General features: G+C 36.9%; 3 protein-coding genes and 1 non-coding gene across 36 annotated transcripts; 2 read left to right on the top strand and 2 right to left on the bottom strand.

Annotated features, from left to right (window-relative positions):
* Nucleotides 1-18: 18 nt before the first annotated feature.
* TRNAI-AAU lies at nucleotides 19-92 on the bottom strand. The gene has a single exon. It is a non-coding gene; the product is annotated as a tRNA-Ile (tRNA).
* Nucleotides 93-37,688: 37,596 nt separating this feature from the next.
* LOC110911759 (aquaporin NIP1-1) lies at nucleotides 37,689-40,110 on the top strand. Its single transcript, XM_022156408.2, has 5 exons — nucleotides 37,689-37,835; nucleotides 38,441-38,665; nucleotides 38,741-38,938; nucleotides 39,573-39,634; nucleotides 39,708-40,110. Exons 1-5 carry the CDS (start codon nucleotides 37,722-37,724, stop codon nucleotides 39,928-39,930), a joined length of 822 nt encoding a protein of 273 aa, XP_022012100.1. The 5' UTR covers nucleotides 37,689-37,721; the 3' UTR covers nucleotides 39,931-40,110.
* A 1,352-nt stretch (nucleotides 40,111-41,462) lies between these two features.
* LOC110911757 lies at nucleotides 41,463-48,949 on the top strand. Of its 33 annotated transcripts, XM_035984652.1 has the most exons (11): nucleotides 41,463-41,607; nucleotides 41,826-41,850; nucleotides 41,941-42,014; nucleotides 42,238-42,419; nucleotides 44,686-45,346; nucleotides 45,468-45,543; nucleotides 46,610-46,685; nucleotides 46,756-46,902; nucleotides 47,319-47,367; nucleotides 48,275-48,370; nucleotides 48,507-48,949. In XM_035984652.1, the coding sequence occupies exons 7-11, from the start codon at nucleotides 46,623-46,625 to the stop codon at nucleotides 48,767-48,769; spliced, it is 618 nt and encodes a 205-aa protein (XP_035840545.1). In that variant the 5' UTR covers nucleotides 41,463-41,607; nucleotides 41,826-41,850; nucleotides 41,941-42,014; nucleotides 42,238-42,419; nucleotides 44,686-45,346; nucleotides 45,468-45,543; nucleotides 46,610-46,622; the 3' UTR covers nucleotides 48,770-48,949. The 33 variants fall into 33 exon arrangements, 29 of the variants coding, with proteins under 29 accessions (XP_035840545.1, XP_035840549.1, XP_035840538.1 ...); XM_035984656.1 differs by lacking the exon at nucleotides 41,826-41,850 and having other exon boundaries at nucleotides 41,946-42,014; XM_035984645.1 differs by lacking the exon at nucleotides 41,826-41,850.
* Nucleotides 48,950-63,417: 14,468 nt separating this feature from the next.
* On the bottom strand, nucleotides 63,418-70,044 carry LOC110911756. Its single transcript, XM_022156384.2, has 2 exons — nucleotides 69,854-70,044; nucleotides 63,418-66,806 (listed from the first exon to the last, which is right to left on the bottom strand). Exon 2 carries the CDS (start codon nucleotides 65,541-65,543, stop codon nucleotides 63,558-63,560), a length of 1,986 nt encoding a protein of 661 aa, XP_022012076.1. The 5' UTR covers nucleotides 65,544-66,806; nucleotides 69,854-70,044; the 3' UTR covers nucleotides 63,418-63,557.
* Nucleotides 70,045-72,089: the final 2,045 nt, after the last annotated feature.

The following is a 72,089-nucleotide window of genomic DNA, read 5'->3' as shown; positions in this document are numbered from 1 at the left end:
ATTAAAATAAAATAGTTGTGGCCCATGCAGGTCTCGAACCTGCGACCTTCGCGTTATTAGCACGACGCTCTAACCAACTGAGCTAATAGGCCTTCATGTTCTGTGTTGTTTCAAACACGTATTAATTTGTTTAGAAACTAGCAGTGATGCATGTATTTTTTTCAACACTTTGAGGTCAAGAAAGTCAAAGATACAGCTAAAGCCGTCGGTCGATTTTGGTAAACTAAAGTCATGTGAGTTAAGCGACTTCTATTATAATCAACAAAATAGCCTCTGTAGCCATTTAATATAAATATAATATAAGAAAAACAAAGTGTTTATTCTATTTTATTTACCGTATATGATAATATATGTATGGGTACCGTTTACAACACATAAAAACTGTAACAAGAATACATAAAAATCAGTGCGTTTAGATGTTTAATGCACACTTGATACAGAACCAATTAATCAATTATAAATGAAGAATTACGAGAATGACATAAGCACACAATGTTGATTAGATATAATGCAAAGTAAAAAAGTGAATGTGGTAAGTGGTTACGTACATAGTCGTCTTACGTATAGCATTTAAAAATTTTATAATATAAATTAGTACTATTTCTTTGTATTAGATGTTGTACCTTATGTATTTTTGAGTGTTTTGTGCATTAGTGATTGTGCTCTTTATTTTGATGGGTTGTACCCACTTTTGGGTTTAAAAAAAGTTGTACACTATTTATATATATGGAGGATGATGCCTCCACCTCTTATTTAAGTTTTGATTATTTTAGTGAATTGAGTATTCATTTATCATTGGTTGTATGCTGATGATATATGTTCAAAATTATTGGTTATAACAGATCACAATCCATCAAGTGGGCATGTTGATCGTTTGCGGGTTGCGAGTTAGACTTGGCAGATGCTGATTGAGCAGGTGATGTCCAAGGAGTGCCCTAACCCGATTGGGTAGGACACCGTGTCCGTAAAGTCCACACAGGGTGTTCCACCACTTCGGCTAAGATGGGTGGTTGGGCCATTGGGCTCGTGGTCATTGTCAAGAAGTTTAGTCGCAACCCATACCACTATTAAGGGTTTCTAGGCTTCTAGTTTAATACAATTAATAAGTATAAATGTGTATACATTTTTAACTTTCTAGTTTAATTAAATTATGTATTCGACACGTGTATATAACAATGTGTAAGACAAGGAACTCTCTCTGATTGATTAGAGAGATTTGATATCATTATATACTTGATTACAATTACAAGGAGAAATATATGTACAGTCATAACAATTATTGACTACATAATAATTACAAAATATTCACAATTGACTAAGAGGAGAAATCGTAGGAGTGATGAATGGTGATGATGATATTATCTGTTATCCCCCTGCAAGCGAAACGACGGTGGTTGAACCCGTAGTAAGTCTCGGAAATGCTCAAAAAGAGGTCGTGGCAGACTTTTTGTAAGAATTTCCGCGAGTTGAAGCTTGGTAGGAACAAACTTGGTGTGTAATTTACCGGACATAACCAGTTCTTGAACAAAGTGATAATCTAAGTCGATGTGCTTGGCACGTTTGTGAGAAATCAGATTCTGGCTCATGAATAATGCACTCTTGTTGTCGCATAAAAGAGTCGGCCGTGTCGGAGGAAGAGCATGAAGTTCCTGCAAAAGGTGAGTAATCCAAACGATTTCGGCTGCTGCATTTGCCATTGCCCGGTACTCAGATTCACAACTCGATCTTGCCACTGTTGGTAGTTTCTTAGCACTCTAGGAGACTAAGTTACCGCCCAAAAAAATTGAGTAACCGTAAGTGGATCTCCGTGTTTCAATACAACGAGCCCAATCTGCATCCGAGTAACCTAAGATGGAAGGAGTTGTAGGACGTGTAAAAACCAACCTGTGAGAGATTGTTCCCTTGACATAGCGTAGTATCCGCTTAACCAATTGGAAGTGTTTTTTAGTGGGTGAATGTAGGTGTTGGCAAGCTTGATTGACCGCATAAGATAAGTCGGGTCGAGTGATGGTTAAGTATTGAAGAGCGCCAACAAGGGAGCGATAGAGAGTGGGATCGGAATATGGGGTGCCATCTTTTGTGAATGTGTCGGATGTGGAGAGAGGAGTGGGGACAGGTTTGGCGTCGGTTAAGCCGGCGCGAGTGAGAATGCCATTTGCATATTTAGTTTGAGTGAGAAAAAAACCTTTGGTATCATATACGACTTCAAGGCCAAGAAAGTAGTTTAGTGAACCAAGATCCTTTATTGCGAATTCCTGATGTAGACATAGTGAAAGTGTTGATTAAGGAGGATTTGTTGCCTGTGAGGATAAGGTCGTCTACGTACACTAGAAGGTACGTGATGGAATCACCTTTATGATAGATAAAAAGTGAAGCATCGGCCCGACTACATTTGAAACCGTAAGATAAAAGGAAGGAGCTAAGGCGTTGAAACCAAGCTCTTGGAGCCTGTTTGAGGCCGTAGAGAGCCTTATTCAGTTTGCAAACATGGTGTGGAAGGTTGGGGTCTACAAACCGGGAGGTTGTTCCGTATAGACGGTTTCAGAAAGTACCCCGTTGAGGAATGCATTGTTCACATCGATTTGGTGTAGGGACCAATTATTGATAACCACTAATGAGAGAACAATGCGAATAGTAGATGCTTTTACCACAGGACTAAAAGTATGATTGAAATCGAGACCAGGGATTTGCGTAAGCCGACCAGTCTTGCTTTATGACGATCAAGATAGCCATCAGAATGATATTTAGTTCGAAACACCCACTTAGAGCCGACAACGTTTGTAGATGAAGGACGTGGCACAAGAGTCTATGTTTGATTTCGATAAAGTGCTTTAAGTTCATCTTGCATAGCATTCATCCAATGTGGATGTTTTGATGCACTTTTGTAGCCCTTTGGAACAGTATTGGTGAGGAGGGCCGCATGTAGACAAGAGTGTTGGGTTTTTCACATGTTTATCAAAGTGATTTCATTCATATGAAATAAAAACGCAGCGGAAAATATCATTTAAAACAAGTTACTTACAAGATATAAAACCCATTTTATATGTAAAACCCAATCCCGGTTCCATATACGAACATGCATGCTATCAAAAATTAAAACACAACCATAGAGTGTTTAGAATACTACCTTCTAAGGAGTAATGGATATGAAGAAGATGATGCTTCTTGAACGGTTGCCTTCAAGTGTAGAAGACCTCAAGCTTGTATACCCCAAGCCTTCCAACAAACGCCTTATGTTTAGCTAGGATTTCTACACTTATGAACTCGCTAAAATTCCATCAAGATTAACCACCATGGCCGAAAATTTAGGAGCCATTTTCTAGAGTTCTTGCACTTGAATATTAAACTTGAAAAACCTTCATGGATGCCACACCTTGGTCGATTTTTAGAGAGCTTTTCTCTAGTGTTTTTCAAGTTCATCCAAGTCTTCTAATCCATTTTGTCATACAAAATGGTTATATAAAATGAGAGAATATTGACACCCATTTTGACCAATCAAGAGCCATCTAGACATGCATAATGCATGTATTCCTATTGGACCAAAATTGCTTGGGAAGACCACCCAATCATATTCCATCTAACTTGTAAGATATGCATGTAATGTGATTGGACCATGCTTGGTCTTGGGAAGATAAGGGGGCGGCCCACCTTTTAATTTTAAAAAGAAAATTCAAATTTCTTTTATAAAATAATTTAAGTCTTGATTTATTTTATAACTTTTATAAAATTATAACATCATATGTTATAAGACTTCTACAACTTTTATTATGTTATTTAACCCATTAAATAACAAAATAAAATATTCTCTCAAAATAAATTATCCATATAATTTATTAGTTTGTCAAGTGCAATTATTTAGAAAACCAATTTCTAGATATTTTAAGTGTTAATATTTATTTGTTTGATCATATCACAAATAAATATTCTAAGTGTTTGTCTAGCTTGTATTTGGGTATGACTCGACTTGGATCATAACGTACTAGTTACATCAATTTAATATGTGTCTTGGGCATACAGAGTCCAACAATCTCCCACTTGCACAAGATACATAGAAAATTGATGCAAGTAGTAAAGACCACCTAACTATAGTTTACTACCCCTAATACGTATGACTATATGTCCCATTCATTTACATCATCCACTTCAAGTCCCTTACTTGAACATGATTTAGGTGAATCTATCATTTATCCTTTCGTTACAGATGTCATGTCAAATCCAGAGACATAGAATGATCACTCTCTGTTGATTTAACTTTAGCAGGCCTTAGACATCTTACTCTCAACGAATAAGAGGAACAAATCCCATCTTGACTACATACGTCTCTCACAATCACCTTGTACCACACCTAAGCTTAGCCTTGTGTACTGCTATATTACTGACAGCGAAGAAATAAGTCAAGGTATAATATTTGGTGAATATCAAGACCCAATATGTATCTCAGGTCAGAGGATACTATGATATTCTCCTTTACTCAAATTTACTTATGATCAATCACCAATGATTCCATGTAGTAGGATTTGAGAGCGAGTCAGTCCAATATTTGTATCCCACAAATATCTATGAACCTTGGCAGCAACACTTTGCTCTATATTCATACCTAATGAACATCCACCAATCCAAGTTCATAATAGTCTTACATTCATATTTGTTCCCACAAGTATGATCGACTACGGACATTTAGAATAAGCAACTTATTCACGGATTTAAACATGCTAAAATGGAACATAACTCAACATACTATAAAGAGTTATAATAACAATTATTCCAATATCCAAATACAAAATAGATCAAATCCAATCACTAGAATATCGAAGTCCTAAGGCACAAGTATGACCCTTCATACTTTGCCCGTTCAAGGAGCTTCGTGAGTGGATCCGCAATATTTTGATCAGTGTGAACTTTGCGAATACATATCCTTCCCTTTTTCAACTTCATCCCTTATGTAGTTGAAACTCCACTCAATGTTGCGAATACATATCCTTCCCTTTTTCAACTTCATCCCTTATGTAGTTGAAACTCCACTCAATGTGCCTAGTCTTTCGATGTACACGAGGTTCCTTGATTTAAGCAATCGCACCTTCGTTATCACAAAGATCTCTAGGGGTCCTGAATGGTAGGGACTACCCCTAGATTGGAAATAATTCAAGTGGAAACTTCATATGAATTATCTCAATGAATGAAGCGGCGATGTATTCTGATTCTGTAGTGGACAATGCTACCCTGATTGTGATCGAGAACCATCTCGATCAGTTTGGAAACTCGTATCCATGTAACCCTTTACAACGAATTCCGACACTCGTATCCCTGTAATCTTTTACAACGAGTTCTTCTTCACCAGATCCATATATTATATCCTTAGTCCTTCTAAGGTATTGCAATATATTTTTAACAGTCACCCAATGACCATTACTCACTGGTATCTACTCATCATGCTTAAAGCGCATGACATGTCCGGTTTTGTGCATATCATTGCATACAAAATGAATCCTATAGCAAACGCATATGAGATTCCTTTCATTCTTTCTTGCTCATCCTTTGAGCATGGACATTGAAACCTTTCAATATTGTCCTCTCTTGAATAGGTACCAAACCTTTCTTAGAGTTCTCCATCTTGAACCTTTTCAAGACTTTGTCAATGTATGCACTTTAGTTTAAACCTATCAAGCACCTTGATCTATCCTTATAGATCTTTATTCACAAAATATAGGCGACTTCACCAAGATCCTTTATGGAAAAACAATTTCCAAGCCAAGTTTTTGCACCTACCATGGTTAGAATGTCATTTCCAAATAGTAGAATGTCATCGACATACAATACTAAGAAAGTAATAATGCTCCCACTAGCCTTCTTATACACACAAGCTTCATCGCCGTTCTTGATGAATCCATATTCCCTAATCTCTTCATCAAAACGGTGATTACAACTTCTAGATGCTTATTTCAATCTATAGATTGATTTCTTTAACTTGCATACTTTGTTAGGATGTTTTGGATCGACAAAACCTTCAGGCTGAACTATATAGACATCTTCTTCAAGATATTTATTAAGGAAAGCCGTTTTGACATCCATTTGCCAAATCTCATAATCATATTATGCAGCTATGGCAAATAATATCCTTATTGACTTTAGCATCGCCACAGGCGAAAAGGTCTCATCATAATCAACCCTTTGAGTTTGAGTGAAACCTTTTGCTACAAGTCTCGTTTTACAAGTATCCAAGTTACCATGCATATCCGTTTTCTTCCTGAAAACCCACTTACTTCCAACTACTTTGGTGTTAAGAGGTAGCACAACCAATTCCCATACTTGGTTGTCATACATGGATTGCATCTCTACGTTTATGGCTTCAAGCCATTTGTCATAATTGACATTGCATCATGGTATGTGGTTGGTTCACCCGAATCTTCCACGTAGCATCCATCCATGAAAAATCCATATCTTTCAGGTGGACTACTAATTCTACCAGATATGCGAACGTTTTGTGTGTATTGATCAACCACTTGATCATTTTCAACAACCTCTTGTTGAATGCTAGTTTCAACCAAACGTGTATCGGCTTGTAGTTCTTGATCCTCATCAAGTTCCATTGTTCTACTAATTCCTTCCACGAGGAAATTAGCTTCCAAGAACTCGGCCTTTTGAGCAACAAATACCTTTTGCTCTGTTGGATCATAGAATTAATATCCTATACCATCTTTAGGATATCCTACAAAGATACACTTAGTGGATCGTACTTCTAATTTGTTTGGGGTGTATTGCTTCACTACCCATACCTTTAAATATGATAATGATGGAGCCCTTCCATGCCATATTTCAAAAGGTGTCTTATCCACTTTCTTGGTTTGGGCCATACTTAATATACGGACCGCGGAGAGCAAAGCGTAACCTCAAAATGATAGAGATAATGTGCTCCTAGCCATCATATATCGAACCATATCCAAATGGAGTTCGATTCCTCCTCTATCGGAACGAAGAACTTTGATTGAGTTGATTTAGCACTTTACCTTTTGAAGATTTTGTACGTTTCAAAACTTCATCTTTGTGTCAAGTACACATAACCATAACTACTATAGTCGTTGGTAAAAGGTAATGAAGTATCTTTCACCATTCCTAGTCATTGGCTTAAAAGGATCACATACATTCGAATGTATGATACCTAATAAATCTTTTGCCCTTTCCCACTAAGGGATTACTTGGTCATTTTACCTTGTAAACAAGATTTGCATGTTTCAAATGAACCAACTTCATTTGTTTCCAAAAGACCGTTCTTTCAAAGTGTTTGTATGCGACTTTTGTTTATATGACCAAGGCGACAATGCCAAAGATAGGTCTCAATCAAATCCATTTTGAGTTTCTTGGTGATTGCTTGGTACATTTAACTATCAAATGGTATATTATCATGAACCAATTCATAAATACCATTTGAAGGCATAGGTTTAAAGAAAAACATGTCATTCATCAATATAAATGTCATTATTTACAAACTTTAAATCAAAACCATATTGTCTTATAAGGGAAACTTGAATAATGTTCCTAGTCAAACTAAGAGCATACATTAACATGTTTAAAACAATTTCCAAACCATTTGGAAGTTTTAAAACACAGTCTCATTGGGCTTCAACTTGAACTGTCGCTCCATTGCCCAAGAGCAGACTAGTGTCTCCCTTCTTGTAATGTTTGTTTCTTTTGAACTCTTGCAACAAGTTACAAACTTGAGTTCCACACCCTGTATCTAATACACATGTGTTAGAAGAAATAACATTAAGGCCAATATGTATCATTAAGATTGTACCTGAGGTTTGCCCTGCATCCCTCTTAGTTTTCAACTCTTTGAGATAGGTTGGATAATTCCTTTTCAAATACCCTATCTCACCATACTCAAAGCATGGATCGTTCGTGGCAACCTTTGCCTTCTTTTCTTTTGATTTCGGTGGTTTCGCTTTAGTCTTTCTTTTCTTTTCCCTTTGAATTGCCCGTTACCATTTGCAACATTTGCTTTGGTGTCGGGGTGATGCCCTTTCTTGTTGCCACCCTCATTGATCGTTAGAATGGATAAAGCCCTTTTACCCCTATTGAGCCTTTCGAGGCGATCAATGTGGCTTTTCATCTTCAAGACATAAGATGAGACCGATTGGGTTTCCTCTATTCGACATGCATGGAGCGCTCGAACCGTTTCGAAGCGTTCTACCCTTAGGAACATTTCCTACAATTAGGTAATCATGTCGTATGCTCATGATGTTCAAAATCCCTTTGAATCTCGGGAATCACAATTCCTAACATGAGGCAAGAGGCTTGCGTAGTATCCTCGATCTACTTAATCCAATCGTCATAGGCATCCTCATCATCCATGTGAGGTTCATTGGGAATAGGATCGTTCAACACATAGGATAGCTTCTCTTACTTGAGAACGATTCTTAAGTTTTGATATCAATCCATAAAGTGTTTTGATTGAGGTGATCCTTTTCAATGATTGTTTTTGGTGATAGGTTACGGACGGTTTGGGTAATATTGTTAGCGGCCATCTACAAAATTTAACAAGGTTCAATTTTAGTATTTTCGATCTTATTACATTTTAATCATTAATACCCTTTTATGTCTCATAGACAATTAATATTAAAATCTAGAATCCAACGTTACATTTAAATATCGGTTAGGTGACATTTATCCCTTTATTTAAATTAACAATGTAGTCAACGTTTGACAATTGCAACCCTTTGCAACTTCTAGCCATATTGGATCGGTTAAACATCTTTATGTTTAGTTGGCATGTTTAATCCCATCAACACCTTTTGTTCGCCATGCTTCGGTGACCCTAAGTTCATGGTTCCCAAATCAAGTCGTCCAACTTACACACACGTGTGAGTTTATACACATAAGTGGTTAGGTGACCTTTATCCCACAAACATGGTAAACCCACCTCGGATATACAAGTTCCCTCAAATATGGTTAGGTGACCTTTATCCCACAATAAGAATTCCCAAGTGATTCGAGTGTTGTATAAAAGGATGGTGTTTGACTTGTTTTATAAAAGGGATTTTGAGGTTTTCAAAATTCTAGTTTGAAAACTTTATGTACCATACATTTGCATGCATTCAAATCCTTGATACTTTTGTGAAAACAAATTTTCAAGGTTCTTTTTAATAAAATTATTATAAAAAAATCATCAATTTTAATAAAACCATTTATTCATCACTTTAATGATTTTGTTAAGAACCAATTTTAAGCTTGTTGTTGATTATTAGTTTGTTAAGCATGTATATCGACATATCATCCAAACAACAAAAGTAAGCAACCACACAAGCATAACATACAAAACAATAGGTGCATAACCATAGCCAACTATTTTTTACCACACTTGTTAGCCGAAACAAGTGTGCCAAAAGGTCCTTCCTAAGGGGTGAATATTGACACGAATAATGTGTCGTTGAACTCCCACTTGATCCCGCATCCAAATGCTTCAGGTCTTCTTATTGTGTTGTGATTTCTCCACTTTATTTGAGCTTCCAAATGTCTTTTATATTCAGCTCCAAACTCCTTTAGACTTCAAAAATGTGTTTTGGTTATCGGGCTAAAATCCCGTTAAGAACTATGAAGTCCTTAGGCCCAAAATTAGCCAAAACCAAAACCGCATTTTTTTTTGTGTGCATCTTCTTTTACAAAAAAATATCCTAATACATTTTTTCTAGTAAAAATAAAATGCACCTAATCTATTTACTTACATACCTAATGAAAATAAATAAATTACATATTTTTACAAATGGAAGAACAAAAATAATAATTATTACAACCTTTGAAATAATTAAATACAAATCACAACCACAAATTATTCAACATATTCACATAAGGTCATGGCTAGGTTATGTACACCAAAAATATATATATCCAAATATATAAAATTCAAGAAGCAAAATGGTTCCCTTTTACAACCCACAATTTTTCGATCAAGAATGAAAAACCAAAAAATGTGGGTTTTTGTCCAAACAAAATAATCATCCAAATGAAATAAATTTTCAAGATTCATTTATGCATGTAAGAATATAACCTTGAAAAACAAAGGGATAACCATGGTGAAAATTTCGGCCATAGGGTTTTACCCAAACCCGAAACCTGAAAATTTCATATCCTATGAAGCATGTACTCATATAAGCGGCTCTTGATGCCATTCTTGGGTTTTTCACATGTTTATCAAAGTGATTTCATTCATATGAAATAAACACGCAGCGGAAAATATCATTTAAAACATGTTACTTACAAGATATAAAACCCATTTTATATGTAAAATCCAATCCCGGATCCATATACGAACATGCATGCTATCAAAAATTAAAACACAACCATAGAGTGTTTAGAATACTACCTTCCAAGGAGTAATGGATATGAAGAAGATGATGCTTCTTGAACGGTTGCCTTCAAGTGTAGAAGACCTCAAACTTGTATACCCCAAGCCTTCCAACAAACGCCTTATGTTTAGCTAGGATTTCTACACTTATGAACTCGCTAAAATTCCATCAAGATCAACCACCATGGCCGAAAATTTAGGAGCCATTTTCTAGAGTTCAAAGGAGTGGTATTGGTTAAGGTCGTGTTTGGTATGGAAGAATTGTCGGATGAGGTGGAAGGATGGCTGGTGTTGAGTGAGGCCGTGGGTGATAACGGGTGGGTGTCGAGAGTGGTGGAAGTGGTGTTTGAATGGGGAGAAGAATCACCTTTGCACAAGGTACAAGGTAAAATATGAATGGATGTTTCTGTAGGAGTTGGAGAGGTATGGCATTGCGGAGGAGAAAAAGAGGCGGGTTCGTGAAAGGTGGAAAGGAAAAGATTGGCTAAGATGGTGTAGGACGAGTCTCGCACAAATGGAAAGCAAGTTTCATCAAATCGAGCATGCCGGGTCACATACATGTGTGATGATGCAGGATCAAAGCATTTATATCCTTTGTATTGCGAGGCATAACCTAAGAAAATACAAGGGATACTTCATGGTGCAAGTTTATGAGGTGCATAGTCACGTAGGTATGAATAGACACAACACCCGAACACGGAAATTTGTATAATTAGGTGTTATGGAGAAGAGCATTTTGAAAGGAGATTTTTGGCTTAAGACCTTGGTGGGCAAGCGATTGATGATGTATGTGGCCGAACTAAAGGCGTCGACCTAATGAGTGATTGGAACATTAGCATGAAAAAGCATGGCTAGGCCCGTCTCGACAATGTGACGGTGTTTTCTTTCGGCACGTCCGTTTTGAGGGGCAGTATAGGGACTTGAAAAACAAACGGTGAAAGGTGCCATTTTCATCAAAGATTTTTCGCACAAAGTTATTAGTAAATTTTGTACTGCCATCACTTTGAAAAACCTTTATTTTGTGTGAAAGTTGAGTTTGGACTAGACGCAAAAAGGTTTGAAGGATTGTATAAAATTCTGTTTTGTTTTTAAGAGGATACATCCATGTGAATCTAGAGTAATCATCAACAAACACAACATAATATTTATAACCGCCTTTGCTAATGATTGGTGAGGGTCCCCATAAATCACAATGAACAAGATCTAAGGGGTGAGATGCACGTTTGTCATTTGTGTCAAAAGGTAATTTGTGAGCTTTAGCAAGTTGACATGGAGAACAAATATTGGGCTTAGGTAAAATGGGTGTAAATGACAAATGACCAAGTTTTTATAAAACAGAAATAATATCAAATGCAACATGACCCAAACGATTGTGCCACAATTCAAATGAGGCTTTATTAGACGCACTAGAAGCAAAAAAGGCAAAAGACTTGTCCCGAAGCACATAAAGACCGTTTCACACCGACCTTTAGCAAGAGGTTGGCTTGTTTTCCGGTCCCGTATCACAAAAAATGAATTAGAGAATAAAACGTCAACGGGATAATCATTTGTCAACTTGCTAATGGAGAGGAGATTTCGAGTTACGGATGTAACAACCAAAACATCATTTAATTTAACGTGTTTATTGACTTCGACACGTCCTTTATGAGTTATTGGTAAGTAGTGTCCATTACCAAAAGCAACGGATGATGTGCATGTGTAAGGAGAAAAGGAGTTTAGGTTACCGGTGTCATTAGTCATGTGAACGTCGGCCCCGGTGTCGGTTGTCCGGTCGGGACTATCTGCATCCGAAACATGACATTGAGCGTGGAAGGCGCATGCAAGTCCGTCATTTTCTGAAGCCGAGGCCACAAAGGTGGAGAGTTTTGGACATTTGTTCGCATAATGTCAGTTAGTGCGACATAACTGACAATGGGGTGGCCTACGGGTTCCTTTGGAGGAGGTGGATTGATTGTTCCCACGGTTGTAAGTACCGGATCCAGAGGATCCAGATTTGGACCGATTGGTGAATGAGCCGGATGAACGATGGTGGTTATGGTGAGCAACAAAAGCAACAGAAGGAGGATTAGGCGGCTGGAGTGTATGCAGAAACTGTTCTTGACTTTCTGCTTTGGTGAGCAGTTCGCGAAAGGCAAGAGAGTCACGAGCAATGCGAATAGCGGTGGACCAGCTTTCAAAAGTGGAGCCGAGACCACAGAGGAACCAGGGGGTTTTGTCTGTGTCACTTACAGGATGCCCAATTGCTGATAGCTGATCACATATGGCTTTGAATTTGCGACCGTATTCAACAACAGTAGAAGATCCTTTGGTTAACTGACGAAGATTGTCACGGAGTAAATGCATCCGTTCTAAGGAAGTGTTACCGAATGTTGCCTGGAGGGCTGTCCAGATTTCACGAGCGGTTGAGAGACCGAGTATCTCGGCAACGGCTTCTTCGGTGAGAGAGGAGTTAAGGATAAGAACGGCTTGTTGATCATTAACAAACCAGGTCGAGTAGGCGGGATTAGGTTGATCTTTGGAATCAACGGTAACGGTTTTCGGAGGTGGGGAGATGGAACCATCGATATATCCGATCAATTCCTGATTAGCAAGGAGGGGTAAGATTTGGTTATGCCAATAGAGATTGTTGGTAGAAGAAAGCTGGAGAGTGAGAATGTGGAGGATGGTTGCCATCGGTAGTTTGGTTCTAGTGGTATTGGTGGAAGATGTGGTTGACATGGTTGGGCAAAGAGAAGAGAAGCAGACAGGAGAGGATTGATGAAGATGATTAGGCTGATACCATGTAAGTCAAGGAACTCTCTCTAATTGATTAGAGAGATTTGATATCATTATATAGTTGATTACAAAGCTAATTACAAGGAGAAATATATGCACAGTCATAACAATTATTGACCACATAATAATTACAAAATATTCACAATTGACTAAGAGGAGAAATCGTAGGAGTGATGAATGGTGATGATGATATTATCTGTTACAATGTATAACAAATGTTAAACCTAATATAAAATTATTCGGCAACGTTTATATCTATACAAGAGTAAGGTATATCCTACATTCTCTTCAGAAAGTTTGTATATGATCACTTTAGGTGTGAAGTTTTTTGGATTATAGTTTTTGCCGTAAATCCTTCTAAAAAAATTAAAACTCTTTATTTAATCACTTGACAAATCACTATAATAAATTACTATATTTATATAGTAAATTTACAATTCATGTAATTACTATAAGTTCAGCAATTTTGGTAGGAAGACAATGAGACATGTTTTAGTCGAGTATTGATACTCTCGCCTTTATTCTCAATTCTAAAACCGTGTTTTATACTTGTCAAGTATCAACTATAGATATTAGGTGTATCTATTAGTTTGTGAATATTACTCGTTGCGATTTCTAAACACATATATGCTTGTTACTATTATTTATATAACTCTATTGACCAAATATATTGGAAACATGATACACAAAATTAGTAAATTACTTTATACCCAAATACAAAGGAAAATAAAAGTAAAATGTTTACGAGTATGGTTTATAGTAAACCAGTAAATATGTTTCGGGTTATAAAGTGGAGTATCACCTAATAACATTTTCATTTCACGTCTATGAAAATTAAAGAAAAAAAGACATATACATGGTCTCATATCCGAATACTTTTTTCATAATTACCCGTTTCAGATATTTCATGTTTCAGCCGGTTGGAGTTAGGTTCGTTTTTCATCCTTTAACTTTCATAAATAATACTTTTAGATCAGTGTATTTCATATCTAATTTTAGTAAACTAATTATTTCCATACTATAAATTTCCAACAATTGTATGTATAGAGTAGGTGTACCCAATGCTTTGGGGGATTTAAAAAAAAAAACTTGATTTTTCACTTTTAACCCAAATTTATTTGATTTTTTTTTACTTTTAACCCAAAAGTTTTCGTCTTTCGCAATTTAATCTCACAAATTTTTTACTTTCAACTTTGGTCCCTTATATTTTCCATCTTACGCGAATTTTTCATTGTACGTTTCGTTTTAAATTTTGCGAGTTAACATGGCGCAACGTGTGTGCGGTTCAACATTTTTACGTTGTCTATTTTTTCCAGTTTGATAGGTTCGTTGCAACGCACGAGTCCTAGGTCAACTTAGTTATTCTTTTCTATGTTTTACGTTTCGGTCTAAGTTATTCGCATTAACACGACGCAAATTCAGTATTGATGGCCCCGCCGCAACACGAGGTGCTTAATACACTAGTTATTTATTAAAGCTTAAGAACTAAATAATAAACTGGTGAATACACAAACATGTTGATACGATACCCGACCCGGGTCAGAATGGGTCGGGTCAGACTCAAAGGCAGCAGAGTGAAAATTTAGGGATAATGGCGCCAAAAGTTAAAAGCATTCAGGAGGGAAAACTTAATGGGGAAATTCAGAAAGGAAATAGTAGGTGAGTGGAGCTGAAAAGAAGGAAGTAACTGCTGGAGTCTACGTTTTTATTCTATGTTCCTGTTTCATTTTGTTTTTTGTCTTGTGTTGTGTTTACCTAAATTAGCAAACTCTTGTTTGTAATCGGAGATTAGCCTATCTTGAATCAGGCCATCTATCTTGTTTATCACAAATCTAAGCTCTCGGTTTCCGGTATCTATCATTGGTTCCATTGCCGGGAAGTCGAATGGCGCTTACAACCCGGAATCCGGTTATCTCTGCTCAGTTATCAGCCATTGCGGCACGATTAGACGCCATCTTAGCAGCCATGAAGGATGATATTGCAGCAATCAAGATTCCGATGATCGCAGATGGCAGTTACTGTGAAAAAGAAGATGAGGATCGGAAGAACACGGTGGCAGAGGACAGTATAATGGCCGACAATTCTGTGTTTGAAGTTGTACGCATTCCCGAGAGCTATGATGTTGAAGTAACTGATGAGAAACAATCAAGAAAAAATCAAGGAAAAAGTGACGAGCAAAAAGACCTGCATAAGGAAAAGTTGGTGTGGATCAGATCTACTAATAACGACATTGTATCCGAGACAGTTTTGGGTGTTCAATCGGTTGTGAAAGCATTTCCCATGGACAAGGGGACCGAAGATAAGGATGAGATCATAGCGTTTGATGTTTGTATTTTTAATCTGCAGGCCAAACGTCAAATCATGTTCGAACAGTCACATGGCAAGACACATAAACTGCAATGGGTACCAGCAGAACCTTCAAAATCTGCCATGCAACACTTCGCAGTAGCTCTGGCACCTCCACTTGTCTCAATATCAACGTTAAAAAGGAGTCACCTCGATACGCCACCTCAGCCAATGGAGTCACAGCATCGGGTTTTCGATACGGGTCCACATGGGTCACCACGAGCTGTTTTAACTCGACTTGAGGACAAGTCGGTTCTCCGGGTACGTAGTATTGATACGATACCCGACCCGGGTCAGAATGGGTCGGGTCAGACTCAAAGGCAGCAGAGTGAAAATTTAGGGATAATGGCGCCAAAAGTTAAAAGCATTCAGGAGGGAAAATTTAATGGGGAAATTCAGAAAGGAAATAGTGGGTGAGTGGGGCTGAAAAGAAGGAAGTAACTGCTGGAGTCTATGTTTTTATTCTATGTTCCTGTTTCATTTTGTTTTTTTGTCTTGTGTTGTGTTTACCTAAATTAGCAAACTCTTGTTTGTAATCGGAGATTAGCCTATCTCGAATCATGCCATCTATCTTGTTTATCACAAATCTAAGCTTTCGGTTTCCGGTATCTATCACATGTTCAATATATGTTACAAAAATGACTCAATCCAGTTGTTACCACCTCTAGCTTTCATCCTTGCTGTCCACCTTAATCTTTTATAAATACATTGTTTCTTCTTCCCCAAAATCTATCTCCATTTTCAACCTCTCTCTCCACACTCACACACAGGCTTCCTGAGGTGAATGGCTATGGTGGAGAGCGGTGGTGCTGCCAATGACCACCATGAAGTCACCTTGATCATACCAAAAAATGAAACTAAAGATACCACACCACCTTCCTCCCCTTTAATCAGTCCTCACTTTTCCCAAAAGGTTCTTTCTTTTACTCCATAATCTCATCTTTAAATAAATAACAAACAAACGTACGTAGTAATATTCTTTCCTCTATTCCGGAGGATAGAGAGGCTACTCTCACAGTCATTGCCACCACGGCTCCAAACTTTTTTTTATAAATGAACAATTATTTCATCTTCCGTTAAGAAGCAAATGTTATTGAATCAATGTAACAAGAAACATAAGGATTGTAGAGATTCTACTGATACAATTTCATGATTGAATTTTTGGGCAGTTGCTAGCAGAGTTGTTCGCTACATACTTCTTGGTATTTGCAGGCTGTGGTGCCATCATAGTGAACATTGACAAGAACAATCTATTGGGCCAGACTGGAATCACGATTGTTTGGGGTACAGCGGTGATGGTGATGGTTTACACCATTGGGCATGTCTCCGGTGCTCATATGAACCCTGCTGTCACTATTGCTTTTGTTGGAAGTTTAGTGTGAATGAAAGTCTCAAGTTGGTAATTCACCTTGTCCCACATCGGTGTGGGAACAAAAAGATAGGCTATTTATAAGGTGAAACCTTAATGAAGCCTTTGAAGTCTTATGACATGTTTTACCACAAGTCCTACCCGTGCGCGCGCAGGGGGGGTGCAAAAAAGGGAACCGGATTTAGTTGAACTCGCGTATGCCCGCACGTCCTGCGGACACGAATGCAGCTCCGAAAACCCGGGCTCGTGTGAGGCAGTTTTTGCACTCGAGACTCGTAACTGATTCGTTTTTTTTAAGTTTATAACTGAAATGATTATTAGTATTAATGATTATTAGTATTAGTGATCATTATTTTCTGCCAGTTTTAAACTGCCATCATTATGAGAATTATTGTGATCATTATGTATCAGTTTTAACTGCTACACTAATGACCTTCATTATGGTTTTAATTCTCTGCAATGATGGCCATAATTCAGTTATGCTTTGGTCACTATAAAAGGAGATCAAGCTGATCAGTTTAGACACACCAAAACAGCTTCTCTTCTCTCAATCTTAGTTTCTGCAGCTCAGTTCCTTTTCTTTTCAGGCAAGTGTTTGAGTTCGGCAGTGCGCTGTTTTTTCTGCTTCGAACCGGTGTACCCTGGGAACAGACGACGAATCTGTTTTAGGGAATTGTGTCAAACACAAGCCCGGTTCTCGTTAACTGTTTCTTTATTACTGTTTTGATTATTTTGCAGCTCTTTCAGTAGCAGTTTTTCTAACAAACTTAAACAGATTATCTTACTGATTGTTCCTGCATTCCTTTTCTTTTCAGAATGGCGTTCCAGCCCATGTCTACTTCTGTTTATGCAGTCATGACTGCTGTCATGACTTCCGCTGTTGCTGTTACAACCGGCCTGGTTGCACCACTGCCAAATGCAGTCTCGCATGCTGAGAAACCTGAGAAATTCAACGGTGTGAATTTCAAACAGTGGCAGCAAAAGATGTTCTTTTATCTGACCACTCTGAACCTAGCACGGTTCTTGACTGAAACCGTTCCCCATGTGGCTGAAGGGGATGTGAATCCTCAATCAGTGAGCGTGGTTCATGCTTGGAATCATTCGGATTTCTTGTGCCGCAACTATATCTTGAATGGGTATGGTTGATACGCTTTACAATTTGTATTGTAAAGCCAAGACTGCCAAAGAGTTGTGGGAGTCTTTGGACCGCAAATACAAAACAGAAGATGCAGACACTAAGAAATTCGTGGTGGCTAAGTTCTTGGACTTCAAAATGATAGACACTAAAACTGTCATTAGCCAAGTCCAAGAACTTCAAGTTATTCTTCATGATATTCATGCGGAAGGAATAGTGCTCAGCGAGACATTCCAAGTTGCATCTATGATCGAAAAGCTACCACCAAGCTGGGTTGATTTCAAGAACTATCTCAAGCATATGCGAAAGGAAATGACCATTGAAGATCTTGTTGTTCGCCTTCGCATTGAAGAAGATAATAATGTTTCTTTGAAAAGGATTGATAATCCTGAAACAGCAAAGGCCAATATTGTTGAACATGGCCAATCTTCGAAGGGAAACAAGAACGGTGGAAGAGGTGGAAAGAAAGCTCATGGGAAACGTTCCAACCTTGGTCCTAAGGGGGGAGTTGGGAAAAAGAAGTTCCAAGGAACTTGCTATAATTGTCAAAAACAAGGCCATAAGGCCAATGAATGCAAGCTTCCAAAGAAGGAACATGCTCGACAAGTTAACATGGTTCATGAGGTTGATAACCTCATTGCTATGGTGACGGACCTCTCGATTTTGTTCACTGAGGTTAACTTAGTTGGGCAAAACCACAACGATTGGTGGATTGATACGGGGGCTACCCGTCATGTGTGTTTTGACAAGAACCTGTTTAGCACCTTCAAGGAGGTGACTAATGGTGAAAAGGTTTTTATGGGAAACTCCGCCACGGCCGAAATTAAAGGTGAAGGGAACGTGGTTCTGAAGATTACTTCTGGAAAGGAACTCACTTTGTCAAACGTGTTGTATGTTCCAGAAATTCGTAAGAACCTTGTGTCGGGGTGGCAGTTGAACAAATTTGGGTTCAAAATGGTGATTGAGTCGGATAAGGTCGTGTTGACCAAAAATGGTATGTATGTTGGTAAGGGCTATGCCCTAAATGGAATGTTCAAACTCAATGTAATGGTCGTGAATGCAATGAAAGAAAACGCTACTAGTTCTACTTACTTGATTGAGTCGTCTAATCTTTGGCATGGTAGACTAGGTCACATAAATTACAATTCCATTCGTCGTTTAATCAAACTTGATTGCATACCAACATTCGATATCGACTCAACTAATAAATGTGAAACTTGCGTAGAAGCAAAACAAACGAAATCGTCATTCAAAAAGGTGGAACGAATCACCCAACCCCTCGAGATGATCCACACTGATGTGTGTGATCTAAAGGCAATTCCTACTCGTGGTGGGAATAGGTACTTCATCACGTTGATGATAGTACAAGGTATTGCTATGTGTACTTACTTAAGAGTAAGGACGAGGCTATTGACAAGTTTATCTTGTTCAAGGCCGAAGTTGAGAATCAACTAAATCGGAAAATCAAAGTCGTAAGGAGCGACCGAGGAGGTGAATACGTTTCACCTTTTATTGACGTATGTGCAAAGAGTTGAATCATCCACGAACTCACGGCTCCTTACTCCCCTCAATCAAATGGCATAGCGGAACGGAAAAATCGTACTTTGAAAGAAATGATGAATGCCATGATGACAAGTTCTGGTGTAAACCAAAACATGTGGGGGGAAGCAATCTTATCGGCAAATTATGTGTTGAACATGATACCCAATAAGAAGAAGGATGTAACGCCTTACGAATTATGGATGGGAAAGAAACCACCATATAAATCCTTGAAAGTGTGGGGGTGTTTAGCTAAGGTGGTGGTCACTCCACCTAAGCGCCTACTAATAGGACCCAAAACGGTGGATTGTGTATTTATAGGATACACCCATCCTTATGGTCCTTATTGTGACACCTGTGTCACCACAAGCACCAAACAAATGCCAAGTCAATGAAATATTGTGTTTCATACTTGGGATTTGTATAAATATGTGTATCTTTTGCACATATCATTTCTCGTTCAATTCCGAGCTTTAAATCGCTTTCTGGAAAGTTATACGCGCACTGGTGCGTAAACGTAATCAGTTTAGCGCGACAAACACTCCGGAATAGTGAAATAGGCTTAACATACCTTAAATGACCTTTACATAACTTAGAAATAAGTTTTGGAAGGTTTGGTATGGCGAAAACAAGTTTATTCGATCGCAGGGACTATTTGCGTCAAACTGCGAAACTATACCGATTCGTAAGGTAACATATAGTCCAGAACTTGATTATAAGTTAAACATACCATATATAACCTAAACATGGCTTAGAAATAAGCTTTGATAGGTTCGGTGTGCGAAAACATGCTTATATGATGTTACAGGGACTAAAAGTGTCAAAAACGGCGTAAGTTTGCATTTTCGCGCATATCTTACGTTCTGACCACATCTGGACATCCAAAATTTTTGTACACACTAAAATATTTTTATTTTAGTGATCGGCATGCAAAAATTCCATTCGTCGCTTAGTTTGGATCGATTTTTGCGTTCGTTACGACTTCCGTTGTAATTAACCGAACAACGCGATTGTACGATCAAACGAACCGACATCCGAGATGTTTTCGAGCATGTTTTGAATCCCCTATACTTTAACTTCATTTTAGAACCTTGAAATGAGGTTAACGGGGTTTAAACGCATCGAAAAAGGCTTTAAAAACGTGCAGGGACCATTTCTGCCAAACTTTGAAAGTTCAGCCTACACCGTCACGTAGCGCGACGACCATAAGGCTTTATGGTCGCGCTACGCGACGATCACATCTGGGCAGAAAGTCTGTTTTCAGCAACAGTTTGCAAATTCAAGGGCTGTTTTGGTAAATTCTTGGTGTGTTAAGCAAGTTTAAGTGGTCACCAAGGCTTTGTACCTGCTTGTGACAATTGGAGGGTCAAGATTTCTTGCTTAATGGCTAAACAAACCACTTGGAATGATCCTAGAGCCTCACCACAACTATAAATAGCATGCCAAACCTCCTCAATTCCTTGCTCATTCATCATTTCTCTCCTTCTCATCTGCTTGGAAGCTCTCTAAGCTGAATTGGGACTTTGTCTTCTTTGTTGAAAAGATAGCAAGGACCCTAAGTGAGCTTCTTTCATTCTTTTTACTGCTTTTTCCTTATGTAGTGCAGAAAGTCAAACGTTTGGCCAACAGTTTGACTTTCGGTTTTGACCATCAATTGGTCAAGTCAAAGTTTAATTGAACTTTGAAACGTGATTGTAATCACGATAGTTATAATCCTTCGTGATTATAGCCGCTGATTACCACGTTAACTAGTTGTAGTGTCGAGTCAAAGTTTCGGTCAAAATGCGTTTTAGCACGCATTTTGCAACGGAACTACTTTAGGGTATCAAAACACTTTGTTTTGATACCAAATCAGTAGGTTAAACATGTTTTGACATGTCTAACTCGACACTATTAGTTTGTGCTTGTCTAGGGTCGTAAGGTAAGCGGTCTAAACAACCGCTTATACTTCCGAACCCGACCCGTTTGGTCGATCTTTAGGATCCGACCAAGCTTAGTAAGTGATCATAGTTTCATAGGGAATAACCACTGAGGTTATACCATATGATCACATAGGATTGGTTAGTCATATGCTTGTTAGCTTGTATGCCCATAGGAAATGACCAAAATGCCCTTTTGAAGCATAAATCCGTATTTTGACTATGTGAACATAATTTTGACATGTAATCTGATTTAGTAACATGTTTAGGGATAATTGGGCATGTAAGACTTGACATAGCACATAGTTAACCATCCGATCATAGTTTTACGCTAACGACGCCTTATAGTAGCTTATGTTACCATAATGTGTCGAAACGGGTCAAAAGCACTTAGGTAAACTTCCAAATCAGAATGTTAGGTCTATTAAATCATACCATATGAGTTGCAATACTCATTTGATTTATAGAACTTCATTCTATCCTATCTTCCGATTTAGGATCCGATTGTTTAACATAGTGATCCATACTAGGTGCCACTTGATTCCTTGATTTCCCGAGCTTTGTTAAGACACTTAATCAAGGATACTTGCAATCTCAAGTGAGTACATAGTCCCCTCTTTTACTGTTTTCAATTGTTTTGGGGTGAAACATATATGCCTATCTGTTATTTTCCTGATTTTAAACTATATGATTACACATGCTTAATACATATTCTTTTGACAAATTAAACAATTACCTATGGTTTAAACACTGATTTTCCAAAACTTAATAAACAAATTGTTGGATTGTACCATTTTTATACATTCATCCAGCCGATTGGTAGTATGATATAGCGCTATAGGACTAGACACCCCATTCCTGTTGTATGGAATGTCAGAAACCAAATTTTAACCAAATAGAAATTGCCTTTGTGGTGTTTCTATAGTCTCCAAAGTGTAGTTTGATACACTAAGGCTTGATTGAATACCAAATCACACTCTTTTTTGTATATGTTGATATACTACAAAAGTACAGTTTGATGTGCTCTCAAATGTGATCTACCAAAGCATATTTTGATATACTAAGTACAAAATCCAACATACGTTTTAACATACTACTTTGTTAATTATCCAAAGCATAGTTTGATATGCTACTGTTTACTAAAGTATAGTTTGATATACTACCTACTTTGTTATTTCATAAACCAAAGTATAATTTGATATACTACCAATACTTTTATCCTTAAACTAAAGTATACTTGAGATATACTACCAAATCAAATATTTTAATTACTAAAGTATATTTCGATATACTACCTATTAACTATTTCAAAACTAAAGTATACTTTGTTATACTATTTATACAAACTTTCCAAAACCAAAGTATATTTTGTATATACTATAAACCCTTTTACAAAACGACACGTTTTCAGAAACAAAATTTTTTACATTGGATTCATGGCTATTTTGAAAACATAAAACCTTTTCCTCCTTTATCCAAAGCCATGAATCTAATTCATAAAATCCTATGTTACTCACAGGCATTTTTATGCTGACGTACCTATTTTCATATATGTTTCAGGTACTGCTTTGTGATGATTGTTGATGCATGCTACACATAGGATGGACTTGTGCCTTAGCGACTTTAAAACTGAGAAACAATTATTTGAATTTATCTGAATTGTACCAAAACATTGAGTTCAATAATTTAAAAAAAAAAACAAAACTATTTGATCCATGATTGTGAAACAATGATTCTGTTACAACACTCCCCGACGTTTCCGCCACGATTTGTTGTTTTACGTGGTCGGGGTGTGACAGAAAAGTTGGTATCAGAGCCAATGGTTATAGGGAATTAGGTTATTAGTAATGCTCTGACCTAGACTATAACCTTCCTAGGACCCTAACACAAGTTATCTTGTGTTTAGTCTTAAAACAATACACTTCACCTATCCTTAGGTGATTAACAAAAACAAAACACAATTCATTCTCTCGAGTTAAAATCTTTCAAAAACATCACAAGAAGTCATCTATCCTTAGATGATTTGTTTTTAGGCTTTTAAGCCTTTGGTGTTTTCAAAATCTCGTCAAAGTTTGGGTCTAAATAATGTGAACACGTGCAAACTGGAAGGGTGAATGCCTGTACCCTGAGTTTTCTGTCTAAGGCTAGAGTGTTCGTACAAATCCACAGTATCGGACCAGTCACTCTTACCTGGGAACTCTTGGGGTGAGTGTTCACTTATAGGCGAGCATGTCTTCAGTGATACATTATATTGACCCATTTACTTTGATTTGTCACAGTGTCGTTTGTTTGTTTTAAGTAATGAACAAATGGTCACAATCCTTATGCCTTGTCGATATTCTTAACATCTAGTTTTGAATATCCAATGACATCTCACTCGTTTTTCCCTCATGTTTCTTTGCTCTTTTAGAATATGCCTCCTCGACGTGATCAAGCTTAGGATGCCGCTTTGGCAGCCTTAATCACTCAGCAAATCGCTGCTGTACTCCCGAACCTTATCACCCAGATAAATCAGGCAAACAATAACAATAACAATAACAATGTTCAGTGCACCTTTAAGACATTTAACTCAGCTAAGCCACTTACATTTACTGGGTCTGAAGGGGCCACTGGGCTCCTACAGTGGTTCGAGAGTCTTGAAAGCACATTTCGTCATGTACAATGCCCAAACGTGCGAAAAGTTGAGTTTGCGTCGAGTGTATTCCAGAAAAGAGCACTCACATGGTGGAACGGCATAATGAGGGATCGAGGTGCCGATGTAGCGATGGCACAAACCTGGGAAGAGCTTCGGGCTCTAATGATGAAGGAATTCTGTCCTCGTCATGAGCTTAGGGCTTTAGAACGGGAATTCGACGATCTCAAACAAGACATCGGTGAACATCGAGCCTACACTGATCGTTACGAGGAATTGAGTCTGTTATGTCCTACCATGGTTACGCCCTTGGATAAGGCGATTGAAAGATACATCGATGGTCTTCCTGACCCAGTTCAGGATATTGTTACTGGTAGCAACCCTACTACCGTCAGACAAGCCATTGAACTATCTGCCACCTTGACTGAATCTCAAATCAGGAAGGGTAAGCTTTTCCGAAAAGGCGATCCGAGACCGTCTGACAAGACAACACAAGATAAACCAAAGGATAAACAGACCGAGTCCTCTAAGAAGTCGAAGAAGCGTAAGGCTTCACAAAACTTCGCAGTAGTCGCTCAGAATGATCAGGTTGCACCAAATCAGCCAGCACAGCCTCGTGCTAGGAAGAACTATATTGGTACTGCACCCTTGTGCAACAAATGCAACCGTCATCATGTGAATCAAACACCGTGTCTCAAGTGTACCCACTGTGGGCGTTTAGGACACTCGGTCAATACATGTCGTCATGTTATCCAAAACCAGAATGCTGTAAATCCTGCTGCTGTTCAAGCACAGTTTCCACCTGGATCGTGCTATAACTGTGGTGATCTTACTCACTACCAGAACAATTGCCCGAGACTTATTAATGCAAATCCAGCGCACGGACGAGCATTTAACATAAACGAGGCAAATGCAAATGACAATGCAGCAGTAAACAATTAGACTTTTGTATTTCCTTCGTTTGTTATCTTTTGACATTTGAGACAATTCAGTTACTATAAATAAAATGGTTGTTCCAATTTTATTTCCAAAACTGATACGATTGTGTGTGTGTTGACATACCCCTACAATACCGACACCAAAGAACCATGTTCTTTCCAGAACAAACTACTCGTGTGGTTCCTTCATTCTATGATCATTTGTGATCTCCCCAAAAATCCTAAGTACTAGTTTCTTTTAAGAAACAAAGTACAGGTGCAATTCTTAATCAGATACTTGAAGTACCATTTCAAATCTTTGATTAGATAAAGGTACTGTCGTAAGTCCTTAATTGGATTCTTTATTTATCCTAATACGAATATTATAACACGACAGAAACAAATTCCAAATCCTTATAAGATCTTCCTATCTTCATAGTTAGATTCTTGAGGATATTTTAAAGTACTAATTGAAGTCCGTGATTGGATTTCTAGTGTACTTCAAATTCACAAACGAGCTAATAATTAAATTAACGAATACATAATTTGGTGATTTTGTGTTTATGTGTAACTCCAAAGCTCGTTATCTAAGTCCTGGTGGAATCTTCCGTATTTTCATATGTTAGATTCTCAGAAGGATACTCAAAGTACTGTCTTAAATCCTTAAGGGGCTTCTATGCAAATAGTAAGAACCTTGGATTCCAAAGTGCTGATTCAAAACGGTTATTTGGTTCCGAGTTATAAAGATCCCTTAAGTGGTCTATTTAAAGAGATCATACAACGGTCTAGTTAAGGAAGATCATGTGTTGATCTGGTTAAAAGGATCGTTCATTGATCTAGTTAAAAAGATCCTTTGGTGGTCTAGTCAAGTCATTTCATGGTTATTCGATTGATTTTACCCTACACATTATGAGATGAACTGTGCGGACTATGCAAGGAATTACGTAATTATGGATGCATACGTAATTATGGAATTCAGTGCACAGAAACCACAGCAAGTTTTGTCATGTGTTAAGACCTATAGTGATGAGAATAACGAGACGGGAACAATGTAAAAAGGGCATGGTGGATACGCCGCTGGTACTTCCTATATATAAGTGTTCCTTATTACATTGCGAAAGTAGCGTTATTTAAATTACTAGAAGTCCTGGACCTTGACCAATGTTATCTTATTTTGCATTCTCCGACTCTGATTTCGAGCACACACAAGTTTCCTATAATAGTCTTCATAGGAAACATTCTCCTATCCGTTGCTCAAAACCCCATGTTTTCGTTACTACAACAACGACATTTTGGCAGTTAACAGATTCGCTAAGAATCCAAATGTGACCTAGAGTTTTACATGGGAAACGGAGGATTCATTCGAAAGCGAAACAATCACAGTTGTCTTCACAAGTTTCCTCTAGAATTAAATTTCGGGACGAAATTTCCTAAAGTAGGGGAGACTGTGACACCTGTGTCACCACAAGCACCAAACAAATGCCAAGTCAATGAAATATTGTGTTTCATACTTGGAATTTGTATAAATATGTGTATCTTTTGCACATATCATTTCTCGTTCAATTCCGAGCTTTAAATCGCTTTCTGGAAACTTATACGCGCACTGGTGCGTAAACGTAATCAGTTTAGCGCGACAAACACTCCGGAATAGTGAAATAGGCTTAACATACCTTAAATGACCTTTACATAACTTAGAAATAAGTTTTGGAAGGTTTGGTATGGCGAAAACAAGTTTATTCGATCGCAGGGACTATTTGCGTCAAACTGCGAAACTATACCGATTCGTAAGGTAACATATAGTCCAGAACTTGATTATAAGTTAAACATACCATATATAACCTAAACATGGCTTAGAAATAAGCTTTGATAGGTTCGGTGTGCGAAAACATGCTTATATGATGTTACAGGGACTAAAAGTGTCAAAAACGGCGTAAGTTTGCATTTTCGCGCATATCTTACGTTCTGACCACATCTGGACATCCAAAATTTTTGTACACACTAAAATATTTTTATTTTAGTGATCGGCATGCAAAAATTCCATTCGTCGCTTAGTTTGGATCGATTTTTGCGTTCGTTACGACTTCCGTCGTAATTAACCGAACAACGCGATTGTACGATCAAACGAACCGACATCCGAGATGTTTTCGAGCATGTTTTGAATCCCCTATACTTTAACTTCATTTTAGAACCTTGAAATGAGGTTAACGGGGTTTAAACGCATCGAAAAAGGCTTTAAAAACGTGCAGGGACCATTTCTGCCAAACTTTGAAAGTTCAGCCTACACCGTCGCGTAGCGCGACGACCATAAGGCTTTATGGTCGCGCTACGCGACGATCACATCTGGGCAGAAAGTCTGTTTTCAGCAACAGTTTGCAAATTCAGGGGCTGTTTTGGTAAATTCTTGGTGTGTTAAGCAAGTTTAAGTGGTCACCAAGGCTTTGTAACTGCTTGTGACAATTGGAGGGTCAAGATTTCTTGCTTAATGGCTAAACAAACCACTTGGAATGATCCTAGAGCCACACCACAACTATAAATAGCATGCCAAACCTCCTCAATTCCCTGCTCATTCATCATTTCTCTCCTTCTCATCTGCTTGGAAGCTCTCTAAGCTGAATTGGGACTTTGTCTTCTTTGTTGAAAAGATAGCAAGGACCCTAAGTGAGCTTCTTTCATTCTTTTTACTGCTTTTTCCTTATGTAGTGCAGAAAGTCAAACGTTTGGCCAACAGTTTGACTTTCGGTTTTGACCATCAATTGGTCAAGTCAAAGTTCAATTGAACTTTGAAACGTGATTGTAATCACGATAGTTATAATCCTTCGTGATTATAGCCGCTGATTACCACGTTAACTAGTTGTAGTGTCGAGTCAAAGTTTCGGTCAAAATGCGTTTTAGCACGCATTTTGCAACGGAACTACTTTAGGGTATCAAAACACTTTGTTTTGATACCAAATCAGTAGGTTAAACATGTTTTGACATGTCTAACTCGACACTATTAGTTTGTGCTTGTCTAGGGTCGTAAGGTAAGCGGTCTAAACAACCGCTTATACTTCCGAACCCGACCCGTTTGGTCGATCTTTAGGATCCGACCAAGCTTAGTAAGTGATCATAGTTTCATAGGGAATAACCACTGAGGTTATACCATATGATCACATAGGATTGGTTAGTCATATGCTTGTTAGCTTGTATGCCCATAGGAAATGACCAAAATGCCCTTTTGAAGCATAAATCCGTATTTTGACTATGTGAACATAATTTTGACATGTAATCTGATTTAGTAACATGTTTAGGGATAATTGGGCATGTAAGACTTGACATAGCACATAGTTAACCATCCGATCATAGTTTTACGCTAACGACGCCTTATAGTAGCTTATGTTACCATAATGTGTCGAAACGGATCAAAAGCACTTAGGTAAACTTCCAAATCAGAATGTTAGGTCTATTAAATCATGCCATATGAGTTGCAATACTCATTTGATTTATAGAACTTCATTCTATCCTATCTTCCGATTTAGGATCCGATTGTTTAACATAGTGATCCATACTAGGTGCCACTTGATTCCTTGATTTCCCGAGCTTTGTTAAGACACTTAATCAAGGATACTTGCAATCTCAAGTGAGTACATAGTCCCCTCTTTTACTGTTTTCAATTGTTTTGGGGTGAAACATATATGCCTATCTGTTATTTTCCTGATTTTAAACTATATGATTACACATGCTTAATACATATTCTTTTGACAAATTAAACAATTACCTATGGTTTAAACACTGATTTTCCAAAACTTAATAAACAAATTGTTGGATTGTACCATTTTTATACATTCACCCAGCCGATTGGTAGTATGATATAGCGCTATAGGACTAGACACCCCATTCCTGTTGTATGGAATGTCAGAAACCAAATTTTAACCAAATAGAAATTGCCTTTGTGGTGTTTCTATAGTCTCCAAAGTGTAGTTTGATACACTAAGGCTTGATTGAATACCAAATCACACTCTTTTTTGTATATGTTGATATACTACAAAAGTACAGTTTGATGTGCTCTCAAATGTGATCTACCAAAGTATATTTTGATATACTAAGTACAAAATCCAACATATGTTTTAACATACTACTTTGTTAATTATCCAAAGCATAGTTTGATATGCTACTGTTTACTAAAGTATAGTTTGATATACTACCTACTTTGTTATTTCATAAACCAAAGTATAATTTGATATACTACCAATACTTTTATCCTTAAACTAAAGTATACTTGAGATATACTACCAAATCAAATATTTTAATTACTAAAGTATATTTCGATATACTACCTATTAACTATTTCAAAACTAAAGTATACTTTGTTATACTATTTATACAAACTTTCCAAAACCAAAGTATATTTTGTATATACTATAAACCCTTTTACAAAACGACACGTTTTCAGAAACAAAACTTTTTACATTGGATTCATGGCTATTTTGAAAACATAAAACCTTTTCCTCCTTTATCCAAAGCCATGAATCTAATTCATAAAATCCTATGTTACTCACAGGCATTTTTATGCTGACGTACCTATTTTCATATATGTTTCAGGTACTGCTTTGTGATGATTGTTGATGCATGCTACACATAGGATGGACTTGTGCCTTAGCGACTTTAAAACTGAGAAACAATTATTTGAATTTATCTGAATTGTACCAAAACATTGAGTTCAATAATTTAAAAAAAAAACAAAACTATTTGATCCATGGTTGTGAAACAATGATTCTGTTACAACACTCCCCGACGTTTCCGCCACGATTTGTTGTTTTACGTGGTCGGGGTGTGACACTTATCGTTTTCTTGTGCATGATTCTAAGAACCCTGGAATATGCAAAGGCACCATAATAGAATCTAAGGATGCATCATGGTTTGAACATATGTTCCCATGCTTAGATAAAAATGAACCGAGTTCTTCTAGACCGATTGATGAAATTGTTCACGAGGGTGAATTTGAAAACGATGAACCTCGAGAACAATCTAAGACTGAGGAAGTTGAAATCAGGAAAAGTAAACGGCAAAGGACAGAAAAATCCTTTGGCCCTGAGTTTCTTACCTATATGGTAGAAGATGAACCTCAAACGTACCAACAGGCGGTATATTCCTCAGAAGGACCTTAGTGGAGGGAGGTAATCAAAAGCGAGATAGACTCTATCTTACAAAACCATACTTGGGAACTAGTGGATCTTCCTCAAGGATGTAAACCACTAGGATATCGATGGATCTTCAAGAAGAAGATGAAACCAGATGGAACCATCGATAAGTACAAAGCAAGGTTATCAAAGGATATAAACAACGAGAAGGTCTAGATTACTTTGATACATATTCGCCAGTTACGCGAATAACATCCATCAGGTTGGTGCTTGCCATTGCCGCCATTAGAAATTTGGAAGTTCACCAAATGGATGTGAAAACAGCTTTCTTAAATGGAATTCTCGAGGAAGAAATATACATGGAGCAACCTGAAGGCTTCACAACCATTGGGCAAGAAAAGAAAGTGTGTAAACTTGTAAAATCCTTATATGGATTGAAACAAGCTCCAAAACAATGGCACCAAAGGTTTGATCATGTCATGCTTGATGCTGGGTTCAAAATCAATGAATGTGACAAGTGTGTGTATGTGAAGGACACATCTGATGGATATGTCATTTTGTGTCTATATGTAGATGATATGCTCATTGCTGGAAGTGATGAAAAAATCATAAAATCTACAAAGAACATGCTACAAGCAAGATTTGACATGAAAGACATGGGTCTTGCGGATGTGATTTTGGGGGTCAAAATCACGCGAACCCAAAGTGGACTTGTTTTAAGTCAATCCCACTATGTGGACAAAATTCTTGAGAAGTTCAATGCAAATGACTCTAATGAAGCTAGAACTCCACTTGACACAAGTCAACATCTAGCCAAGAATAGAGGTGAACCCGTAAACCAGTTGGAATACTCAAGAATTATTGGTAGCTTGATGTATCTTATGAGTTGTACTAGACCAGACATAGCATATGCTGTGAGCAAGCTAAGTAGATACACGAGCAACCCAAGTTCAATGCATTGGAACTGTATCACTCGGTTGCTTTGCTACTTAAGATACACTCGGGAATACGGGTTGCATTATGACAGATATCCAGCAGTTATAGAAGGACACTGCGATGCAAATTGGATATCTGACATGAATGATTCCAGAGCAACAAGTGGGTATGTATTCACACTTGGAGGTGCTGCTATATCGTGAAATTGTCAAAACAAACGGTTATCGCTAGATCCACAATGGAATCAGAGTTCTTCGCTTTGGATAAAGCAGGTGAAAAGGCAGAATGGCTACGTCAATTTGTTGAGGATATACCAAGATGGCCTAAGCCGACATCGGCCATTTGTATACATTGTGATAGCCAATCGGCACTTGGCAGAGCTCGTAGCACAATGTATAATGGTAGGAACAGACATATCCGACGTAGACATAATACGATACGACAACTAATCTCTACAGGAATTATCACTGTTGACTACGTGAGGTCAAAGGATAATATTGCGGATCCGCTAACAAAAGGCCTAAGTAGAGAGTTAGTACAGAAGTCGTCCATGGGAATGGGACTGAAGCCCTTGAAAATATAAGTTCATATGATGGAAACCTAACTCAGTAGACTGGAGATCCCAAGAGCTGAGTTCAACAGGAAAACCTAATTGTATGAATGAGTAAGGTCACTGTGGGGGATAACCCTACGCATATATAGAAGGGAGTTTATTGCAAAGCTTAGTAAACTTCCTAGTCCATTCCTAAAAGTGACAAGTGTGAGGCTAAGCCTATGGCTTTTAATGATTCGACTAAGGTAACCATACATAATGAATCACCTACGTGAGAGAGAAGTGGGGTCGCTTCGAAGGGTATTGTTGGGGTACAATACCTAATGGCTCTCACAGAATCAGGCATCATGTTCATGACCATAACGAACATAACGATGAGGATTCCTTTGTCAGGGAGAGTCTTGTGTGAAGTGCATTGTCGTCTACACAAACGGCAGACGAGTTCAAAGACATCAAGTTCTACTCAGAGCTAGTAGGCTAAGTGCATTTCATGAGCAAAGGTTCAAAGGGTAACACCTACCTATCGTATGCAAAACTTAACTGCTGAAATGTAATAAGGAATTATGTTGTTTTTGAGATCGACCCCCATTCATGTGGGGGATTGTTGGAAGTTTAGTGTGAATGAAAGTCTCAAGTTGGTAATTCACCTTGTCCCACATTGGTGTGGGAACAAAAAGATAGGCTATTTATAAGGTGAAACCTTAATGAAGCCTTTGAAGTCTTATGACATGTTTACCACAAGTCCTACCTGCGCGCGCGCATGGGGGGTGCAAAAAATGGAACCGGATTTAGTGAACTCGCGTATGCCCGCACGTCCTGCGGACACGAATGCAGCCCCGAATACCCGGCTCGCGTGAGGCAGTTTTTGCACTCGAGACTCGTAACTGATTCGTTTTTTTTAAGTTTATAACTGAAATGATTATTAGTATTAATGATCATTATTTTCTGCCAGTTTTAAACTGCCATCATTATGAGAATCATTGTGATCATTATGTATCAGTTTTAACTGCTACACTAATGACCTTCATTATGGTTTTAATTCTCTACAATGATGGCCATAATTCAGTTATGCTTCGGTCACTATAAAAGGAGATCAAGCTGATCAGTTTAGACACACCAAAACAGCTTCTCTTCTATCAATCTTAGTTTCTGCAGCTCAGTTCCTTTTCTTTTCAGGCAAGTGTTCAAGTCCGGCAGTGCGCTATTGCTGCTTCGAACCGGCGTACCCTGGGAACAGGCGACGAATCTGTTTAAGGGAATTGTGTCAAACACAAGCCCGGTTCTCGTTAACTGTTTCTTTATTACTATTTTGATTATTTTGCAGCTCTTTTAGTAGCAGTTTTTCTAACAGCTTTGGCATCTTGCAGAAGGTTCCCTTGGAAAGAGGTGATTATGATCATAAATTTGATGTTCTTTGGATATATTAATATATTTCAATATTGTGAACTTTATATTGATCTTGAATGAATTTAACAATTTTTAGTCGAGTTTATTATCTATTATAAGCATTACCATTTGATTTTCATTTACTTTAAGTTTGCTTATTTGTTATTATTTTGTTTCTAGTTTGAATATTTTGAGATAGTTAGTGACGGTTGCCATTATCTGAATTATCTTGTAATTCGGTTGCACTTATATATTAAAAATGTGAATCTTGATTGATCACTATATATATGAAAAACCTTGAATTTATCATGGTTTATAAATGTTTCTTTAGGTACCGGGATACGTGATATCTCAAATACTTGCATCAACCGTAGCGAGTGGAACCCTACGGTTGATATTTAACGAGACACATGATCATTTCATTGGAAATGTCCCTCCCGGGCCTGACCTTCAGTCCTTGGTGATGGAAAGCATTATCACATTCTACCTCATGTTCGTTATCAGTTCAGTTGCCACAGATGATCGAGCAGTAAGTACATTTTTATTCACTTTTTCTTATTACCAAGGATATTTTACGAATATGATGATTGTAGCAATATATCATGATCATGTAATGTAGATGGGACAACTCGCCGGGGTCGCCATTGGATCAACCGTTCTACTTAATGCTATGTTTGCAGGGTAAGATCTACATAGCTAGTTATACATATTTGTTATAACAAAATTAGTAATTATTAAGATTGTGTTATAAGACATGCTTTTTAACACATTGACAGACCAGTATCAGGGGCGTCAATAAACCCAGCAAGAAGCATAGGGCCAACACTTGTATGGAATGAGTACAAAGGGTTATGGGTCTACATTTTGGGACCAACGATTGGTGCCATAGGTGATGCATGGGCTTACAACACCATGAGGTTCAAGCCTAGTGAGACAACCAAGGGGGATTCTGGCATATCAACAATTATTTATGGAGATATATCTTTGTTTAACTATGATCTATGGGTTTATTTGCATAAGATGGTACACGTAAACAAACAAGTAATTACACAGACATGTAAAATATGTATGCATATTTACCCTCCTTTTTATGAAAAGAATATGTTGTTTGGTTATATGTAATGTATCATGCCTTTTTCTATTATATTTGATTATAACTAGAGATGAAAACTTAAGGGGTATTGGTAACTTAAGTCTCATACACACGATTGTAATCTCGTATCATATACCAGCTTAATACCCATGGGGTATGAGTTGGGCATACATGCGGGTATTTGGAATACCTATTTTGTACTTTTTCTTGAAATTTAATTCATTGTGGAAGTTGAGGAACTTCGCGCGTTACTTCCCTTACCAATTATCGTTATTATTAGATCTATTGATTATTTTAGTTATTTTTACATGGATCTATTCATCGTCTCACTGCTCATTAGTCTTAGTTTCATTTCAAAGGCCTTAGAGAAAACCTTTTTGATCTCACCAGTATTAAACATTTTAAGTGTGATGATGCAAATTTGATGACCCAGTGTTATACGGGTATTTATCCAATCCTGGCATTTTTTACCGCATATCTTGTCCCTATACCCCAACAATATGGGGTTGCTAAACGGAATAAATGTGATATCTTTAAAATCACTAGAGCATAATTTTCCATGCATACTTACCTAAATAATACTGCTATGATGCCTACGTCTCAAAATCCTTTTCAAAGTCGTTTACCGTACAAATTCCAAGATCATTTCTCCTCGTATGAGATCCATTTCATTCTAAGCCTGATTAATTACTTCTTTATACCTTTGAGTGCTTATTTTATCTGTTTCTTGGCAATCACCAAGTGGACAAACTGTCATCTAAATTTGTTCTTTTGGCACTTTGCTTTGACACAACTGTCTACCTCATCAACCGAATGCCATCCTGAACGTCAAATCTCCATTCAAACATCTCTTCCATCATCACCCTGACTACTCCTTCCTTCAAGTATACGATTGTTAGTGCTTTCATTATATTCGACCCTCTAATCCTCACAAAATGGATTTTCGGTCTACACTATGTATATTTCTTGGCTATAGTCTATAACATTACGGGTATCGATGCCTCGATAAACAAATGATCGCATCTACATTGCTCGACATGTTTGATTTCTTGGACACAATTTCCCATTCCAACCAACAACCTCCAATACTCCTTGATCTCCAAATTCTCACCCTTACACATCCTTTTTCGACTGCACATATCCTCTTGATACGCCAATTAACAATCAACAACCACATACTGAACTAAACACACCTCCAACATCCACATCAACCCTTACTCCTCGACCTTCTCCTACATCTACCTCATCCCTATCCTCTTCCAACGATTCTTCACATACAACCCCTCCCCTATTCCTCCTCGCCAACGTCCTTCCAATCTTCGGTCTAATCCAAAACCTCGAGTCCCTTATAGCTCGTCCACAAACATGGCTTCTCTTTCCACCTCTCTCACTGTTCAATCCACTTCCTTTACCAGTGATAAACCAACATCCAAAATGACATTAAGCCATGGCCAAGGAATTTAAAGCACTCATAAAAAATGATATGCGGACTTTGGTTCCATCTGCTCCTAACACAAATGTCATTAATTGTAAGTAGGTGTACATGATTAATAAGGATCAACATAGCGCTATTACAAGATACAAAAATCACCTTATGACCAAAGGCTTTCTTCAACAACCGGGCATTGACTTCAGTGGAACACTTAGTCTAGTTGTCAAGGCTAGCACTATCAGAGTGGTCCTCTATCTTGTTGTTACAAAGCAGTAGTCACTTTGACACCTTGATGTTCAGAAAGCCTTCCTTCAAGGCAATCTTATTGAAGCTATCTACATTCAACACCCATAAGGTTTTATTGATCGGAAACATCCAAATCATATATGGCACTTATGCAAAGCCCTTTATGGTTATAAACAAGCACCGCACACTTGGTTTCATCGATTGGATCTCCACAAACTTGGCTTCTAAGGCTCCAAGACGGGTCCTTCTTTGTTCACTTACAAATATAACAACATAGTTCTCTACATTCTGGTCCACATTGAAGACGTCATTGTTAATGGCAGTTATACACCTGTTGTCAACGGTGTCATACAAGTACTTAGTTAAGCTTTCGCTGTAAAAGATCTTGGCAAACTTGACTGTTTTCTCAGGCTTAAATTTGGTACCTCAAGGCAATAATATCCTTTTATCACAACATAAATACATTTCGGATATTCTTCATTGTCTGCCTTCACTGAATGCCAACCGGTTCCCTCTCCAACGAGCTTGTCACAATAACTATCTCTTGGGTATAGTCCACTATTAGCCGATCCATTCAAATATCTTAGTTATTGGGGGATCTTCAATATACCACCCTGTCTAGAAATGAAATTACCTTCGCAATCAACAAAGTTTGCCAATACATGCATACCTCCACTAAGAACCATTGCTCAGCCGCCAAATGCATTCTTTGATATCTCAAAGGCATAATTAATCACGGATTGTTCATTCAGCATGACTCTAGTTTTCATTTGCAAGCCCTCACCGATGCTCACTAGCAAATATCCGTACTACCGACCTTTTCTGATTTTGACTGGGTGGGTTGTCCAGGCGACCGTCAATCCACGAGGGGATTCACCAAATACATGGATTCCAACCTTTCTCCTGGATTGCACGAAACAGAAAATTGTTTCACGGTTCTCCATCGAGTAAGAATACCAAGCCTTGTCCAATACAATGATGTCACATGGTTAGAGACTCTGTTAAATGAACTTGGATCAGACACAACTTCTGCTCCAACTCTCTAGTATGATAATCTGAGTGCTACATATCTATCCAAGAATCTTGTCTTCCATGCTAGAAAAAATCATGTTGAAGTTGACTTTCACTTTGTATAAGAGAAGGCTGGACAAGGAAATTTAAAGTCCAATTTATATCTATAGATGATCAAATTGCGAACATTTTACCAAGCCTCTACCTACTCACATATTTACATTTCTACGGTTCAACCTACAGGTCGTCGGCCTTAGCTTGCAGAGGAATATTAAACAACAAAGTTGTTATGGATAGTTAGAGGACAATTATGTAAATATTAGAGGTATTGTTATGTAAATATGAGGCTATAAATACCCCAATCTTGCAATTCTCTTATATAAAATATTGCAATATAAATCACAATTACACACACTTAACGATGTTTTACTATTACCACTCATGATGATATTATATATATAGGGTATCGTACAAAGTCTCTTAAAAATGAGGAAGGTACAAAGACATAATGGATTGCAAAATATAATACAATCTCAAACAAAATATAACACAATGCCGAGAAAATATAACACAATGTTGAGGAAAAAAGACATAATAATCAAAACAAAAATTCTATAATCTACAAGCTAAAAATCCAAAAACAAAAACCTAAAATCTCATATTGTATAGTTTGATGAAACGGTTACAATGCTACTTGAATGAGTTCAATCGAAGTCTGTTTAATACCATTTCTAAGACATTTTATTTTTAAGAGACTATCTATTTGATCCTAATAATCTATATATATTAACTTATTTCATTATCTTGTTCAATTATTATTTTTTTTATTTCATTAGTGACGCACTTGCAGACGTTCCAGTTATATAATATATGTGTGTATCTTATATAACCATCTTCTAGGAGCATAATCCATATTAATTATTTTCTAACTCCATAACAACCCCACCCTGAAAAACCCAGCCCGAAACATACTGTGATGGCTGGGATTGATGTAGGGGCAGCCCATGAAGAGAGAGCTGACATAAAAGATGCAGCAGCACTTGCTTCACAACATCAAAACAATCTTTTCACTCTTCCTTTTTTCCAGAAGGTACTCTTTATTTCATCTTCAAGTCATATATATTACCTCTACTTTTATAAATTTTTAGAAAACTAGGTCAAACGGTCTGTCTCATGCATAGGTTTATATATATTCATGACAAATTTTTTATCATAATCTTGTTAGGAGAACATAAATTGATGCATTGTGTACATAGTTTTTGCAGTCTTTGAAAACAAGCAATCACATGCATATGTACTAATTCATTTTATCGGTTTTGTTTTGATGAATGATGATATATACCGATCTATTTATATTATGCAACTGTTAATTAACGCGCACTTAATCGATTCATCACTAAAAGAAACATACATATATGAAGATTATGCTAAAGTTAATTTGTGTACACATAAATTCATATTTGTAACAATACATGCATATGATCAAATGAGTTTGTATTGCTTAATTCAAGGATATCCTAAGTTTGCACGTCTTCTCTGTCATCTTTTTTACTTCATTTTTTCTATTATTATTGTTTTTGTGATCATAGAATTTATCATGCATCTTCAAGTTCCCTTTAAAAATAGTGAAAGTGAAGTTTACCATATTGTTCTTTTGTTTTTGTGATTATTACTTATGGTTATAAGTTTTGGCAGTTAATTGCAGAATTTTTGGGCACATACTTCATGGTATTTGCAGGTTGTGGTGTGGTGGTGGTTGACACCAAAAGGGATCATGTGATCGGTCAAACAGGAATCGCCATCGTATGGGGATTGGTGGTGATGGTGATGATTTACACCGTCGGCCACATCTCCGGTGCCCATTTCAACCCTGCGGTCACCATTGCTTTCGCTTCGAGCAAGAGATTCTCTATGAAACATGTAAGTCGTTGAGCGCTGAATTGAAGTTACATTTTGGCATGCATGTTTAAACTTTTGTTATTTTTGTTTGTTTAGGTGCCTCCATATATTATTGCTCAATTCCTTGGATCAACCCTAGCAAGCGGAACCTTGCGGTTGATATTCAACTCGAAAAACAATAATCTAGGAGCAACCGTTCCCACAGGGTCCAATCTTCAATCTTTGGTGTTGGAATTCATTATCACGTTCTATCTCATGTTCGTTATCTCGAGTGTTGCCACAGATGATCGAGCTGTTAGTACCAAATAACAAGTTTCCTTGTTACCGATATCATTTTGAATATTTAACAATAGTACTAAATCAAAAGGTTCATACAATACCAGATCAGCCTTAAGTAGAGATGTAATAACCAAATAAACATTTGTACACATTGCGGTGCATGGAATATAAGTTAAAACGTCTTAATTATCATATTAAGCTATACATAGTTATCACGGTTATAGAATTAAAAAAAAGTTTATGTTTGTAACATGCTTTTGAAACCATAAAATCTTTTATAAAATCTTATTTGATAATACTGACCTCATGGTTTTTTTTTATTATTCCTGGAAATGTACTTTGGTATAAATGTGATTATGTGAAGGGTTTTTTTAGAATAATGTATAGAATAAAGCAAGGACCTGGTATAAAAAATATGAGACTATTGGAATGCATTAAATAAAAATATGAAGAAAAAAGCACTTAATCAGAGTTGACTTTGTTTTGCATAATAAAAATATAGATTATTAATGTATAATAAACTCAAGTTGACTTTAAGTATATGTGTACCAAATATTTTTAATTATATATATTTACAAATTGCTTTTTTTAATTACAAAAAGTCAAGAATATACTTTTAGTTATTCTATTTTAAATTATGCTGATGCAGATTGGAGAAGCAGCAGGACTTGCCATTGGATCCACCATCTTACTCAATGCCATGTTTGCAGGGTACAATACCTTTTCCCATACCATTCTTTTTGTTATTTGTTTAAAGAATTTAAAACATTTTTTGTTGGTGAAGGCCAATTTCAGGGGCATCAATGAACCCGGCCCGGACCCTAGGCCCGGCCATTGTGTCAAACCAATACCAAGGCTTATGGGTCTACATCCTGGGACCGATATTGGGAGCCATAGCCGGGGCGTGGGCATACGGTATCATAAGATTCACCGATAAGCCAGTACGTGAGATCGTCAAGAATTCATCTTTCATCCAAAAATTGGATGCACAAATATGCCCTTTTTAACTCCATTCGGATTTAACACAAGAAGCAAGCCCGAAACCGGTGTCTCACATTATTTGTTGCCTCTCATGTTATTATAATAATTTTTTTTTCATTGTTTTATTCCATTTACACTTTGTATAAAACGAATGTAAAAATGTTCAAAGAGTTGAATAATATAGAAAAAAAATGTTTCGAGATCAAGGTTGACATGTGAAGAAGGAACATCGTGCGTGACTAATATGGGATACAAAAAGAGCATGAACAGAATGAATATGGGTCATGGGAAACCAATGTAGGATACAACATACAAGATGAATATGTAGCATTAATATACAGTTGTATTTACATAAACTAAAAACTTAGATATTCGCTTATATATACATTATAATTTATAAATACAAAAACCACATGAAATGTTTAATTTTGACATTTGTTTCAACTTGTTTTATCATCCAGTGGTAGATTAAGAGTGCAACCAGGAGGCTTGTTGTGCCCATGGAAATATGACGGGAGTGCAACATACATAGCAGCGTGAATAACAATTCCATTATAAACATCACCATGCTAATATATCAATCCCTTCCAATACCACAGCATCCTCTTCAAGAAAGGAAATTGAGTCTCTAATTTTAAAGACGCCTTCAGGAAAACCGCCCCCTTTGCAAACTCTGCCCATTGTTCAATGACAACCCGTAAGCATAACAAAGGGACATCTCTTTCAGTATACCCGCTAAAGTGTATGTCCAAAGTTTGTCTCTCTGATTGATAGCCGGTGAGAAGATAAGCTAATTTGACAGAAGCCAAATCGGCTCGCTTTTGAATTGCAACATACATGGCTTCCGTGTTCAGCTCTTGTGGTGGCAGTATGGTTTCCCGGGGAACGTCCAAGCCAGCGTGGACCCGTTTAAGACAACATAGTCTGGCCAGAATGAGACAACAAGGCTCTCTAATTTGAGGGAATGCGGTAGCCTTAACGAAAGAAAGTCGTTCAAAAAAAACTATACAGAAAGTCGACCCTCATGCACCTTCAATAAAAAGTAGACTAACAATGATTTAGGAAAAAAAGTTATATATTTAATAAAATTCAAAGTTTTCTGATTAAAAAAAAGAGTTACGTCCCCGTGGTTTGTTCAGTCCCTCGAAGAAATTTTAATAAATATTTGTTACTATATATTCAATAAAAAATACTTGTTATATATTTAATAAAATTCAAAGTTAAATATACATATTATTAAGAATATTACCGCTTGAATCCAATAACCCTTGACCGTATTCATTTCCTTATTCAAAGATTTTCATTTTGAATTGAGTTGATGAGTTGTATGATCGGATCCACCCAATCTATTATATATAATAAACATGATAAATAAGGGCTTATGTGGCATTAGGAGAGGGCTTGGAAAATGATGTGGCACTATGTAAGACAACCTACAATTTGGTTTTGGCTCCAAAAATTCGGGTATTTTTTTCTTTAAATGGGCAGAGACGGGATCCGTATAATGACCCAATGACCCAGGTATTTAAATGTTTTAAAACCCTAAATCTACATCACTTCCACCCGCTTCTCTTTGTGCCCTGAATCACCCATTCGTTTCTCTAATCCATATCTCCTGCATCTTCTTACGCTTCTACTGCAGCAATTCTCTCTCATCCATACCTAAATCTATTTTCTTTGGATCTTCTTCTCTTTGCAATCAGGTACCCGTCGAACTATATTTTGGATTTCATACGAGGATTTGTTTTTCTGTCAGTTTAAAATCATCTAAGTTTCGGTCGAACTATATCTTGGATTTCAAACGAGGATTTGTTCTGGTTTTGATTTTTATAAGTTTAATACTCTTCTTCTTCTCATCATTCTACTATTTTTTTTCATTGGATTCTCTAACTGATCTTCATTTTTTGGATTATTGCTTCAGGTCTCTCACCGGATTTCATTCTATGGTTTTTTTTATTGATTATCTGATACGATTCATGTATAAATCCAACACCTTGATGTTATATGCTTACTATTGAAACCCTAATTCAATGAAGGTCAGTGTTCTATTGAAGAAGTGATCATTTGTTGATTTAAGACATCTATGGTTCCTCGCACCAGTTATAGATAAGTGGGTTCCTCTTCTCCCAGACATCTAGATATGCAATGAGCTTTCGATTTTGTTATATTGTTCATAATTCCATTGGAAGTAACATTAGTGATTTGTATTCTCTTTTCATGTTAACTTTGGTTTCGATCTGGTTTATTTTGGGATTAGGGTTCATAGAGTTGTTACATAATTCCAGTGTAAGACATAGCTGCCATGTCTTTTTTTTATTTTTCTTAAATTACAGCTGCAAATGGCTGCGAAAAACAGTCATACAGGGCTGGGAATTATACTCGTATAGGGCTGGAATACTTTTGTTCTATGGGGGTTGTTATACAGCCATGTAAGGCTATGAAATACGCTCTTATGGGGCTAGAAATATGCTTGTACAAGGTTGAATGAAGATTAACAAGCATTTTAAAGGAAACTGTAAGTTGATCTTACCCTAAATTTTATAGTATGTGGGTCAATCATTATAGAAAATATCCTTACTTTGATACTATTCTGAGTTAATAAACATATTTTCAGCTCCTTTCTATGAAGCTTGCTTCTGTTAATCCTATACTGTACAAACAGTGCTAATTATAAGAACCGTAAGAACAGATCTGAACCATTGTTAATTTAAATCAAGGGTTGATATTGATTATAAATAAAACTCTTATAATTAAAAATTACTACTAACAAATTAGGGGTAATTTTGTAAAATTGCTAGTCATTTGACCATTTTCTATTAAATACAAATTCCACCAAGGTTTTTTAAACTAAAATAACTTTTATATACTTCATTATTTTTTTTAAAAATATATACCATAAAATCAAGTATTTTTTTATCTTTAATATGAGTACCATATTGCTATACCTTTTTGTATTTATAAAAGTGTTTTTTAAAAAAAGTTAACAAAAGGTGTTTTATATTTGTGCTAATAAGGTGCTGATTATGTGTTAATTACAAAATAATACAAACAAACACCAAAAGTAGATATAATCAGCACATCTGGTGTGCTGATAATGGAGAACGATTGAAGATGTTGTGCTAATGTCGTTTATGTTGATAATGGAGAACGATTCGAGGACGATGTGCTGATAATGAAGAACGATTAATGATGTTGTGCTAATTATATAGTGTTGTGCTGATTATATTTTTTGTAATTATTTTTAATTAGTTATAAATAAATATGGTCAAAAAGTCTAAATTACCCCTAAACTAATTTTTTATTGATGGACACTTGTCAATTATGTATTGGTTCTTATGGTTCTTACAAACTTAAGTGTTTGTATTTGATCCCATTCCTACTGTATGATTTTGAAGTGGATTTGGACGCATTCATGGTTAAACCTGATGAGGTAACTAATTAAATTATTAATTGAGGTTTTGCGATCCCATACACACATATACAAACAAACTAAAAACGGATTAAAGATGCGGGTTTGAGTTCGGTCTAAACAGGTTTCGTTAAATCTTGGGTTCGGGTTAACGTGGTGGGTTGACCCATTAATTTTTAATTTTTTAAAATTATGTTTTTGCGCTATAAATAAAAATGATTAGGTACGTCACGAGTGAAAACTCATTCATTTTGAAACCAATAGTTTTTAGTAGGACCCAAAACTATTCTGGCCAGTTTCACCCGTAAACACGTTTACTCTTTTTTTTTAAAAGTCGTTCTTGATCATGACATTGTTTGCATTTCTACCAAAGGCTTTTGATACGAAATCTTTTGTTTTAAAACTGGGCAATCAATAAACTCTGCTCAAAAACAAAATCAACCCTCCCGATGCAATAAAGACTTGATACAAATATAATTATTGTGTGATTGTTTCTTGATTTTGGCGAATTGTTATGCGAGTCTTGAACACAAAGTCCAGGCACTAATTAAAGTTTAATGGACCATTCTATATTTGTTTTCCTTAACTAGCCTACAACACCAATGGAGCGCTATGAATAGCTCAACAAACGCTTATTGAAGTTTGGTTCATTTTCATTAGTCCAAAGCTTTCAATGGATTTCTTATCCATTGAGGTGACTACCCCTTTCTCTTTCGGTTCCTACAACAATGTCGGTAGCGAACCGAATCGATACAAATGGATCAAATTAGATCTTTGTTTTATACAACAAATTTGCAGTATACTAGATTACTAGGGCTGCAACTATGGTTTCAAAAGGTGTATAATTTAGCAACTTATGTTCAGTTTTGTGTTGATGTTAGATGATTCTTGCTAGATCAGTTATATATACTTGATTTTTGTTAGACATGTTCATGTGTTTTTTATGTCTCAACTCCAAATGTGGTTTTTTTATTTGTGAAATTCGTGTTTCTAAAAAACTTGTGATCATTCGTTATTTATCATTTAGTGAGAAGTTTAATAGGGTTTATGTTCATATGCTCATGATTAGGGTGAACATATTTTTTCTCTTTTTAATATTTCATATATAGATTTTAAGTACATTGAAGTATGGTTTAAATGGGTTCCTATTGGTGAGGTGTGGAGGTAATTGAATCTGTTGTCAGTCAAACATCCTATTACAAAGATTCAACCTTTAAATTTCTTTGTTAACTAGCACCTAATAACTAAAAAAATTTTTACAAGAATTTTTCTTCGATTTCATCACTTAATGTAATTTCATCATGTTTGTTCTTTGATTTCAATTCATTCGAACAGTCGATTCGCCCTAATTGACTTTATCATGGATTAACAGGTGCAAGATCGATGGATGACAAGTTTAAAAGAAAACATCACCAAAGCAGATTTCACTTTCTCTATCCACCAACCATGATTTTGTTTGAATTTCTTGGATTACAGATACTGGTACCAGTTAAAAGATTTAAAAACTTCATATTCTGATTCTTTAATGTCAATGGTATCATTTATAACTTCATTTGCAGTAATGGTATCATTATAGAAGGATCTCCACTAGCTTATAGTATGCCTCGTGAGGCTTATGCTAATATGTATGGTCCTACTATTGGTGACAATTCGTCTGAGTGATACTGAATTGTTTGCACAAGTTGAAAAAGATCTTGATGTTTATGGTGACGAGTGTGTGTTTGGTGGTGGAAAAGTTATAAGAGATGGAATGGGGCAAGCTGCAGGGTTTTCTGCAGCTGATTGTCGGGTCGTTAAGTCAGCAATCTTTTTCAAGCAAATACTTTTTGAATGAATGTTTATCCTCGGAGGATCATTTGATTAAGGAAGCTGCTGAGTGGGCTAAACAGGCCATAAGTCGCGCTATTTGTATTTGAGCGTTCTGCTATTACTTAATTTCTCATTTTTTCGTTTTTTTCTGTAAAGATCATCAAGGAGTGGAATGTGGAGACAGGAGAATCTTGCAGAACCGAGATGTTCTTCTTAAACTTTAGGTGAGTCATAATACTCATATCCACTTTGATTATTAAGAAGTATTCGGTTCACCATTTCATATTTATTAATCGTTATGTGCACTTTCATGTTTATTGATAGGATTAATGTGGGTGCTTACAGGTTGGATCAGGTCCTGATAAACAGTTGAGTGCAGCTCAGGTGTTTGATAGAGTGCGTAAATTGTCCGGCAATTCCGGTAATGTTGTTTTCATTTTCTTGATTGAGATTAGATTAACAATATGTTTGTAGTTTGTATATTCTTAACTTAGATAGATAGATCTTTATGCAATTATGTTATCTTGGTTTTAAAGGGCGCGCCTATTGCGTGATGCGCTTGAGGAAAACGAATCAGGGCAATGCTGGCGTGTCTTGTAGGCTATGAAGTTAATGGGGTAAAATATCGGATTCTTTATTAGATGATGATAAACGATTACTACTCGCCACAGGATCGACATTAGTGTCTGTTAGGCTTTGTTTTTCATTAGTTTTGCAGAAAAAATAGAGGGATTTTACATTTATTTAAAGTATAGTTGAGCTAGATGCTAATTAAGTAAATAGCATTTATATAAAAAGCATTTATATAAAAGCAGTGGATACTAATTAAGCTAGAATTTTAAAACTCAATATTGCTTACACTTTCCAGTTTCCACTGCAGAATCTGGTTTGCCCTTTATGCCCTTGAAGTTATATTGTAACTTTTAATGACCTTTATAACTTATAAAAGGGAATAAAAATTAGATAAAAGTTATATATTGGATGTTAGTTCTTTAAACTTATGCTACTGGTCCCCTGTTGATATCAGATTAATCATTTTCTTTGAGCCCATGAGTTGTGAGTGAAGAACACATGTACACGTGCCCTTTGTCACAATTAAAAATGTTCTGCAGAAGTAACTTTCTTTGTAATGTTTGAACTTTGATACATGTATTCTTTCTTAATCTGAAAAGTGAAGCAAATGACCAAAAAGCTCAAAGTGCAACTTGAAAATTCAAAAATTGGGTTGGTGTAGTCAAAAGCTTAATCATGACTCTTACTATTTGAGATCCACAAACTCCATACATTACCTATTTAAGCTTAAGGTTACACAATCTTATTCAGAATAAGGCATTGCATCAGTTGACTTCCAATAACTTTTAGTCTTCTGTTTTTTGGTATCTATCTCCTTAATGCTTTTATTTTTGTGTGATATTCATTACAACGATATATTGTATTTCTCATAATATTCTGGTTTTTTAACCTTCTTCTGATTTTATGAAATACAGGTAAATTAAGGACATGGACACAAAAAGCCTTTCTTCGTCCGAGAGTCAAAGACACAATGTGCCTTACATTCATAAGGTTGGAATTCCTCCAAAACAAGATTTACTGAAAGAATTCAAAACTACCGTGAAAAAAACGCTTTTTTCAGATGATCCTTTACGCCCCTTTAAAGATCAACCAAAATCCAGACAGTTCATGCTTGGCCTTCAAGCAATATTCCCTATTCTTGAATAGGGCAGAAGTTATAATCTCAAAAAGTTTAGAGGAGACCTTATTTCTGGGCTCACCATTGCAAGTGGGTACTTTACTATTTTATATAGAGGTAGACATGGCAGTTCGAGCAGGTTGTGTAACGTGTCAAAACGGGTAACTCTGTAAAATGATTTTACGAAAGTCACTTCTTCCAAGATTTTCATTTTTTAATATTATCAATGTCAACTATACAAAATCTATCTTTTTTAATAAAACGATTTTATGACGTTTTATGCATTCAAAATCACTTTAGAGTTTACGCAACTGTCGATCTATTTGACCCTTTTGACGTGTATCCTTTTAAGCTTTGTTATAATATATTTGAACTGTTGAGATAAAACATAACCCGAATCAACTAATTAAAGAGTAAATGGGTCGAAAGTGCCACATATTCTGTAAGATGATAAGAAGATTCTTAATCTTGATAACTTACCATTTTCACATGCATATCCATTACAGGACATTGGATACTCAAAACTTGCATTTTTACCTCTTCAATATGGACTATGTAAGCTTTATCTTCGCATTACTGATTATATTCATTTCCCTGCATTTATTGATGATGAATGTGTTTTTAATTTCCTTCGTATTAATGGGGTAAAATATCGGATATCAGTCAAGGACCGATATTTGAGATATAGGTTATCTCGGTGGGATATCGGTGATTTTATAATGAAGGATTTATATATATAGTAATTTAACACTAATAATTCAGTGATATATCGCTCAAATATCGGTGATATATCTGTTATAATATCACCGATAATATCGGTACCGGTATTTTGACCGATATTTGAGACCTATATTTTACTAGGGGACCGATATGACCAATATATCACCGATATTAACTGCATAGCTCCTAGGAGGTTTATATGTGTAAACAAGTAAGGGATGTGGAAACTATGGAAGGTTTAGTTGATAATAGGTTGATATGTAAAAAAGACTGCAACTGCTGGTTGTACATAGACGCACACCTCATGTATGTATCGTGCTTTGACTTTTGGGCAAAAACACCTTCATTTAGTTCTGGTCAAAGTTGGTCAAAATTAGGGTACCATGAGGGTTACATGTACTAAGGGATGCAAAAATGATGAAACGTTTACTTGATAGATAGGTTTATATCTAAAATAGATGATAGATATGCAGTTTCTGGTTGTAAACAAAGCTTATTTGGTTGTATGTGAGGTGTGTGCCTTGCGTCGTGACTTTTGGGACCAAAACGCCTCATAGCATCTCACGCTTATTTAAACTAAGATGTTATCCATTGTCACATCAGTTAGAGTTTAAGGAACCATCACTTCGAATTTGACACTCAGGATGCTGATTTAAATTCTACAATGTTGCCCTATGAATTCAAGATTTATGAAATTGATTGACTGAAGGTGAATCTCTTTTCAATGTGCGTATTCTTGCAGGGTTATACAATGGTTTCGGGTGGTTGGCGACAGGGAGAATGTTGGGCGTTGGAGCACGTTTTGGTACCTACGAGTTATTGACGGCTTTCTATAAAGGTTGATTACTCGTCTTTAAGGCATTATACTTATTTGGTTAGTTGAGTAACTTATTATTGCCTATACATGTTATGTTCCGAATGTTTGAAACTTCACCATAACACATTTTCATTATGTTGGTCCCATCTTTATGCAGACGGTCGTAAAGACAACTACGTGTACGTCTCTGAAGCTCTCACGACAGGAATCGTAGCAGGTGGTGTGGAATCACTAATGAACTCTCTGTTTGAGCTTTTTACGATTCGTGCGCAGGTGTCAGCCGTTTCTCGTGTTCCAAACTCTTCTACGAATTTGCAAAAAGCGTCTGTATCAACTTCAGTTACAAAACTACTGCGTGGATATAATCCAGACGTCAAGGCACTGGACCATTCGATTGGATTGGTCTGTTGTCCACCGTAGACACTAAACGTTCGAACTTGACGGGCTCTCTGAAAGATTACCCGTGTATATGTTTTTATAGTTCATCTAACGAGGCCTAATGCATTAGTGTTACTCTTGATTCAATATTTTACTCATAGGTATGGTTTGATTTTAATTTTAAATAGAAATAAATGAGTGTGTGTTGAAATTTTTGATTAATCTAATTTAAATTTTCCTACCCGGGTGATAACCTAGTTGTAATTTATAATTTTTTAGTATCGTTTTCCAAAAAAAATATCCCCGTTTGTTGATTTTATTTGTGCTTGTTTTCCAAGGTGTAACACGATGCTTTCGCTAAAGCTACATCTTGCCCAATGATTGGCGACTACCCGAGTCCCTTACCCGTCGACAACTACCCGCCGGACCGGCAGTGGTGTTGCCGCTGCGGATAAGGGGTGCACGTTGCCAAAAGACCAAGTGACCTGAGCACCCTTACCGCAGTTAAATATGCGAGATCTTCGTTTCCAGTTTTCCCTAGAGGTGCACAAATAGGGTTTTTTCAATACCCGGTTTCGGGTATTGAGAGAAACCAGATAGGGTTTTAGTACGCTTGTTAAAAATAAAAACCATGCCCTACATATCATTAGGTTAAAATACAATAACATAAATTCACTCAAGTACAAATTATTTGATTTATAGTATGCATTTCTAAAAGACTTATATATAAAAGTTGTAAAGTAGACATAACAATATATTTTAAAAATTCGGGTATTCTACCTGGTATTAAGAAAACCGGTATCGGGTATATGGTATAACGGTGTTTGGATATTTGGTATGATTGGTTCCGTGTATTTTTAGGTACCATATCCAACCCTAAGGGTAAGGTCAGGTTCAGTTATAGGTATAAAATAACCTAATACAAAAATAACTAGTTTCAGATTATTTTCTCGGGTCCAGGTGCTAGTTTTTTGCGTTCCTCTAGTTTTACCCTTAATGGTTTTCTTAGAATGGCAAAGAAAAGACGTGCCAACCACCGTGACACCGGGCGTTGTGGTCAAGGTCGACTACTCGACCGCCACTAGCCCCTTGGCTCTCCCAGATGCACGGAAACCCGACCCCCACCTGCCCGAAGGCATGACAGTGGAATAATCGGTAAAACCACGCCTTCCATCCTAGACGAACCGGCGCCACCCATATTCGTCCTTCACCTGGATGCCGCAGAAAATAATGGGTAGAGTGGGAGTCGAACCTGAGTTACAAGGAACACTAAGTCTTTCCCCACCCACTCCGTTACTCCACCACTACCGCCTTGGCTTACACTTAATGATTTTAACTTTTAACGATTTTGCTGCTCCCTTTTTTAGATTGGCTAGACTATGATGCAGTTCATACTTTGACAGTTTGACCCAGCAGATCAAGCCCAAATCTTTGAAACTAACTAGTAGAAGCCCAATTTGAAATAACTAATAGGCAAATCACAAATGGCTATAAAACAATGTAAATGAAATTATATAAATTTATTTTGTAGAATGCATATAAAGTTTATTTATTTATAAATGAAATAAGTAATTTAAACTAATATATATATATATATATATATATATATATAGGGGTAGGTTAACGTACAAATGCGCTTATCGTACATTACGTACGCTACAATCTCAGCCGTCCGATCATCTTCCCGCATTGAATTCGCATGTTGTTTTTTTGTAACAATTTCGCATGTTGGTTTTTTAACATGCGATTTCATCGAAAATTACACATGCGAAATTGTTACAAAAAACAACATGCTATTTCATCAAAATTATCACATGCGAAATTGAATTACCACATGCGAAATTGTTACAAAAACACAACCTGCTATTTCATCAAAATTATCACATGCAAAATTGAATTAACACATGCGAAATTGTTACAAAAAAACAACCTTCTATTTCATCAAAATTATCACATGCGAAATTGAATTAACACATGCGAAATTGTTACAAAAAACAGCTGCTATTTCATCAAATTTATCACATGCGAAATTATTACAAAAAAAATGCGATTTTCATTGCAGGAAGATGATCGGACGGCTGAGATTGTAGCGTACGTAATATACGATAAGGGAATTTGTACAGTACCCTTTACCTATATATATATATATATATATATATATATATATATAGGGGAAGGTTCATTTGAGAAGAAAAATTAATTGAGAAGAAAAAGAACAAAGGGTAATTTTGTAAAACATTAAATAGTTTTTCACTTATCTCATTTATTATCATTTTTGACTAATTAATTAGTCATAAAGACTATTATCCTCCACACTAACATTTTTTGTCTACACACATCAAAAAGTTGTCCTACATATTTCGAAATTCATCCTACACGTTGAAATTTATCTTACACAACTCGTAATTTATCCTACACAACTTCTAATTTATCCTACACTTTAAATTATTTTATTTTATTTTTTTTTCTAAATATATATTTTGAAGATAAGTTACAAAAAAATTAATGTATTAGCTATTAAAGAGGAAGACTACAAATTAATGACCTATGTAGATTTACCAATGTACCCTTATAGTAACATTAAATACTTATATTAAATGAAGTAAAATAAAACATTCTTGTTGCTTGAAATTTGTTCTTTTTTCTTCTTACAAAAAATTTCTTTTCATTTGAACTCTCCGCTATATATATATATATATATATATATATATGAGTAGGAGTTGGGTGGAAAGTGTGTTTTTCCTAGAAAGTCTAGGAAGTAATAAGAACGCGACATGTGGCATTAAAGGATTTTATCTAAAAGGGCATTTATGTACTTTCACAATCTATTTTTATTGTAGGAAATTATCTTCAATAACTAACTATACATAAATAACAAGTACTTTTTATAATTTGGTTCGATTTGTTTGTTTTTATTTGTATTCATTTATATTATAGGTTTCTATATCATATACTTTTACTTTTCCTAATCTTTTATGAAGTTTTTTTTTTTAACAATTTAAATTTAAATTTAGGAATTTTTTGTTTTCGATTTCTGATCTCACGTAATATCAATCATTCCTTCGTTTTCTTGCTGGAATATATCAGCATGTTCTTGGTTCTGTGTTTTAACAGTTTGTTCTTGGTGATGTGTTTTAACAGCAAGCAAATTCATACAGCTGTGTTTTATTATTCAGATTCATACAGTTGTGTTTTAACAGCAAGCAGATTCATACAGTTGTGTTTTAGCATTCAGATTCATGCAGTTGTGTTTTAACAACAAGCAGATGCATACAGTTGTGTTTTAGCATTCAGATTCATACAGTTGTGTTTTAACAGCAAGCAGATTCATACAATTGTGTTTTAGCATTCAGATTCATACAGGTGTGTTTTAACAGTAAGCAGATTCATACAAATATGTTTTAACAGCAAGCAGATTCATACAGTTGTGTTTTAGCATTCAGATTCATACAACTGTGTTTTAACAGCAAGCAGATTCATACAAATGTGTTTTATCATTCAGATTCATACAGTTGTGTTTTAACAGCAAGCAGATTCATACAAATATGTTTTATCATTCAGATTCATACAGCTGTGTTTTAACAGCAATTCAGATTCATACAGCTGTGTTTGAACAGCAATTCAGATTTATACAAATGTGTTTTACATCAGCAGATTTCGCCCCAACTTTCGATCGGCTTCCGGTAACTGTTCCGCTGCTATCTATCATTTCCAAAGTTTCCTGCTTTTTGAATCTCTTCCCTGCAACCAGCAAAATACCGTCAATTACAAACAAGAATCACCCGTAATCGCTTTGTAAAACACGCAGTACAATGAAAGCTTGATCTTACGTATATAGAACAAGGAAAATCTCTTATCTTCATCCATGATTTTAGGTATTTTTGGTATGATTTTGGGGGTTTCCGAATTTGGGTTTAGAGAGAGAAAGAGAGAGAGGGGGAAATTGGCGTATATTAAAGAGATGTGATATCTCTGACGGTTATTTTTGATTGGTTTAAAACACACATAAGGACGAAATTGCCACTACTCATTTAAAACAATCTATTAAATATAGTTAATTATTACAAGATTGCCATTGATTTAATCTCAACCCTTAAACACACCAATCGGATGGACAAGATCGCTTCCTAGACTTTCTAGGAAAAACACACTTTCCGTAGGAACCCTACTCTATATGTATATATATATATATATATATATATATATATATATATATATATATATATATAGGGGGAGGTTCATTTGAGAAGAAAATTAAATTGAGAAAAAAAAGAACAAAGGGTACAATTGTAAAACATTAAATAGTTTTTCTTTCACCTCATTTATTGTTATTTTTGACTTATTAATTAGTCATAAAGACTATCATCCTCCACACTAAAATTTTTGCTTAGACACATCAAAATTTATCCTACACATACTGAAATTTATCCTACATAACTCGTAATTCATCCTACACACCTCATAATTTATCCTACACTTTAAATTAAATTTTTTCTTCTTTGAAAAAATATATTTTTTGAAAATAAGTTACAAGTTTAATTTAGTTAGCCATTAAAAAGGAATACTAACAATTAATGATATATCTAATTTTACCAATATACCCTTACCCCATATTAAATACAAAAATTAAATGAACTAAAATGAAGAATTCTTATTGGTTGAAGTTTGTTCTTTTTTATTCTTACAAAAAAATTATTCTCATTTGAACCCTCCATTATATATATATATATATATATATATATATATATATAATCATACAAATTCTAAAAAAAGAGATATAAATATACTAATTTAAATTCTTTATACTTTTTTTAGAACGGCTTAAATTACACTTTGATAACAAAAAAAATTATAGATCATTTTAATGGTTAGAGTAAATTACAAGTTTTGTCCTTTATGTATGTATCAAATTGCAGGCGGTGTCCTTTAACTTCAAAATTGACTGGTTTTGTCCTTAACGTTTCAAAATCTTGCACGTTATGTCCTTTAGACCAAACCTAGTTAGATTTTTTTGTTAAAGTTGGTCATGTGCCTTACACACTAGGGCACTTTTGTCATTTTACTTCCCTAAGGACTATTGAGTAAATAGCTTATAACAAGAGACTAATTGTGTAAAAATGAAAAAATAAAATAAAATTTCATTCGTACAATCTCTTTCTCTCTCTCTAACTCTCTCTCCCCCTCTCTCTCTCTCTCTCTCTCTCTACAAATCGCCTTGGTAAGGCTTTGCAAATCACACCTATACATTTGGAGTCTAAGCAACCTAATTAAGCATAAAAGAAAGCCGACATATCTGCAGCTGTAACGAATAAACATATGAGGTTCAAATTTCATTTTACCCTCAATGATTTTAAGATAAGTATATAAGTTTAAAATTCAATCAACTTTACAGCAATCAATGAAATTCCCATACCAATTTCAAGAAAACTGCTTGGAATTCTTAAAATAGTAACTTGTAAGAAAAGTCAAATTAGCAAAAGTTTTCCTCCTGTTTGGCCGCCGACAGATGTTAAAAACCAAAACAGAGGATCTAATGGCTTGGACTACCGCCGCAACCACCCCTTTACCCAGCACCGCCTCTAACCCACCACAATCAACCACCCACCACCGTACGCCCACCACCACTAAACCCACCACTTGTGAGTCTTTGTTTCAATTTCCCATTATTTTCGCCTCTCATTCGCCGCCACTTCCCGGAGTTCTCTTCGTCACTTCCTTGAGATAACTACACAAATTAGGGTTTCATCCTCCCTCATTTTCTCCCAATTTCTTCAATTTTCCCCAATTTCACTCTCAATTCCTTCATTGTTCGTCTAATCTAAACCTCCAATTCAACCCTACACCTTCAATTCAACCAATTTCTTCAATTCCAATGGGATGTTTCACTTTATAAGCTTTTTGTTAGCCTCACAAAACCTAATCATCGTAGAAAACATTTTCCAGATCTTCATCTTCTTAATCATTTTATTTTTACAAAATAGTCCTTCTATATAACTTATTTATACAATAACCCCTGAAAAGGTGAAAAGACAAAGATACCCTCATATGCAAGGCACATGACCGTACTTAACCAAAAAATCTAACTGGATTAGAGCTAAAAGACATAACATGCATGATTTTGAAACGCTAAGGACAAAACTCGTCAAATTTAAAGGCAAAGGACAACGCCTGTAACTTGATACAAACATAAAGGACAAAACTTGTAATTTACTCTAATGGTTATTTCAAGCAACCGGATTTTCGGGTCCCCTAGATACTCCACTAATGGTTTACAGGTTTGCAACCTAAGCAGTCAATGCCAAATTCAAGATTTTTCATCAAGATAGGGAAAATATGGGTCTTCAAACTTCAAAGGACACAACAACTGATGATAAAATTACTTAAAGTGATTTAATATAACAAATAAAACATAATCTATGATTTGTAGTTAACACTAGAGTAATAGGGCCACTCTACCAATGTCGACGTGGTGTGCCCCGAAGAACCAAAATCATCCACTAAGCTCTCAATATATAGCCTTAAAACTATAACGGGCCCTCTAGAAGAACCAAAATCAACCAATAACCTCTCAATATAGCTTTAAAACTATAACATGTATTTTTTTATTTTTAATAAGTCCAAAATGATGTCGACACGTATACAGGGTTATTGGACAATTTTCATTTGTTGGCCGACAACACTCCCAACTTTTAACTTATTTTTCTCTATCACTCACAAAGTAATAGAACTTTGACCCAATTTGTTTTTTTTTTTTTTTGCTTTTTTTTTTTGCTAATTTTATATCTTAACCTTTAGATTTGTTCAATTTTATTGTCACTATATGATAAAGTTTGGATTTTTTGTGAAGTGGCAAACAAAGGCAGGGGGTAACCGGATCGCGGTTGAATCTATGAGTAAGTGGAATTGGGTGGTATGCCTTCTATTATAACTAGTATTTTGTCTGTCACGTGTTGCGATGGCGTGCGGCGGCGTGGATACATGTAGCAAGACAACACACGATTCATAAAACACAATGTGTAAAAGATACTTACAAAAAAAGTGTAAAACACAATACGTAAAAGATAATTACAAAAAAAGTGTATTAGGTTGTGGTACCAAAAATCGACCGAAATGAATGTCTATTAGGTCACGGGGTATGGGTTCGGGAAGAGAACCGGGAACGCTGAGGTAGAGCTTTTGCCAACGGGGAACAACTCCCCCCCCCCCCCCCCGGGATGGTTCTTCGTAGCCAACCGGGACTTCCCCCCAATCATTTGTGTGTGTTTTATTTACTTATTAATTTGTTTTTTTAACACTCGGGTTTATTATGGATGAGGAAGAAGGACGTTATTTGTGTGTTGCAGCTTTTACCGCTCAAGTTTGTTCTATGACTTGACAACCCCTTAAGTTTGTTTTAGTATTAAATAATACACTCTAGAATTTGGTTTTAATTCTAAAAAGACCCCTCAAATTTGTTTTTAGTTATATATGTTAATGTTTTAATGTTTAATTTAAATTAAAAAGATCTTATTTATTATTTTAACAAATTAAACGATTAAAAATGTTATTTATAAATAAAACACATGAAATAAATTATATAAAAAATGGAAAGGGGAAGAAGGGAAACCACACCCCATGTTAGGGGAAGAACACTGAAGTGAAAGGGGATGGTAATGTAGCGCTAAAGTGGACTTAAGGAAGAAGAGGGAAGTGGAAACCATACCCTATAGCGTTAGTTAGGAAAAGTGGTGCCAAATTATGTGGAGCTGCTTCTTCTAACCTTTATTTTGCCTAAGCTTTTTCATATTTGTGTGGTGTAATATCGGGTTTTCTATTGAGTTGGTGTATAGGCATTATTGCCTGGCAGAGATGGATATGATCGGGTGATTCCACTGGTGGCACGATGATACTCCATTGTTCCATCAGTGATCCAAATTTTCCCTAAAAAAATCTAATGTGGTGGTTAGTGTCTTTCATTCCTGCGCTTTATGTTCTCTGATTGTTCTTTTTTTGCAGGAGCTGCTGCTGTTATTGTTTGGGGTAATCTCCAAGATAGCCAAGACTTGGTCAACATTTCAAAAATAGCCAACTGAAACCCCTCATAGAGGGGTTTTACAAATTCCCACGCGTCTCAAACCAAAAGTTAAGACGTTTCCTCATCAGCCATCCACCGAAAGCCACGTGTCCAAACACTGCCTATCACTCCATCTACCTTACCTCAAACCTGGTTTTCCACGTATACAACCCCACCTTTTGGAAGCATATGATTATTTAAGTGTGGAGGAGTCAAAAGGCAATCACTACATATACCTTAAGACGTTTCCACCCACCCCTCCCCTCCCCTTTCTCTCTCTACAACTCCACCCCCACTCCCTTTCTCTCTCTATAACCCCCCTTTACAACCAACAATGCGTATGAGCTGCAATGGATGCCGAGTCCTTCGTAAGGGCTGCAGTGAAACCTGCAGCATCCGCCCCTGTTTGCACTGGATCAAGTCGTCGGAATCTCAAGCTAACGCCACCGTGTTTCTCGCCAAGTTCTACGGCCGTGCCGGTCTTATGAACCTCATCAACGCCGGCCGTGAACACCTCCGCCCTGGTATTTATTTTAAAAAACAATGAGTTTTAACCGGATGGTTTGGATTCAGTCGGGGGTCAAAACAGAAAATGAGACGTTTCAACCGTACCAGAGAGGATTGCCGGAAAACGAGCGGAACAGAAAATGAGGCGTTTCACCTGAGACGTTTCAGGTTCTGAGATGTTTCACCTGAGACGTTTCAGGTTCTGAGACGTTTCAGCACTTGTGGACACGTGGCTTTCGGTGGATGGCTGATGAGGAAACGTCTTAACTTTTGGTTTGAGACGCGTGGGAATTCGTGAAACCCCTCTTTGAGGGGTTTCAGTTGGCTATTTTTGAAATGTTGACCAAGTCTTCGCTATTTTGGATATTACCCCTTATTGTTTTATATATACTTTTTTGTTTGTCGTAAAAAAAGAACTAATCAAATAAATAATTAATATTGATTATATAATACGGAAGAATAAGTTCTTGGAGCAAGTCAGGAAAGGGGGAGCATAGCACATGCAGACACGTTCCAAAATTAATAGATAGTTATAACTAGTTTTAAGCCCTTGGTGTTGCGAATTGGGGATAAAAAACTGTGCTAAGTAGCAACCAAACGACGATTAAAACCGAAAAAAACGCAAAACAAAACACGATTTTCTAACACCAAGTGACTCACATGACGTAAAACGTAGATAAAGTCGAATTTTTACCACCATGTGTTAGAAAATCCAGGGGGCCAAAGTGATATTGCATATAGCTTTTTAGAAAGACGACAACATGATGGAAATTTGATTTGTACCGGTTTGGTTCATTATCGTGTTGACGCACCAGAAATAAAAAAAAAAAAAATAAAGTCGTTATGACCAAAATGATATGTGTATGTTTTCGGTTCATTGCAGACACTCGATTATACACATCTGAACGTAAATAAAAAAAGCACATTACATCGTAAACTAGAATTAGAAAAATCGTAACAAAAAAACGTGTAGGTCAACTGAAAACGTACATGAAAAGAAGTACGAAAACATATTATATTTGACCTGACTCACTTCCCAAAAAAGTTTAGGTCAAAACATAAACCAACTTAAATTCATACTGACACGACAAAATTTACATCAAAACGAAACCAACTAAAAATGTACATAAAAATAAGTATAAAAACATATTATATTTAACCTCACTTATTTAAAAGAAAAAAAATTACGTTGAACCAAAAACAAACTTGAAATTATAATAACACGTACATTAAAACTAGCAATGTAAAACTCGATGTTACAAAATTTCAAGAAAGTTGAAGGGGGTGTAAAGATTAATACAAAAATACTAAAAGTTGAAAGAGTGAGTTATAAAGAAGAGAGTAAACTGCCATTTTGGTCCCTGAGATTTGGTCACCTTTGCCAGTTTAGTTCAAAACTCAAACTTTTTAAATCTGGGTCCCTGTGGTTTCAGTTTTATTGTCATTTTGGTCCAAAAGTGAAACGAGCTGATATTTGTCTAATAAAATCATGTTATTCTGTCCTTTTCATCAGGGGCAAAATGGTCAATATAATTTTATTATAACACATTATTAATTAAATTAAATAACCCTTTGACCTCATAAAAGCTCAGATATTATCATCTTCCCCAAAAATCATCTTCTCCAAACCCTTCCAAACCCTCTGTTCTACGATCATCTTGCACTACCCCTGATTTTTGGGAGTTGACTGTAACATTAGAAGATTAAAGTGTAATTCCCAAGCTTATTTCAGATGATTAATGAAGATCCAGTGACAACAATTGATGTAGAGAAACGAAAATTGACAACAAATTCAGGAAAATTGCTCAAATTTGGATCCCTCATAATTGCCATAGGGTGCACTGCATCTAGGTAATTCTTAGAAAAACTTATGGATTGCATGTTTCATTAAGAAAAATTGATTATTCTTTCTGCATTCTTGTAAGTTGTGAATCTTGTCTGTTTATACGCATACAATGTGAGATACATTTGCTCATATTTCCAGAGAAAATAATTGGTGGAAACTTACGTGGTGTTCACTATATTCAAGATGTTGCTGATGCTGATTCTCTACGATCATCTTGCACCACCCCTGATTTTTGGGAGGTTTGAAGAAGATGATTTTGGGGAAGATGATAATATTTGAGCTTTTATGAGGCCAAGGTCAAAGGGTTATTTAAGTTAATTAATTTAATTAATAATGTGTTATAATAAAATTATATTGACCATTTTGCCCTTGAGGAAAAGGATAAAATAACAGGATTTTATTAGACAAATATCAGTTGATTTCACTTTTGGACCAAAATGGCTATAAAAGTGAAACCACAGGGACCCAGATTTAAAAGGTTTGAGTTTTGAAAGATTTAAATTTTAGACTAAAGTGATAAAAATGACCAAACCTCAAGGACTAAAATGGCAGTTTACTCTAATGAAAACAAACAACAAATACACAAAAGAAAAGGGGGTGGGTTGGGTTTTGGTGGGTTGGTATTCACCAAAATGTTAGAATATGGTAATTGCATGCAATTTTTTTTTGAATAGCAAACGGAACTTTCATTACTAAAATAAAACAAAAACGCTCCCAGCCAGCAATTGGAAGCCAAAGTTACAGTTACATCAAATTTTCGTTATAAAATTACATAATAAAATTAAAATCCCACCATTGTTGCCTTTGAATTGTTTTAAACTTTGATCTTTGCTTCAAGTATTGGTACGATTCCTCCTTAATTTCCTCCAAGATTTTTTGTATGACGCCCGGTTTGCCTCTAAACACTTTCTCGTTCCTGGTTTTCCACAAATTCCATACTGTTTGTATCATAATAGCGTGTACGACCTTCCTCTTAAACCGACTCCTCTGCAGCTCCATTATTTCTTTTATCAGTTGCTTTAGGGATGCATCTGCACAGATTTCTCGGCAATTGGTCCACTCAAAAATAGATTTCCACACTTGCTTCGCGAAACTGCATAGTAGTAGAACGTGGTTCGCCGATTCCTCCTCTGCCCCACACAGGCTGCAGTTGTGGTCTACTAGCATTACCCCTCGATCCCTAAGTGCTGTTGCCGTTGGTATTCTTTCATCCATAGCTCGCCATAAAAACATGTTACTTTTACTTGATGCCCATTTGTTCCAGATGAATTCTTCACTCTGATAGTTAAGGTCCAGTTGTCTTGATAATGTTTGCCTAACCTGTTTGACCGTAAACTCTGCCTCATCGCCATCGTTCCAGTACCACGTATCCGAGTCTTGAGACACCGAGTGCTGTGCTAACAAGTCACTGAGGTTCTCCATCTGCATTTTTTCCTCAATTGTTTCCGGTACCCGAGACCAAGCCCAATCCCATAATCGGCCCCCTTCATTTAATCTGTAGTTCTCTACCACTAGTGCCTTTTTATCCGCAGCCATCTGATGCAATTCTTGAAACCGTGACTTCAGCGGCTCGTTTACTAGCCAGGTGTCTTCCCAAAACATCGTTTTATCCCCTTCTCCCACTTTGCTTTTCAGAAATGTTGACACGTTAATGTTCTTTTTTGCGAATTCCCCGTCAATTTCACCAATGTTTTTCCATACCCCTGTTGATGTTTTTTTCACTGGTACTGACATTATTTTTCTTTTATTGCAATGTATAGCTTTTATAACTTTGACCCAAATTTGGTTCGGTTCCATCTTTAGACGCCACCACCATTTTAATAATAAAGCTAAGTTTAAATCTCTGATGTTACCGATTCCAAGGCCCCCGAAATCCTTTGATGCCACTACTTTTTCCCATCTTACCCATCTAATTTTGTTATTAATGTTGCAACCTCCCCATAAGAATTTTCTTCGAATCCCTTCAAGAACTTTTATCACGGCTTTCGGACATTTGTATAATGACAGATAATAATTTGGTAGACTCCCCAAGACCGACTTTATTAAAATTACCCTTCCCGCAAAGGATAGATTTTTTGCTTTCCACCTTGTTAGTCTTCTATTAAAAGTCTCTATCACTTCTTTCCAGTTTGCAATCCTGTTCATGTTTGCCCCCACTTTCAATCCTAAGTAAATAAATGGGAATTTACCTGCTCTGCATCTGAAGACTGAAGCCATGTCGTTTACTTCTGCATCTGTGCGGCATATCCCAAATAGTTGGCTCTTTCTCGGGTTAACTTTCAATCCCGAAATAAGATAGAAAATTCTTAGTATTCTTTTGAGATTCATAGCATTCTCCACGTTCCATTCACCAACGAAAATTGAGTCGTCCGCAAATAGCATATGTGATATAAGTGGACCGTTACCTGGTAGTTTGACCCCTGAAAACAAATCTGCGTTCCTCGCCTTTTTCATCATATTATGTAAAGCCTCCATTGCCACTATGAACAAGAATGGTGATAACGGGTCCCCTTGGCGTAAGCCTCTTTTATATTGGAATTCCCCGGTTGGTGATCCGTTTACTAGAACCGAGCCTCTTCCTGCGAAAAGTATTCCCATGACCCAATTCCTCCACTTTGGAGGAAATCCCATATGCGTTAGAACTGTTATTAAAAACTTCCAATTCAGTGTGTCGTACGCCTTTTCGATGTCAGCTTTGAACACAAAAATGCTTTTCTTCGTTCTTTTCGCCCAACCTACTATTTCGTTGATGACCAATGGTCCATCCACAATGTTTCTTTCTGAGACAAAAGCTGATTGTTCGTCCGATATAACACTTTTAATGACGCCTTTTATTCTGTTTGCTAGTACTTTGGAAATTATTTTGTTAACTACACCTATTAATGAAATAGGTCGAAAGTCGGATAATGTCATCGGATCACATACCTTTGGAATAAGGGCTATGAAAGATGCACTGCAAGTATGATGTATCGAGCCGTGTGTGTGGAATTGTGTCATAACGTCCATTATTGTACCTTTAAATTCTTCCCAAAATGTCTTAATCAGTTTGAACGTGATGCCATCGGGCCCCGGTGCCTTTGAAATGCCGCAATCCCATACTGCTGTACGAACTTCTTCTATTGAAAACGGTGCTACTAGTCCTGCAGCTTGACTTTGACTTAATTTTGAAAATCCGTCTGCACCAATTCTTGGTCTCGACACTATCGGTTCTTCAAACTTTTCTTTAAAAGCTTTCTGAAATTGATTCTTTACCTCCATAGGCTCTGAAATCCACTGTCCGCCAATCCATAACCCGTTGACTTTGTTCCTTGATATATGACTGTTGACCACGGAGTGAAAATAACTGGTATTCTCATCGCCTAATTCAATCCATCTCACCCTTGCTTTCTGCTGTAAATCGAGTAACTGTGTTTGGTGCCATTCTCTAATAACTTTCTTATACTCTTTCCATTGGTGTATTTCGTCATCCGTAAGCCTCCTATTTTCCGCCAAGTTATCTATTACTAGTAATTTGCTTTGTGCCTCCGTTAACTCTTTCTCCTCTTCCTCCTTTTTATTCTTTCGCCATTGTTTAAGCTCATCTTTAATAGCTTTCAATTTAATTGCCATGATTTCATCTTTAAATGACGAGCCATTTGTTTTTTCCATTCCTTTCTTCACGGCATCATCAAAACCCAACTTCCCAAACCAACTATTGAAAACTCTGAATGGAATCGGTCCAAAATTGTTATTAACCGAAATGAGTATCAGTGGGCTATGATCCGAAATTTCTCTGTCAAGTGCCAATAGTGTTGCATTGGGCCATTTAGACATAAACTCATCACACACCAATACCCTATCTATCTTACTAAGGTTCGTACCGTCACCTGACATGAACGTAAACCTTTTGCCACTCATGTTATATTCCTGAAATCCACCCGTGCTTATAAAATTGTTGAAGCACAATGCTCCGTTTATATCGAATTGTGAATTGTGACGGTCCTCTGGCACACGTACTTCGTTAAAGTCCCCAAGTAATATCCACAGCCCTTGAATTCTATTTCTTACATCCAACAGGTCTTCCCAAAGTCTTCTCCTGTTCGTTTGAATCGTTGGCCCATATACATTGACAATTATTATCTCTTCTTCACGCCCCGTTATTTTTCCTTTAATCAGTAAGAAATTTTGGTTTTTAACTTCTACAGATTTTTTGAACATACCTTTATCCCAGATTGAGAGCAAGCCCCCCGATCTACCTTCCGCATCCACCTTCGAGTATTCGAACTCTGTACTAGTCCAGAATCTCTTCACTATGTTGTCCGGGATATCTCTAAATTGAGTTTCCTGTAGTGCAACGAAAGATAAATTGAATTTTGTTATCAACTCTCTGACTTTTACCCCCTTTCCTGCTCCCCCTGCACCTTTCAAATTTAGGGACCCAAAATTCATGTTTGACCAGCTTCCACCTGCTCTTCGGCTATGACATCTTTGATCATTACCACTTTTTGTGTTAAATCTACCCCTACTTCCTGCCCCACCCTGATTGTATCGTTGATTTCCCTATGATTCTCGGCTGCATCCTCAGTTATTTCTCTTTCCTGTGTTTCTGCAATTATTTCTTCCGTGTTTTCCTCCCCTCTTGATTCCTCCTCCCAATCTGATTCGTATTCGTCTTCAATCCCAGATCCAGTTTGCTCAAAGTTATTTATTTCTTCTTCCGTCTCTCTTACTGCCTCCTTATTTCTCCTCTTGTTTCTCCTTTTTATCACTGCTCTCCTTTTGGTACGCAATCTAGATTCATCCGATAATTCGATATTTAAGTCTGGGATTTTTCTTTTTAATATTGTTTGATTGGGCTTTAAGCTACCTAAACAACTTTTTGCCAGACTTGTTCTTTTTCTTTTAAAGTGTTTCATCCTGGTCGGCCCACTATGTCTTTCTTCATTCGGCCCATTTTGATTATTATTTGGAATGTCTTGGGCCCTACCAGTCTCCTGTTCCGATGCGCCTGTATTGTTCTGTGCCTTTTCCACATTCCTTGGTGAGTCATTATTTCCTACCTCGTTTTCCTCCTCATTTGTTGTCTTTTCTCTCTCTTCATTCATTGGCGTTTGTTCCCCTGTTTCTCTTGCCTCTACATTTCCTTCATTCAATGTTTCTACTCCGACCTTAGGTATGCCCTCGTTTTCCAGGTTCATCGGTGTTCCAATCTCCGGCGACGGTACCTCATTTTCCGGTGGTAGTTCTTCTGGAACCCGGTGTTTATCATTTGTTCTATCTGGTACGAGTTTAGGTTGCCACATGTAGTTAGCTTCCGAAACCCATACATCAAGCATCATACCTTTCCACCAAATTTTTATCTTTTCATTTATAAGAGCTCCGTCATTTACAATTACTCCGACCACGTCGTAATTCAAGTTTAAATCTCTGTCGTCAGCCTCCGATGGTTCTACTATCTTACCGTATCTTTCCGCTATGCAATTAAAAACGTCGTCCCCCCATATCTGAATTGGTACCCCCCTGATTACTAACCATGCCATCCTTTGGAATGGTATGACATCACCATTCCATTGCTGGATGTTACCCAACCATTGATCCCAGCTCTTCTCATCTCTGTTGAAGATAACCCTAGCACTTTCTTCATTCTTAGCCGTAATTAGAACTTTCATACCTCCCACATATCTGACTTCTGCATCTTGTAGACTTAGATCCTCCTTCATCATCCATAATTTACGTAGGTGGTTGATACTTTTAAGTTCGCCGATTATTGCAACTTCTTTCCATTTTTGATATACTTCTGATTCGTGACCGAATTTTAACGCTATATCTTCTTGCTTCTCTGGTCTTTTTCCTCTAGCTATGTCTGCCCAAGATACCTTGCTTCCGTGATACGTAGGCATTTGCTTCGGCTGCGGTGTATTATCACATGTTTTCCTTACCCATTCCTTCCTCATCATTTGAACCGGGTTTTTCTTGATCTTTACGAATTTTGCCACATTTGCCCTTATCTTCCATCCTTCGAAACATAATTGATTTAGTGCTTTGACCATTTTTGTCTCGTCCTTCACCTTTGCAAATCTTAAAAACCCAAACCTTAGGCCCCTTTTATCCAGTTTTTTGGCAATATAGGCATCAACAAGATGCCCGTAACTCCTGCATTCCGTCCAAAGTTCGCCGTCAGTTAACTTAGGGTGAATGTTGGATACATAGAACGTTGTTGCTTGTTCCGTCTTCATCGCCTCTTCCTCTTCGTTACTTGGTCTGGTATGTTTGTTGTATCCATATCTATTGTCTGACTTGTATTCCCCTTCGTTAAAAATCTCTCCCTCCTCTCTTTCTCTGTTGTTAAGGGCTTTTTCTCTTCTGTAATCATGACGGTTTAACATCACATTCCAGTTATCTTTCTGCTGTTGCCACATTTTCCTCCCCATGCTACTCCGAACAAAGAAACGAACCAGTAGAACCTCGTCCCTATAAGGTGTTAATGGGATTCGAACCAGTCTAGCTTAACTATACACAGATAGCCGCGACCGGTATCAGACCCGCTAAGCCCTCGAGGAAACCAGGACACTACTGAGGGAAAGGAGTACAGAGGGAGCAACGACACACCACTGAATCGAAAAAGAACTTGATCCTAACAGCGCGTGGGGGAATCTCCGGTCAAGATAGGGAGTAGGGTACCACCGGCTGCTCACCACTATGAACAGACAGGACCCGGCCCACTATTTCGGCGACAATTGCATGCAATTGCCTTTCAACAAAAAGATATAATATGCAACACTGGTGTGGGCTGTGGGGACCAGCATGGAATCAGTAAATGAGGCCTTGATTCTCACGTTCCCAAAGCTCATTCTACTTTTTTATAAACGGTTAGAATAAAGTTAGAGAGAGTGTGTGAGAGGTTTGTCTTCTCCCCAGACGAAACCGCCACCTGCCACCTGCCAACTCAGCGTCACTCTCTTTGAACGACAACCTCGTATTTGGTTGCATCACTGTCAGTATTTTTTAGTTAGGCCATGGGGTATGGGGCGGGGGTTTGGGCGTGGGTTGGGGGAAAACGTTCAAGGCATCACCCTGGGTGGGTTTGGGTTGGGGCGTGACTTTCAAGCCGGGCGTGAGGCGGGGGGACATGCTAGCTGGCTTGCTCTTATTGGCTTGCTCGTTTTGTATTATTTTTTTTAACAATCTGCCACACCCAACCCAAGCCCAACCCACGCCCCGCCATACCCCGGGGACACGTAACCAGACGGTGGGGGGCTCCCATTCCACGTGTCAACAAATGGCCCAATCCAAGCCCAACCCAAACCCCACTATACCCCATGGTCTTAGGTCATCCGTAGTCATAAGGCCCCTTTATAACAGTTATACGACATGTGGCACGCCATGTTATCACGGGGCTTTATGAGACGTTATGCAAATTGAGGCCGTAGTCGTAAAGCCCCTTTATCATCATTACTCAATTAATTAATTTTCAATTTTTTTAATTAATTTGTAACTTTTTTAAATTAAAACCCTTTAATGTTAAATAAAAAACATTAAATAAAATAAGTTTTCATAATTGCAGGGACCAAATATGTTAAAAACGAAGTTTTAAAAACAAATTTTAGATATTTGAGACTTGCAGGGACCAATTTGTTTTCTTCTCCAATTTGCAGGGACCAATTATGTATAAACCCTTCTTCCTTCTTCGATACCTACAACAAAACAGAAACAGAGCATTACAAACATATGTATGTATATATGTTTATGAGTGAGGGAAAAACCAGAAAATAAAAAAAAACAAATAAAAATTCAAACAAACAATACATAGCGCCGCTATGGAGCTCACGCCCCACCCCTCTTTTTCCTTCATGGTGCCCCGCAATCCCGTATCCCGGAGTGTGGGCGCTATAGCCCCTCATACCGCCCCACTACAGGAAGTTACGAACCAATAAGCTGATAATAAAAGATAATAATAAGTATCGAGTTGGCCAACAAAATTACGAACCAATTAATCTACGTAAATATTTTGCCCACTAGTTGTTAATAAAATTTATGTAACTTTTGGAAACACTATATTATGGGTTTTCATTTGAATTGGTAATCAACTACTCAGACAATAGTAAATGAAAAATTACTCTCAAAAAAATTAAATTAAAATAGTCGACGAGAGGTATTAGCATTTAAAAATAAAATAAATTCAACAATCTCAGTTTGTTTTAACATGGGTTTCATTATAAAAAAAAAGAAAAAATATATATAATAATTAATAAGTTAGTTAAAAATTTATATAATGAGTTAGATGGAAGAAAAGAATACAAATGTGATAGGTCGATTAAATAAAAATAGAAGAATTATAACATATTAGTTAAAAATAAAGAAATATAGAAAAACACTTATTTTAGTAATTATTTTTCAAATAATCTATTTTTTATAAATAACTTTTACACCAACACCGAGAATTACCAAAATGCCATTAAAATGGCATCCCAAGGAAAGCCGGCCCAGGAGTTTGGTTTAGCACCTCCTAAGACAATTAAAAAATTATTTTGTGCGTCTAAATGTAATCAAAGGAAAACGTAACGTGAGTGTGGCTACTATATCACGCACCACCTTGCGGTTTATATATAATCCCATACCATCTCCATCTGTTGAAAGCCCCCAATGCAATAAAACTGTCAATCCAACATTCACAGCGGAAATTCATCAAAATGGTATTCTCGATCAATTCGACTATTAACCAAGTCAGTGGTACGTTGTTCTTAAATTTTATTACAATCTTTTTTTTTTTTCGACTTTTGGAAGTGAAGGAATCATTTTCTTTATGTTTATACTACTGATAAGATTTTTGCTAGAATGTTACGTTTAATCTTGAATGTTATACATATTGAGTTGCTTTGTTAGTGTTTAATCTTTACAATGAGTACTAATGTTTTGGCCTTGTCGTGAAACCTGCAGACACTAACAGGGTATCGAGTCCGACGCCTTGGAGACGTGGTAATAATAACATGTTTTCAAATGTTGAGCTTCCTCGGACGCGTGATAGTTTCTGGCGTATGGCTCCTCGTCGCAATGGTGGAAGAACAGGTTGATTTTTTTTTTTCATTTGGTTGGTGCGAGACGAAAAATACTAAGTTGGTTTGTTTAATTTATGTTTTCAGAGATCTGGGAAGCCCTTAAAGAGGCTGCTGAGAGCGAAGATTTGGAGCGTAATAACATTAGGCTCGGCAATCGCGACATGACAATATGCTATGATGATACTGGTACGTTCATTCTTCATGTACGTATTTATTATATGATGAACATAATGTAGGTCCTATCCTATTCGTGTTGTGAGATTGACCCACTCACTCTTGACACTTACAGGTAATAGATACCAGTTACCCTTGTACGTTTTAAGCGATCCAACAGACATGAATTAAGCGATCTGCCGGAGATGAATTTTGTTGCCTTTGTACTTCTGAAAGTAGCATATATAATAATCGATCCAACGGATATGATTTTAGTGATCCAACGGATATGAATTTAGGATTTTTGAAAGTAGAATGATATTTGAGGACAAATATATATATGTGGGGTTTTATCATGTGTATTTCGTCTAAATTAATGTGCTATTTATGATGATATCATTCATTGTTATTTCACTACATGGAATTATCTCTCAGTATTACACTTCTGATTGGTCAGGTTCGGGGTTTCTCACGTATTCTTTAACTCGGGTTTGGGTGGCTTTGAATTCAAGTCAGGTCTCGGGTTTGGGTTTCAAATAAAAATGCACCACCCTAAATGAAGGATGGGTTCAGGTGGCTTTAATCAGGTTGGGTTTCGGGCGTCAAATAAAAATGGACAGCCCTAAATGGAGGAGGGGTTCGGGTGGCTTTAAATTAAGGTTTTATATAAAAATGGACAGCACTAAATGAAGGACGGGTTCGGGTGGCTTTGAAATCTGGTCGGGTTCGGAAGTTTGTTGTAAGTTAAGTGACATCGGAAAGAGTGATAGATAAATTAGTTATTTTCAAATATTTAGAATAATTAATTAATTATTATTTAACATTCAGTGCTATAATTTTTTGAAATTAATATTTTTTAATTATAGTAAATTATGATTTTGGCTTCTGTGTTACATCACTTTTACCTTTTTAACCCAAAAAGGAATCTTTTAACATCTAAACCCTCAACGTTTTTTTTTCTAACCCATTTGGCCCCTAACACTAACCCATCCATTTACTTTTAGGGGCCAAAAGAGTTAGAAAAAAAGACGTTGAGGGCCAAAGGGGTTAGAAAAAAAGACGTTGGGGGGTTTAGATATTAAATGATTCTTTTTGGGCTAAAAAGGATAAAAGTGATATAATCACAGGGGCTAAAATCAAAATTCACTTTTTTATTTATTACTGTAAAACAATAAAAACGAAACTAGGGACAAAGTCAAGAATTTCTCAACAGAAGGATACTATGAGAAAAATATACTGTGTTTTCAGTTATAAAAGGAAACGAAACCAAAAATAACATAACATTAACGAACATTAATATACTAGTATTTTCCATGCCTTTGGTACAAGTTATTAGCTCTTGCTCAAAAAGACATTAAGAGAGGTTACTTTTGCCTATTCCACAATGTGTCAGTTGGGTTATATGATGTTAGCTCTAGGTATGGGTTTTTATCGTAGTGCTTTATTTCATTTGATTACTCATGCTTATACACTTGTATAAAAAGACCATGTCATGCTTGCTTTGACATCGATCAAAGACTACAACATCGTACCTGATGATGATTTTGGCCGTTTTTTTTCCGGTGGTGGCGCAATGAGTCTTTTGTGTTGCAAGACGGAATCACGACCATCGTCTTACCCAGGCCAGGCCAGACCTGAGCTAAAAAGCACCCTTCCTTCCGTCATCTTCTTCAACCCAGAGCCCTTTTGAGAGAAACTGAGTATGGCAAATGAACTGGGGGCCTTTTTAAGGTCTACTGATGTACATCTGTAAATAATTTAATATTCTTTTTATATAATATAATGGCAGTTTTCGATGTACACAGCACATGGCTTTGTTCGCATACACCTTACGAGCGGGAAAACTTTGATAGAAATCATTTTGAAATCACTAGTATATTAACAACATGTGTAGTGGTGAAGAATTATAATGCCTCCACCATGGGGCATTATCCGACACGTATCATCTCAGTCAGCATGGGGCATTATAGCAAAAGTGGTGTAGTGGGCATAATGCCTAATAATGCCCCTTCCAATTATTAAAAAGGATTAAAAAAAAAACCTTATTCATAGTCATCCACTAATCTTAGTTCCCATTGGTGAGTCAAAGTTCTACCCTCATCCCTTTGTTTGCTTTGAGCGTTTTAAAGAAAACGCCGAAACAAAAATTTTTCCAAAATTTAGAAAAGTAACGCCCCATGTAATGGTGGGGTAGGCGTTATAGGGCGTTTTTTTTGAAATTTTTTTAAAGAAAACGCCCACTACACATGGTCTAAGAAAGTAATGAAAGCATGTGAAAGGAGGACGGTGCCACTTGCCATTATCTAAAGAATGCATAGTTTCATTTAAATAACCAAGGTAAAAGGATGGTAAGGTTTATGCATTTTAGTGGTTCCTGACCGGGTGGTCATGAGTTCGACTCCAAGGCTGACCCCCAACCAAGTGGCACGTAGTTGTGCGGTTATGCCACGGATCGAATACATGACTTATGTGAGTAGTTGTTTGGTTGTTGTACCTACTGTGACAGCCGTAAAAAATGGGATTAACGATAAAAGGGAGCGTTATTTTTTTTATTAATACATATTTATATAAACGATAGGTCTTATTGTTAACTTGCATGAAGTGAGATAACGCTCCCTTTAAAGCTCCTTTAACTATATAACGATAAATCACGGGTTTTTTTTCCTTTCAAAAAAAAATCTAATTAGTTATGCATGTGGCCCCGACCAAGTTCCCTTTGGTAGCGCTCGCCATCAGCAAGAGCAAGCTAACAATAAACAAAACAAAACACCCTTACATCATAGAATTTTTCCATTTTGTCCAATCAAGATGCATACTCTTGGCCCTATTTTTTTATCCAAAGAAAGCTTAAGGGTCTGTTTGGTATGGGGTAATGGAATAGACGAAGTAATGGAATGGACGAGGTAATGGAATGGACGAGGGAATGCAATGGATCATTACCATTCCATGTCTTGTTTGGTTACCATGTGTGAATGGAATGAGTTATTATTGTGTATTGTTCGGTAGGCAAGAAAAACGGAGTAATAAAATCAGCGGTGAGTGGTGGTGGTGGTCGGTGGTAGTGATTGTGGGTGGTTATAGGTGGCGGTGGTGGGTGTCGGTAGCGACGATGGGTGGTGGTGGTGGCGGCGAGTGACGGTGCGGCAACGACGACGAGTGGTGGTGGTGGCAAGGTGGCCGTTGGTGGTGGGTGGCAGCAGAGGTGGCGGTTGGTGGCGGCGGCTGGTGGCGGCGGCGGTGGTTGGTGGTGGTGGCGTCGACGATGGTGGTGGGCGGCGGTGGCGAGTGTCGTTGGCGGTTGCTCGCAACTGTGGGTGATAACGGTGGCGAGTGGGTGGCGGCGGCGACGGTGGCTGTCGAGGTGAGGTGGTGGCGGGTGGCGGCGATGGCGTCGGTGGTGGGTGGTCGTGGTGGTAGGTTGTGGCGAAGGTGGTGGGTTGTGGTGTTGTTAATGAATGGTACAAGAGGGGATGGAATGGAAAAAAAACATGGGGGTGGAAGGAATGATTTTGAGGGAATGGAATGCATTTTGGAATGGGTGATTCCATTCCGTTAACCAACCAAACTCCCTTTTTTTCATTCCCTCGTAATCATCCATTCCATTACGCCTCTCATTCCTGCATACCAAACACTACCTAAGTGCTTGATTCCTCCAAAAATGTTATCAATCTTAACCAGCTCTCTATTAAACGCCAAATTGCCAAATTGTTTCTCGCTTGCCAAATATACCAACATGCCACATAAATAATAGACATTCTATTTATCTGA

The sequence above is a fragment of the Helianthus annuus genome, chromosome 15 (genome assembly GCF_002127325.2).
Source record: "Helianthus annuus cultivar XRQ/B chromosome 15, HanXRQr2.0-SUNRISE, whole genome shotgun sequence".
NCBI classification, from domain to species: Eukaryota; Viridiplantae; Streptophyta; class Magnoliopsida; order Asterales; family Asteraceae; genus Helianthus; species Helianthus annuus.
This window is presented reverse-complemented; position numbering and strand designations above follow the sequence as displayed.

Bases quoted from the DNA above. Each gene is read 5' to 3' on its own strand.
- LOC110911759 (XM_022156408.2), top strand. From the start codon at position 37,722: ATGGCTGGGATTGATGTAGGGGCAGCCCATGAAGAGAGAGCTGACATA. The intron at 37,836-38,440 runs GTACTCTTTATT...AAGTTTTGGCAG, and splicing joins CTCTTCCTTTTTTCCAGAAG to TTAATTGCAGAATTTTTGGG. The intron at 38,939-39,572 runs GTTAGTACCAAA...ATGCTGATGCAG, and splicing joins TTGCCACAGATGATCGAGCT to ATTGGAGAAGCAGCAGGACT.
- LOC110911757 (XM_035984651.1), top strand. From the start codon at position 46,623: ATGGACACAAAAAGCCTTTCTTCGTCCGAGAGTCAAAGACACAATGTG. The intron at 47,368-48,274 runs GTAAGCTTTATC...GTATTCTTGCAG, and splicing joins ACCTCTTCAATATGGACTAT to GGTTATACAATGGTTTCGGG. The intron at 48,371-48,506 runs GTTGATTACTCG...ATCTTTATGCAG, and splicing joins ATTGACGGCTTTCTATAAAG to ACGGTCGTAAAGACAACTAC.
- LOC110911756 (XM_022156384.2), bottom strand. From the start codon at position 65,543: ATGGGGAGGAAAATGTGGCAACAGCAGAAAGATAACTGGAATGTGATG.